Source organism: Sorghum bicolor, chromosome 5 (assembly GCF_000003195.3).
Source record: "Sorghum bicolor cultivar BTx623 chromosome 5, Sorghum_bicolor_NCBIv3, whole genome shotgun sequence".
Classification (NCBI taxonomy): Eukaryota; Viridiplantae; Streptophyta; class Magnoliopsida; order Poales; family Poaceae; genus Sorghum; species Sorghum bicolor.
In genome coordinates, this window is record NC_012874.2 from 59837579 (window position 1) to 59909667 (window position 72089).

A 72089-nucleotide genomic window follows, 5' to 3' on the forward strand; every position below is an offset into this window, starting at 1 on the left:
CTACATCTAAAGCTGAGGTCCAACAATTTTTTGATAAAATAAAGGAGGAAAGGAAAAAACGGCTTAACCCAGAAAAGCCGTACTTTTATGTGAAGCCATCGGAACTGAGGCAGAAGGTGGCGGACCATCAAAAGAAGCAACGCGAAGCTCAGAAAAAGCCAGCACTTTCAGACTATGAGCGGTCTCTGGTCAAGTCTTCACAGCCTACTAAGAAGAGAGTAGGAAAGGGGGTCCCACAGCTCGGAGAAGTATCAAAACCGGTGCCCCCTTTGATTGTGCCAAATCAATACGGCTCAAATGAAGACTTGATGCCAAAGAAATCCTTAGCGTTGTCTGAGCTAGACTCGCTTGAGAGTTACTTTGGACAGAGCGGTTTAAATATAGAAGAAATTACCGCCATTCTTGGATGTCATACATTTGAAAAAGCCGAGGTAGTTGATCAATGGAGGGCAAGATATGAACCGGGCAGGAGTCTATTCGACCCTAAGCGTTTACACGAGCTCGGCACACAAATGTTTGCAATAAACAAATGGTGCATTGAGGCGTCTAAAAGGGGAGAGAATTGGATTTCTGTTCGTATTAGACAACATCACTACTTCCGTGGAGATGACCTCATATACGTGCAGTTCGAAGAATTGCACCAATTATGCCACCTCGACGCTCTTGACAAATCTCTTGTCAGCTGCTTTTGTCTGTAAGTATTTTTCCTTTTTATTATACTTCTAACTTCTTTAATTACATGTATATAATCCTTACACACTTAGGATTTGTATGTATATATGCAGGCACCAAATGAGAGAGCTCAGAATGAGAAATGACAATAGTATTGGGTTCGTTGACCCTTATATTGTTTTCAAGGCTCCGCAGGCAGTGTGGACAGCAGATTATGAGACAGAAATCTGCACCAATCTTATGAGGTTCTTTGTAAACCAAAAAGAAAAACAAAAAATACTCTTCCCCTTCAACTTCGAGTGAGTTATATAGTTATTAAGTGCATGCATATTTTATTTTACATTATAGGACTGACCCTATATATGTGTGTGTAAACAGATTTCACTGGATACTCATTGTCATTGAAATTCCCAAGAACCGATTGATAATCTTTGACTCAATGAGAAAACCACAAGAAAATTATCAACAAATGGTAAACATTATTCAAAGGTACGTAATGTCGATCTCAGCTACAAAAATATCATAATATGACTCTGTAATTATTAGTTCACGATCCACAATGGCTGTGTATAGGGTTTGGGAAAGATTCATTGACCGTGAACATCTCAGTGGATGTAAAGCGCCGCTTAACATAATACATCCACAAGTAAGTTCTACTAGCTAACAAACTTTCGCTAACTTTTAGCCTTCTTATTGTCGTGGTTATGAATATTTTTATATATATATACATCGTACAGTGGTGTTTAAGACAAGAAGAGGGAACAATCTATGTGCATATTACGTGTGCAAATTCATGATGGCACAAGTCAATCAAACACCCACAGAGACGCTCAGAGTACGTTACATGTCTCTTTTCATTATCTCCTGAATTATATTGAATAACTTAGATAACTAATACCTTTTTTTATTTATTTCAAATTAAAGACGGAATGGCTGAGGGAAAAGGTCCTACAACAAGACCGAATCAAAGCTATCCAAGAGACGATAGCAGGATTTCTCCGCGACCAAGTGATCAATCCAAACGGCGAGTTTCACTTCAACGGCAACGAAACTCTTATACCAAACAACGATGATCATTTGTATCGTTTGTAGACATTGGGAGAACAAACTCTATGTATATATGTGTTACGAATTTTGTACATATAAAACTATATATATATAAAGCTTTTTACATATCTATTTAATTTTTGATGTGGTCTATTCATTTTATTATAGGCAAAGCTTAACTATTAAGCTTAGCCTATAATTTTCATTTATATATGCTTAATATGCGTGTAATATAAATATATTATTGTATCAGCAAAACATGTATTGAAAAACCTATTATTATATATTATATATAAACAATAAACAGAACCGAAGAAGTGAACTAAAAAAAAGAAAAAGAAACCCTTACCTGCAACGTGGCAGCCCTGGCAGGACCCTTTAACACCGGTTGGTGTTACCAACCGGTGTTAAAGGGGGGGCCTTTAGCACCGGTTGGCCGAACCGGGACTAAAGGGTGGGCCTTTAGTCCCGGAAGGGCAGCACCGGCTCGGGAACCGGGGCAACAGGCCCTTCCCGACCGGTGCTAATGCCCGATCATGCAGCAGTGTTAGTTAGTAGCATAAGAACAATATTATTCAGATTGGAAACAAAATGGCACCCTGGCCCGTGGTACATAGTCGTAGACCCATAACTACATAATTGTAGCTTCAGTTTGAGACTTTGAGTAGCTTACTCAAACTCTATAGGTTCAACATTCACATTTCAACAACTGGTCCTTATACTCCAGCATCGCCGGTAGTGCCTGCTAACTCTATCCATGGAGCTGAAATTGGAAAAGAGAAAACACAACAGACAAGAACAGCGGAAAGCGAAGGAGCTATCATGCCTGGCTTGCAGGTCGGAAATAGGTCCATTTGGTGACCACTATATGATATGGAAAAGCCTTCATGGCTCCAATTTCTCTAGTTACAAAAGCATTTGGTAAAAGTCCTCTTAAAAATAGTGAAATAACTACAAATAAGCCTCTATTTCTTTTATTTTTGTCCTCGGGTGGCCAATCAACCAGGTTTTTTTCCCCTCAGAGGCAGCCGATGTGACATTGTTTAATCGACCGACCTGGCACCACCTCCAAAAAAAAAAAGAGAATGGGCTGACCTAGTTCGGAACTATGTGCTCCATCATCCAAAAGGTACATCTTCCAAAAAAAAAGAGTACCTGGATTCAAGTAGGATTGCCAAAAAAAATCAGAAGCCAGGTGGTTGCCTCTGTCTATTCATCTTCCAGATAAACGCATTATCTAAAAAAAAAACTTCCAAATAAACTTCAGAAGCTATGGTGAATGAACCTTTGCAGAAGAGAACTCCGCAGGGAAACATCATTCGGAAGGTACATAAAGTTATATTTGGTATCCATTTGGTTATCCAACATACTGACTTACATTGATTTAGTATATATAAGGCCTTGTTTAGTTTGCAAAAAAATTTACAAAATTTTTCAGATTCCCCGTCACATCGAATCTTTAGACACATGCATGAAGTATTAAATATAGACAAAAATAAAAACTAATTGCACAGTTTGGTCGAAATTGACGAGACAATTTTTTTGAGCCTAGTTAGTCCATGATTAGACAATATTTGTCAAATACAAACGAAAGAGCTACAGTGTCGATTTTGCAAAATATTTTCGAACTAAACAAGGCCTAAGTAGGGAGACGGGGCCAATTATTGGCAACTGCTCTTTCTTGGCGGGAAGCAAGACAAGTGGAGTAGGAATAGAAGTATAGAAGCTGTATGTTCAAATCCATATATTTCGGATTCAATTTTATGGTGCCCCCAACTCATGAGAAAGCTGGAGGGTTAAGTTCACAACAGATAATACTACCTTAAAAAATGTGGTTACTAGAGCGGAAATACTCTCAGGGTATTCGCATCGGCTACATATATATACTCCTAGTTGGTGATTGGACCAAACGTGCTGGTTCCTTTATTTGATGGTAGTGCAAATGGAAACAAAACTAGTTCAAATTGCATGTCTTGCCGTAATGTCCACAACTATATTTTTTTCATTTACAAATCAAACAGCTTAAATGTGCGGCCACAATTTTGGAATTTTGCCCGCTAGTAGTTATTCAAATGCTTAGTTAAAGATAGCAAGTGTCGTGTGATCATATCCTGGCCACTGGTTCTTGATTGATTGCCACTTGCCAAGGGAGGACACTGTGCGACGCAGGCATCAACCATGCAGCATCAGATAGCTGTAGGGCGTCAATGGCGTTAAGCCGTCCGGGTCACTCTCGCTGTTTGCCTGCTATTTTCCCTTTTTTTTCTCAGGTGGCCTACTAAATGTTTGTTTTTTTTATTCCTCAGCCAGCCGATGTAAGATTGTTTAATCGACCGGCCTAGCACCTGCAAACATAAAAAAATATAGAATGCCTCCATCCTATAATATAGCGCATTCTGACATGCATTCAAAATTTATTCTCAAATATAAGACATTTAGAAGACATAAATCAGTTTTGCATTAAATACTCTTCATTTATTAATCAATCACCACTAATTGTGTTGATGATAACGTCTTATTAGGAAAAATAAAGTGAGGGCACATGCGTCTTTTGTGATCTCTTTTAATCTGTTCCAGAATACACTATATTACATGATAGAGTGAGTGTATGCGCCATCATCGAAACATACATCTTCCAAAAAATTGAGCACTTGGAATGAACTAAGAGCAACTCCAACAGATATGCTATCCATGTTGTCTAGGCTATTTTTACATTTTTAAAGCAAAAGTTAAACTCCAACAGATGTGCTATCTGGTTTGCTAAAATAGCAAGTTTGCTATTCCTAAACTTTCGCTTGTCATATATAGCATGTCGTCCTCACTAGCTATCCTATACAAAGGCTGTTGTGGAACTCTATGCTTTGAGTGAGTTTTTTATTTTACACAATGGCTAAATCTTATAATTTAGAATATAATTTTAGCTAGTCTCTTGGAGATGCTCTAAGGATGGCAAAAAAAAATTGAGAAGCCGGGGTGGTTGCATTTGGTCTACCGATCTTCCAAATGAACTTTAGAAGTTATGGTAAATGAGCATCTCCAAGAGATTGGTTAAAACGTTTTGTAAAGCCAAATATAGCTATTATTGACAAAAGATTGACTCCAACAGATTGTGTAAACCCTTCTCTAAATTTAGTCGCTGGTTATTCCTGAAAATTCGGTCGCTAGATTTGGACGACGAGAGTCGCTGGCTATCCGACCTTTTCCCGCGCGCGCACGGCGCCTCATCCCCCGCACGACATGCACTCTCGTTCATGTTGGCCGGCTGCTGCACCGGCATGCGCTCGCGTGGCCGCTGCCAGTGCCAGACCTAGCTAGCATGGTGGAGCTGGCGGCTTGCACCAGCTGCAGTCCGATACCCTTGAGCTTTGCTTCTTTGTCGTCCTTGACAAGCTGCTTCACGGCAGCGGCAGCGGCGCATGGAGTGGGGGTGTCGGTATTGAATGCGCTCGTCATGGTGCTCAAGCATTTGCATGTGCAGCAACGCCGGGATGCGCCGATGCCCTGAAGCAGCCACTGCTCGCCATTAGGGTCGAGCTCAAGCAGCTCGTCTTCTCCATTGCTCGCAGCTGCTCATCGTTATGGTAGAGCGCGAGCAGCTCGTCCTCTCCATCGGTCGCGTGGCCCAAGGAATGCTTACATGAACCCTCGACTCGCAGCCGCTGCAGGTGGCAGCAGAGACGACGCGCACAAGGTGCTCGACGCCATGCTCAAGCCGGCGCGCCACAACCAGGTGCCGAAAGATGACTAGGTCCCATGTCGTGGCAGATTTAAATAGCCACAATGGAATTTTTTTACAAAGGTTGTTGGTTTAGTCTAATTTTTTTGGGGTGTTCTATTTTACAGAATAGCTAAATTAGGAGATTTAAAAAATATTTTTGGCTAATCTCTTAGAGATGCTGTTAAAAAAAAAGGATAGGAGCGTAAATCTAATCTAAAACCTTTGGCCCCTCCAGTCCTGTCAAAAAAAAAAAAACAGGAGGCCGGCTTTTGTTTTACAGTATGCTACTACGCGTTGTATGTTCAAATCCATGTAATTGGGGAAACAATTTTGTGGTGCCCCCCAACTCATGAGCAAGCTGGTGGAGCAGCCGTTATGGCTGTCGTATGTGAGCCGGCCGGAATACAATTTTGCAGTGCCACCAACTCCGGTAGGAAATTACTCCCAAAAAAAGAAAGAAAACTCCCATAGGCGAAATTAAATGACCTTGTTTGCTAATGGCGCGCGAATGCTATAAAAGACGGCAGACACCGTGCACAAGACACACCAGTCAAAGGCTCGTCGAAGCTAGCAAAGCTCATTTTGGTTTATAGAATTATAAGCATAAAAGAAACAGTTACCGTAGGCGTGGAAACGACGACAAGATGGTGGCATGCCAAGGCGAGACGGCGACGACGACGGTTTGCGTGACTGGCGCTGGTGGCTTCATCGCGTCGTGGCTGGTGCAGCGCCTCCTCTCCAGCGGCAGCTACGTCGTGCACGGCGCCGTGCGCGACCCGAGTAAGCAAGACCACCGGCGGCCACGCGATACGGCCGGCCGGCCTAGCTTGCCGTACGTGCAAGTTGGCTAGCTAGCTAGCTAGAACATTAGTGATATATATGACGGAGATGTGTGCTCGTACGTATGCAGGCGACCCGAAGTACGCGCACCTGATGGCGCTGGATGGCGCCGTGGAGCGGCTGCGGCTGTTCAAGGCGGACATGCTGGACCACGCCGGCGTCGCGGCTGCCGTGGCCGGCTGCGACGGCGTCTTCCACGTTGCCAGCCCCGTCCCGGCGTCGAAGCCCGCGGACCCGGAGCTGGAGGTCGTGGCCCCCGCGGTGGACGGCACGCGCAACGTGCTCAGGGCCTGCCACGAGGCTAACGTCCGCCGCGTCGTGGTGGTCTCGTCCGTCGCGGCCATCGCCGTGAACCCCAACTGCCGCAACGGCGTCGTCCTGGACGAGGAGTGGTGGTCCGACGAGGACTTCTGCAGAACCATTAAGGTATATACGTGATCTATCCAATGCATCCAAAGACAACTTGCATTTCATTATATATTCTTTTTCTTACAAGATCCAGTTAAAGACGCATATTGCTCGTAACACGAGCAATTGATCAACTTTTCTAAATTAATTAAATGCATGGATGCGCTAGGGCTGGTATTTTCTGTCCAAGACGCTAGCCGAACGCGCCGCCTTCGCGTACGCCAAGGAGACCGGGCTTGACGTGGTGAGCGTCTGCCCGTCGTGGTGTCTCGGACCTCTGCTGCAGCCCACCGTGAACAACAGCAGCTTGACACTCATTGACTACCTCAAAGGTAAAATTAATGCATCTATATATGGTTCGCGCGCGCGCATGTCACAAACGTGCACTGCCCAGCAGGTGACCGCGACACCGTCGACGACAAGATGAAGAACGTCGTGGACGTCCGCGACGTCGCCGAGGCTCTCGTCCTGGTGTATGAGACCCCGGAGGCTTCCGGGCGCTACATCTGCAGGTCATATCCAATGAGCATGACTGAGATCCTTGACATCATCAAGAGCTTCTATCCCAACCTCAGCTACCCTAACAAGTAAGCTTCCAATTCATAGAATCATTAATATATCCAATGTATCAGCTATACTCCCTCCATTCTAAATTATAAGATATTTCAACAATTTTAGAGAGTCAAAGCATCTTAAGTTTGACCAAAATTATATAATAAAATAATAATATTTATTATACTAACTAAATATTATTATATTCTTTATTAATTATATATTTTCATAATATATCTATTTGATGTCTTAAGTTTTTGTAATTTTTTCTATAATTTTAGTCAAACTTGAGATGCTTTTACTCTCTAAGATTTTTGGAAAATATCTTATAATTTAGAATGAAGAGAGTAGTTATTAGTTGACTCAAACTAGTGATGCATGTCTTCAACTAATTATATATGATGCTCGCAAAAAAAAATTAATTATATATGATGATTAATAAAATTTGCAGCTTCGTTAAAGTGCAAGACGAAAGGATGTTCACATCGAAGAAGCTGCAAGCGCTGGGGTGGAGCTACAGGCCGGCAGAGGAAACCTTCAAGGACACAGTAAAATCCTACAAGAATGCAGCCATCCTCAACTTTTAAGCATGCATGCATAGTTGCATATATACAAAGGTTGTGAAAAAAATGAACGTGACGTTGGTGTATGCCTGCTGGTGTGTTTGCGCTGATGACGTTGAAGAAGGTAGTGACGAAGGTCTCATCCTCAAGTTTGAATTCAAACAGAGAAAATGCGGGAACAGTTGACGCCTGGAGGCTGGTGACGGCGGCCACGACGTCGTGCATAGCAAGCAGTTGCATCTTACTCCTATGTATCTTGTTTTAAGTTGTTTTTATTTACAGTGTTTAATGGTGCTTGTAAGCTATTGGGATAAATAGCTGGACCTTTGAGGTGTGTGTTAGCGCTTTAATTTGTAACTGATGTTATCACATTTGTACGGCAAACCAATATCAGTGGAAATCAACACTGTCATCCGACAGTTTCTGGATTGTGTTCATCTGTTCTTGCACGATCTGTGTTCTTAGGTTAGCCACCATGTGATCATTTGTGATTGTTGATTCTTGAATCCAACAATTATCATCGGAGCCATTTCAACCCTAGCCTGGCTACAGTAGTACGGATGACCAGGCCTAGCTAGGCTACAGCCCATTTCTAGACAACCAAACAAGTTAAAATTGGTCCCAAAGAACCATTGTTATGACTAACCAACTAACCAAACACACCCTATGTTACCCCCAATCAAGCAGCCACACCGTCCCACAAACTCTATGCTCGATCGATGCCATGCGTCTTGCTTGGCTACCCAGCAGATCATCGCGGCTATAGATGTCTTGACCTCCATTCTCCCCGGGTGATGACCTCCTGTCATGTCATTTTCAACAAAATACAATTTCCTTTTCTCTCCTCCCATCAATTGGCAATGCTGACAACAGCTCGCCGTGCATAGTGTCTGACGACACAGTTCTGCTGCAACCTCAGCCGACACAGCAGCTCCACATTTCTCCTTCTAGGCACGCACACTATTCTTCACCCATCTCCATCTGCTGCTGAACACCCTGGTCATCATCTGCCGACGCACTGATCGGTGCCGCGATCTCCCCAACAATCACCGTGAGCGGCACAGTTGCGCCACATCCTATAATAACTCGGGCATGCTCAAGCATTCATAAACCCAATCCCAAATATGCTCCAGCATCATCCACTATAGTGATTTCCCCTCTCCCATCATCTGCTCGCACCGCTCTCAAGGATCCCAATTGCGCACCGCCATGACTGTGGAATTCGATGCAACCGAACATGGTGCCTTGACAATCGGCCACGGGGCGCTAGTGTTGTGTCTGACAAATGGGTGTTCAAACATAAGCTCAATCCTGATGGCACTCTAGAGAGGTACAAGGCTCGTTGGGTGGTTTGGGGGTTCACCCAACGCGCTGGCATCGACTTAGATGAGACCTTCACTCTAGTCGTGAAGCCATCGACGATCCGAACAGTTCTCACCATTGTTGTGTCCCGTCGCTAGCACACCAAGTAGCTCAATGTCTCCAACGCTTTCCTCCACGACCATCTAAAGGAACACGTTCTGTGTCAGCAACCCATTGGGTTCATTGATGCCGAATGGCCATCTGCAGGCTGCCTCCTTGACAAATATTATACGGGTTGCGCCAAGCACCACACGCGTAGTTCACACGATTCGCCAACTTCGCCATCATGCTGGGCTTCTAGGCAACACGGTCTGACTCGTCGCTGTTCGTGCTTCACCGCGGCACCGACATCGTATATCTCCTCTTGTATGTCGACGACATTGTTCTCACCGGCTCTAGCACCGGGCTCCTGTAACATGTTGTTGATCAACTACGCATTGAATTCATCGTCAAGGACATGGGAGAGCTCGAGTTCTTCTTGGGCATCAACGTGAAGCACACTGCCGATGGCTTCTATCTGTCCTAGAAGCACTGAGGACATCCTGGAGCATGCCGCCAAAGGCAAACTCTCCACCGATGGTGCACCGGTCGATGATGCCTCCTCCTACCGAAGCTTGCCACTACAACACTAACACACCTCTACCAACATATGCCTAGCAACAGAAATAGAACCCGTGACTATATGACATATTCTGCTTCTCACACGATGCACACGGCAGCCCACTCGCCTAATAAACTTTTTCTGTGCAGCCCACCAATGCGGATAGTCCAAGTGCCCCGTAGGGATTACCTTGATTAGGGAATTAACCGTTCCTTCATCTACTTGAGGCGGCGGCCGCTGCATACTCCTGCCGATCCACACCATTCTCCTCTCTCCTATATCTTCCTCCAGTGGGCAACTTCCTTCCCTCAACAAGGTGCCTCAGATCCGATGGCGGTGAGTATACACATGGAGGCGCTGGGATGTCCTCTGGTATTCAATCCAACCTAGACCGAGACTTGTATTCGATCCAATATAGACTGAGCCTCTGTCTTATGGTATTTGATCCAACGTAGACCAAGCCCGCATCTCCTTGTGAAGACGAGAATCAGGTATGATCTCTCCCTTTCTCTCAGTTTATTGGAAGATTATTGGTTCTATATTTTATAATACATCACATTGTTGCCATGCGACAATTTCTGGCGCTGTGACCTGCAGAGGACAAGCTGAGAATTGCGGTAGCCATGCCAACCATAGCCACCTCGTCTCCCATATTGGACTCTGTCAGCAACATGACGTTAAGTTGTTCCGCCTGATCTACAAGGTCACATCCAATCTCCCCTTTTCTGATTCTTTTTTTATCAGCACAATAATCTGTCCAATCATCCCCATTCTGATTTTTCTTTTACCAGCACAACAATCTGTCCACTATGTTTTTGATAGAATGCTTCATAGAGATAAAAACAAAAATGTCTTACTAATTTTTGTGATATGATACCTTGGAGATTATCAAACAAGTCACACTATCAGGAGATCTGAGAAAAAAAATCAGTAAGAAGAAATTTACTTGTCTGGAACTCATTCAATTTTTTTTAGTTCCAGTCTTCTTTTTTGTACACAACAAATTGGATGCTACACTACGGAAATTCCAATAGGCAGGGCGAATATCTCAAGAAAAGTTTCCATTTTTTTAAGAAGTTATATGAAAAATATATATGCTCTAAGTCAGCTGTACATTTGCTGCATCTGCAAGTTTAAGAACTTGAGTGATTCCAAGGAACTTCGTTGTCATGTCTCTTTGATTTTGAAGCTACATGTGCTCTGATTTCCAATTCTATGAATAAATATTTGCAGTGCTGTTTAGGAGGTTAATGCTACTGAAACTGAACATGGAAGACTACTAGTGCAAGTTGAATTTCTCTATGAGGTAATTTTAAAACAGTAGGTATACTGTTAAATGATTCTCAATCAGTTCGAAGGCAAAATTGATTATATTATATGGATATGGTGTTTCTAGCTTATTCTGACTCAGTAGATTAGTTCTTCGGTTCTGAAATTAATAAGTATTTGGTAATAATTCAGTTATGCTTGATGTTGTCTTTTCTGAACTTGTGCAGACAAAGGTAAATCTTCTGAGTTTTGTACTGTGATTCTGTGATATGCAACTATGAGCTATGAGGTGACCGAAGAACAGAATCTAAAGGTATCCCTTCTTCAGTTACATACAGAAGTTCTCTGGCAATCTAAAAATTTCCTGACTTGTTTCTGATGACAAGTCAGTCACATGTACAGGAGATGGATATCAGGCATATGACCCAAGACATGTGGACGTTATTCTTCTATAATTTTAATATACATATATGAATGTAAGATGATGCACACTAAATGCTTAAGCTATACAAAACTAAGGAAGACAGTTGGCTTTATCTGCACTTCAGATAGAAAAATTAGAGTACATCCACCAGTTTCAATTTATTTTTGCATGGTTTTATTGGTTCTAATTTAGCTCAGCTTCTTTTATGTTATGGCCGTTGTGCCACTATAGACATACACAAAGGGTACTAATGAAACCATAAGTCTAGAAGAGCTGCTAGGAACAGGTATATATGCCTTGGCTCAGTTATTTTCCTAATTAAATATGTTCTTAACGAAGCACTATATATTTTCTTGCAGGAAAATATATGATATTTTGGATGTCACTATACCACAACCAAAGTATAGCGTCAAACAACGGTCGCTAAAACATAATATTAACGTTGAACAATCGGTCGCTACAAATTGGTAACCAATGATCGGTCGCTTTTATTCCTCCTACCGACAAGACATCAGTCGCTATATATTTGCGTCAAATGATCGGTAGCTAAAAACGAATACTAGCGTCAAATGATTGGTCGCTATAGCCCATTTTCATTTTCGCCAAAACTTGCTGCCATTGCCGCCAGCCCAAACATCCGGCGCCAAACCAAAACCCAAAAGCAGGCTTTCAGCGCCAAAAGAAAAAAGATAGAGCCCACAAGCGTGACTTAGGCTAAAAAAACTCCCTGATAAAGGGCCTAGTTGCCCCCGTGAGGTGTGAGAACGCAGCTTCACCCACATGCGGCCGTGCCTCCCGTCCGTGAGGTCGCGTCTTCCGTCGCGAGGTCGGTCCTCCCGTCCGCGTGCCGCCTCTCTCCGGTCCACGTGCCACCTCGCTCCTCAGGCCGGAGTCCGCCCAATCCTGCGCCTCCCCTCTCCTGCGCCGCTCGAGCGCACTTCGCCAGGTGCTTGGCTGCCAGGCCTCGCGCAGCCCCAACGGCCACGCTCCGACCTGGCGCCGCCATTCGCCTCAAACGTCGTCCTCGCTCTGATCCAAGGCGACGGCTCACTCCCCTACAGCTACAATTGAGGTATTATCCTCTTTTTCGATCTGTATACTTGGGATCCTTACTCCCACAACCAAATCACCGAAACCCATAACCCCAATCCCCAGATCTGCTTGTGGAGGTGCTTCCGACCGTGAATCTGTAGCAAGAGAAGCCTAGAGGTGTCTGTGACGGAGGCTAGGTGGAGGAGAAACATAGCAAGGGAGTCGAAGTAGCCCGCAGCAAAGCAGCCGTAGCAGCCTGTAGCATCGACTCAGATTCTGCTACTTCCATCTCAAAGGGTAAGCATTGTTTCTTTCTCGTTTTGCTGCAGTTGATAGTCATTAACCCACTGCACAAAATTCTGAGGTAGCTTCTGAGACTGAATTCTCAGTTGATAGGTTCGCAGGCGTGCTAGTTGCAATAGACCTGTTCCAACATAGTTGACCAAGAAAGTTGAGAAAAGTTTCCTGACCGGTGGAAACCCTCTTGTGCGCTAATAGAAAGTTTCTTGTATACCGGTGGAAAGGAAAGTTTCCTGTGCGCTAGTAGAAAGTTTTCTATAGACCAGTGGAAAACCTCTTGTGCGCTAATAGAAAGTTTCTTTGTATACCGGTGGAAAGTTTCTTGTTTACCAGTGGAAAGTTTCCTGTGCAGCAGTGGAAAGTTTCCTGTGCGGCGGGGCACACCTTCAGATCGAGATCTCCGGCTGGAGCACCTGGTCTCGCGACGGTCCTTCAAACGACGCCGGTCTGGGAGGAACAACGAGGGCGACATGAAAGACGACGGGCCAGAAGTTTCACTTGCCGCGTGGGAAAGGGAAAGAAGAAGAGGGATCGCGCGTTGTCAAGCGAGTCCGCGCGGCGGATAGCTACAAGCGCGGCTCATGAATTTGCCAAGCGTGTCAATTTACCAAATGTGTTTGCCAAACTGTTGGAGATGCATTTTTGCCCCTTTTGCCAATTTTTCAAGGATGCCAAGTGCTTTTTGCCAACTGTTGGAGATGCTCTTATTAGTTGGACCATTGGCAGGTCTAGGTTCTATATTGGAGCAGACGTATATCATACATGATAGATACTATACTGGCTTATCTGAATCTTTTTGGTCTGTTCTGTGAAAAAAATTCTGAATTTTTTCTTGCTTCATTTCAGTTCAGCTTTGTTTCTTTCCAGACCTGCTACAGCTTGTCAAGTGCTTGCTCCTATATGTCATGTTATATCCTAGTTCCATTCATCTGTACCTATGTTTTGAGATATATATGCATTGGTCTGATCTCACCGTATTGTAATTGCAGCTGCTCCACATGTAATTGGACACCTCGGGAAGGCATTTGAACGTGCTCTTGGCAGTTGCTTTACTTGTTTGTCTCGGTAGGTTTCTATGTCCCTAGTATGTGACTGTTTCAATGGTTGTGATATTTTTTTTCATATTGAAATCTAGTCGATGTCTTGTGTGAAGGTTGACCATGGATAAAACATGGATTGATGATAATGCTAGGTAAAAACAATTACTTTACAAATATTGAAAGTTATATATACATGTCAAATGGTATTTAACCTAAAACTTTCACATAGGCACACCAAGAGATATTTGCAAGGAGTGAATGGTTTCTTAGCTTTTGCTTTTAGTAATTCTGCAGTAGGCAGCAAGATATTATGCCCTTGTAGAAAGTGTGTGAACTCATTTTGGAAAGAGGCGAGTGAAGGCCGAGGCCAGCGTTGGCACTCTTTTGTTTTTGCTGGTTCATCACTTGTAAGCATTTACTTGAGGTCATGTTCTTTTTCCCTTTGCAAAAACAATATATTGCTGCTACTTATGCTCTAGTCATGTTTGTCTTTTTATCATGTGCTCTCATCTTTAACTTCTTGTGTGTACTATGTTGTTGTGTTCAGGTGGAGGGTGGCCTTCACCAGGAAGCCAACATGACATTTTGCTTTTGATGAGATAGAGATGAGGTATTCTGTAATGAATCTAGTTACATTGTGCAAGCAAACATATAACTTGTGCTTGCCATTTGACCTAGCAAGGTTGTATGTGTGTGTGTCCTTTTGTAATGATGACATCATGGATCAAGATGATCTAGAGCTTGATCTATTGCTAAACGTTGGCTCCAATGAAGACTTGAGAGATACCTTTATCTAATATGATGTGGTTAGTGTTGTGGGCAGCTACGGTTTACATATGTATGTATGGTTGATGAATAATGTGACATGTTATGTATGTTTATTAGGTTTGAAATCTGGTTAATATGAAATTATTATTATACATAATTGTGTCAGTTTATAGTGACTGAGTATTGGTAGCTAAAAAGTTTGATATTGTCAAATGATCGGTCGCTAAAACATGTGACAGATGATCGGTCGCTATAAATATTAGTATCCAATCATCGGTGGCTATAAACCCTATCCGTCGCTATATATTTATAGCGACGCCACTTACAGCGACTTATACATTGGTGGCTATAAATTTATAGCGACCGATGATCAGTGGCTATAACGGCTTATAGCGACCATTTTACTGACGCTATACTTTGGTTGTGGTATAGTGTGTTCAGATGATTGAAGGATTAAGAACAAGATTTTACCTCAAGATTAGTTGTTTAGGAGTTGTGCTACAATCAGTGTATTTTTATTGTTAGTATGGAACTTTGTAGTGAATCATTGTATACAATTATTGGGAGAACCATTTTTTTGTATCTATAAAATCATTCATTTAATTTAAATTATTTAATATATCTTGAGATCAAAGATAGATTGTTTAATGCATCTGGCTGCTGGATGTAAGTTATCCAATTAATTTATCAAGCTATTTATACTATAATAAAAATAAAATATATACAAATTTAATAACAAATTGTAAAACCATATGACATATTCTACTAGCAACACATATATATGTTGCTGCATATTCGTTGCTAGCATCCAACGCTTACATACCCCTCTTACCAACACATATATATGTGTTGCAATTGATCCTTGCAACGCCACTTTAAGCAACACATGTCGGATGTGTTGGTATAGATCCTACCAACACTTATTCGGGCTTGTAGAAACACATATATGCGTTGCTAAAGGGGGTGTCCTTTTGTAGTAATTGGCCAGCGCGCTCATGTACTTGACCGTGACAAGACCGGACCTTGCATTTGCAGTGTAGCAAGCCTGCCTACATATGCACGATCCACACGTGCCATATTTCACCATGCTCAAGCGAATCCTGCGGTATGTCCATGGTACAATGTCGCTCGGCCAGCATCTCTGAGCTCTGCCAGCCTCGACATCACGACATACTCCAACGCCGACTGGGTAGGGTGCCTGGACACGCGTCATTCCACCTCAGGCTTTTGCATGTTCCTCGGTGAAGCCCTTGTCTCGTGGTTCTCCAGATGGCAGCCTATGGTGTCCCACTCAAGCGCCAAAGCTGAGTACCGCGGCGTGGCCAACACGGTCGCGGAGTGCATCTGGCTGCACCAGCTACTCGACGAGCTGCTCTGCAGCATCAAGCAAGCAACGTTGGTGTTTTGTGACAATGTCTCCCCGCGGTCTACATGTCCACCAACCCTGTCCACCACAAGCGCACGAAGCACATCGAGCTCGACATACATTTTGTCAGAGAACACGTTCAACTCGGTGACATTCATGTTCTACATGTTCCCACTCCCACCAACGAGCAATACACGAGAGTTAATGAAAGATATAAGCACGAGAGTTTTAACTTAACTTCTTGACGAGAGATTAGAATCTAAAGCAGTTGATAAGAACAAATTTGAAGAATCAAAATTTAGATTCATGACTTCATAAGATACATGATGCAACAAGAGCCACCATGTTTAATGATAATCTTTCAATGTACTTGCATATTTAAAATATATAGAGGTGCCATGAAACGGAAAACTATGAATATGGATAATGAAATTGATAAATTTATGATAACAAGTATAGGCTATGGAGTATCTATTATGTCCCTTACGTTAGAAAATAAACAAAGGAAAAACATACATTTTAATATAAGTAACTCTTTATTAGTCAGATGTACTCCATTCAAAAATTATTAGACATTTCAAATTTTCCAAATACATAGCAAAAATGCTATAGACTTAGATGTACTGTCTAGATACGTAGTAAAAAAATATTTTTAGAAAAATTCAAAATGTTTTATAATTTGAAATCAAGGGATCATTAAATAGTATGCTAGACTTATACCTTCCAAAGTTCTAGCTTTTGCGAGGGCACGGGTTGATGGAGTAGTAATTACAAATTGAATTGTATTTTCATAGACCCTTACGTTGCACAACGGCAAAGAAAACAGTAGTCCCCTCCTTGCTGTGTGCCGTCCGTACGTGTTTGTCGTCGTCGTCATCCAGACTCCGATCGACGGACAAGCACATGCATGCAGTGGCGTCGATCGTATTCGGAGTTCGGAGAGCGCGGCGCCTTTTGCTGTGACACCGTGCATGCATGGTATCCGGCCGGCCGGCAAGCCAACGCTAGCCAGCTAGCTAGCTTTTGCGGTAGAGCCGCAGTGGAGTCCGGCCGGCGAGTGTATGTAGGTGAAAGACGCAAGGACGATCGATCGAGCACCACCAGTAAATTAGCGAGATGCACGCACGCATGCACTGCTTGTTGAGGAAATTAAAGTCCTCAATCAATCACAGCGCCTTGTGTCACTCACACTCGCTCTCGATCGCTCTCGTTCGTGTTGCATCGACCACGGCCTCTATTTTTCTTCACGTGGGGCCGCGCGCGCGGACTACGCACACAGTAAGCAGGAATAGGACAGGCGCTCCAATCCACACGATGCACGACACGTACGCCTGCGAAGGTCGATAGATTGGGCAGAACAATAGCGCATGCATCCTCCCCTGCTCGTGCCCATGTCGCGTTGCAGCGTGAGCAGGTAGCATGCACTATCGCTCGTCCACCAAGGAAAGCCGGAAATAGAAACCACGTACGCGCTCGGATGCGAGAGGGGCGAGTAGCTAGAAAGAGAGGGATAAAGTATCCAATGCCTTTGCCCGTGCCGTTCTTAATTAGGCCGCGGCTGAGCTGATTATAGTACATCTCAAGACAAATTTGTGTTCACTATCAAGATCACCCTTGAAATTAAGTGACATCAAGGTCGTCACAACGAACCGCGGGCCGGTCGATCGCGTTAGTCACGTGGTCACGCTATATATATCTAGTGCGCCACGGGTAGCATACACTGTATGGTACACGACTTTGCATTAATTTTCAGCATTATAATTTGCATAAATTAATAAAGTAATATCTGATGAATAACAACTGGCTGAAGCAATATGCTTATTACTAACATTAATTAGCAACCTACATCAACACATGAGTTCATGGTACTTTGTAAGATAATCATAAGTAACAGGTAGTATATTTACCTAGGCACGATGCCGGTGCATCATTTGGTTACAACATATATGCCCAGTACAGTAGTAAAAGATTCAAAGCCCTCTGGTTGCTTCTGTAGTGCAGGTTTCTTCTTCCGTGCGTGTGCACTGTGCACACAGCCAGACCACTTATTAAATCCGCCTACACCGTACCAGTCAAACCACAGTCACATCGAAGTATTGGTTTAATGGCTTGCCTGCCGCGTACGTGTGCCCGTTGGGACTTGGAGGGCAAGCACGTACAATAATTGAAAGCTAGGGCAAACTGGTACTCTAAAAGTCTCCAATGACGACAACACAGAGCCACGGTAAAGCACCACATTCCAAAAACAGCAAGTGTATAGACAGCACAGGATGTATGCAAAGCTGGCCTCATGATGCGCATGGGCATGGGTATCGGCCGCATCTGCTCCACAAACCAGGGCACGCCGCAGTGAGGAGAAATATTTGCTTAGGCCTTGTTTAGTTTGCAAAAAATTGTGTAAAATTTTTCAGATTTCTCATCACATCGAATTTTTAGATGCATGCATGGAGTATTAAATATAGACGAAAATAAAAATTAATTGCAAAGTTTGGTCGGAATTGACGAGACAAATCTTTTGAGCCTAGTTAGTCCATAATTGGACAATATTTATCAACTACAAACAAAAAAGCTACAGTATCAATTTCTCAAAAAAATTTTGAACTAAACAAGGCGTTACTCCCTCGTCCTCAAAGCTCATTCCCTCAGCCGCTGCCGCAAACCTAAGCTCAGGCCTCAACATATACTCCACGCAGGTGATGGATGGGAAGGAAGAGGTGGTGGCCGAGGGTGTGAGAGCCGTGGAGGAGAGGCAGCGCATCCCCTGCCCATGTCGCGTTGCAGCGAGACGAAAGCAGCTAGCTAGCATGCACTACTCTTTTGCTCGTCGATCAATGAAAGCCGGAAATAGAAATCACGCCTCGGATGCGAGAAGGGAGCAGCGGGAAGCGTACCTAGCTAGACAGCAGAAATCTCACGGGGATAAAGTATCCATTGCCTTTGCTTGTGCCGTTTTCTTAATTAGTAGGCTGCCTGCTGAGTTGATTGTATACATCTGAAGACATTAATTAATGAAGAAGGAAGGTATACTCTATGGTATGGGATTTTGCATTAATTTTCAGAATTATAATTGGCATAAATAAAGTAATATCTGAATAACAACTGGCTGAAGCAATATGCTTACTAAGATTAACTAGGTCTAGCAACATCAACACATGAATTCCTGGTACTTGTTATGATCATAAGTAACAACATGTATAGTATATTTAATTACCGCAGGCATGATGCCGGTGCATCATTTGGGTACGTACAGCATATTCTGTGCTTCTCTAGTGCAGGTTGCTTCTTCTGTGCATGCATGTGCACTGTGCACATGGCCAGAGCACTGAAATCCGCCTTCACCTACCAGTCAAACCACTGAGCAAAAATTGATGTCACATTCACATACCATAGATATATACAAACATCTCGCGAAAACCAAAACTTTCCAACCAGATGCATACTACTTTAATTTTTTTTTACTCACCAGGTCTCTTTTCACCTCACCTGTCGGTTTCACGGCTCAATTTCTTCTCTCTCTAGCACATGCATTCCATTTTCTCTTTCCCGCGAGGCCACTACAGCCTCTACTACATGCTATTTTGAAAGCAAGCTGCAATCCATAGAATACGACTTTATTAGTACACGTATACCATCCGAGTCTAAGAGCTAATTGGCAAGCCGGGACTAGAGGCAAGCAGCACTATAGGATGATATATAGCACCCTGGAACGCAGCTTTCAGGTTCTCAGGCCTCAACAACGTAGAACGTACACTCCACGCAGGTGATGGAGGGGGAGGAGGAGGTGGTGGCCGAGGGTGTGACAGCCGTGGAGGAGAGGCAGGACTCCGTGGTGGAGATTAAGGGAGAGGAGGAGGAGGAGCAGCAGCACCACCACCTCCACCACCAGCATGAGGTGGAAGAAGAGGAGGAGCAGCAGCAACAGCCCCATGTGGAACAGCAGCATCAACAGCCCGAGAATGTCGAGCAGCAGCAGCAACAACCTGTGGTAGAGATTGGCGAGCAGCAGCGGCAGCAGCTGGAGCAGCTCCATGAGGAGGAGGAGGAGGAGGAGCAGCAACAGCCCCATGTGGAACAGCAGCAGCAACAGCCTGAGAATGTCGAGCAGCAGCAGCAACAACCTGTGGTAGAGATTGGCGAGCAGCAGCGGCCCGTGCTGAACAATGTCCAGCAGCAGCAGCAGCTGGAGCAGCACCAAGAGGAGGAGCAGCAGCAACATGTGTTGGAGATCTACCAAGAGCAGCAGCAGCAGCAGCTGGAGCAGCACCAAGAGGAGGAGCAGCAGCAACATGTGGTGGAGATCTACCAAGAGCAGCAGCAGCAGCACCATGTGCAGGAGATTGTTGAGGTGGAAGAAGAGGATGAGATTAACATGGGGGAGGCCATCAGAGTCATGGAGGCCGGGTGTACCAGTTGGATAATCGAGATGGAAGAGACACTCAACAACAGCCGCTGGTCGGTGGTTACGGGGCGTGGGAGGAAGAAGCAACCTTCCATCTACTGTGTCCCGGATCGGATCAAGCGCGGCAACACCGAGGCATATCGGCCAAAGCTGGTGTCCATGGGCCCACTGCACTACGGCGAGGCTGACCTGATGCCCATGGAGCATCACAAGAAGGAGGCCGTCTTGCAGCGCATCAAGCGCTTTGGGAAGCCTCTAGTGGAGTACGTAGCATCTATACAAGAGGTTGTTGATGAGTTGCTTGGTGAGTACGACAACCTCGATGAAAAATGGCGCACTGAACGTAGAGATGAGTTTGTCCAGATGATGGTGATGGATGGATGTTTCTTACTGGAGTCGATAGAGCGCTACTTCGATTACCCACCAGGCAACCCCGTCTTCAGTTATCACGGGTGCCTCACCCTGTACACAGCTATCCAATCAGACATTGTCGTTATGGAGAATCAGCTCCCGCTGCTTGTTCTGTATACACTCCTAGCCGTTGAGCTGGACACAGCCCCGGTAAGTAGATTCAAATACTTGCAGTAGTCCTACTTGGTAATTCTCTACTAGGGCTGGTATATTTACAATTTTTCTAGTTTTCTGTTGAGGAAATAATAGATTCAAATATGGGTTTAGCAGAGTTATAACCATTAATTTATTCATAACGCTAGCAAATATAGAGCATAATTTATGTTATTTGTTGTACCAGGGTGAATAAAAAATATGTCGATTTAGGGTTATTTTAAGTTAATTACGACCATGATGGCAGAGTGCTAGTTTTGGTGAAGAATTGTGAGTTTATTTTCCATAAAAATTCAAAAAGTAAAGAAAATGATCAACTATGATGTTCTTAGAATAAGGAGTTACTGTTAATTTTGTAAAGGGGAAAATGGCCATTATGTTCAATCATTAATAACATGGTGCATGTGGAATTTAGATGTATAATTAGGCTATTATTTCAACTAATATTTATAGTGGCAAGAGCAAGCAATTTAGATGTAGGTTTTGATGGCTATCTTAGCACTAATGAAAAGGTGGAATTCTCCTAGTGTTTTTAAGTAGTAATAAAACACTACCACTAGTCATAGCACATGAGATCCTCACTAGGAGGCATTTAGTAGGGAAAGTTTATACTAACTTTTGAATGGTAAAACACTAGGAGAAGCCCACATCACTAGGAGAAAAAGAAAATTCTAGTTGTGTAGTTGATTTTTATAATGGCAAAAGTATAATATTTAGATGCTACAACCAAATAATGGCCAAATGTTTTGCTTTTTTGTCAAATCTAGGATTGATGCACCCTTCTAGTATATTTTGTAAGATTTGTCATGCAGTTGTAAAAATGTCTGCAATTAGTAATACTAAGTTTGGTTTCTGAGCTATAAGTAAATTAAAGGATTAGCGATGCTATATAAAACTCTAGCTTTAGGATAGGTTATATGATTGAGACTAATCTCATTGGTTTTTACAACTCTTTGTTTATGTATCATGGCTACACAGATGGTTGCAGAGGTCAACACAACAGTACTCAGTTTCTTGGGTTTCTCGTATGGGGCCAATTTGGACAGCTTGGGCCTCCACCCTTTGGACTTGTTACATAAGGGTTTGTGTGGCCCAAAACTCAATTATGTTGGCTTACAATGGGATAACACCATGCCTTCTGCCGCAGAGCTTTGTGATGCTGGCGTTCGTTTCAAGTCGAGCAAAACTCAGTTCATCAATGACATCAGCTTTAAAAATGGCGTGCTTAGCCTGCCGGTGTTCAAGGCGCACGATGACACAAACAAGCATCTTGTGAATCTGCTGGCCTTTGAGAAGTTATATCCATGCACTGGCCATGAGGTGCTGTCCTACATGTGCTTCATGGACAACCTAGTTAATACAGGAAGAGATGTTGAGTTGCTGAGATCTAAAGGAGTAATAAAAAACTTGCTTAGTAGTGACGAGGAATTGGCGCAGCTGATCACACTACTACAGAATGAGGCATTGGTCGATGCCCAAAATGGCCAAAAACCTCGGCCTTTTTGCGGCCCGCGGTTAAAGACCCCTTTAGCACCGGTTCGTGTTACAAACCGGTGCTAAAGGGTCCTGCCCAACGGCTACGGACATGTGCTGTCGGGGCAGGGACCCTTTAGCACCGGTTTTTAACAAGAACCGGTGCTAAAGGGGTCCCTTTAGCACCGGCCAGAGCCACGGGCCGAGGCAAACCCTTTAGCACCGGTTTGTGTTACAAACCGGTGCTAAAAGGTAACCCTTTAGCACCGGTTTTTGCTCTGAACCGGTGCTAAAGGTCCGGTTTATAGGCCGGCTCCCTCCTCCCCTCTGCCCATTTAAAACCGAGAGCACCATTGTTGTTCTTGGAGCTTCTTCTTGCTTGTTCTTCATTTGTTCTTCATCTCCAACGCCCATCGTTGATCTTCTTCGACTCCGTCATCGTCTCTTCGCGCTTAGAGGTGACTAACTTCAGCCTTTCTTGTCTTTTTCATGTTGTTTTTGGCTTGTGATGTTCCCATCATTTTTTAGCTCAAATCCACTTTGTTATTTTGAATCATTCACATGAATTAGTATCCATATATATATATATCATATTTCATGGTTGACCTAGTTTTAATATATTTTGCAAGAATGAATTATAGTATATTTTTATGATCATAGAAAGTAGGATAGTTCAAATTAATTGGTTTGTTAATATCACTTGATTTATTTTTATTACTACATATAATGTCCATTGTATCATACATGTTTACTAGTAAATGTGGAATTTATAATTGTTTTAAAATTGAGTATGGATAGTAGATGGCAACCGTGACCGGGTCTTCCGTCTCTCAACGGGTTCAAAAGCGATACCGTCCGGAACTCCCTCTCATTACTTGTGGCAAGTGTGGGCAGAAGATTTTGATGGAGTACAAAGTGTCGAAAGAGGGAGTAAACAAGGGTCGTATATTCTACAAGTGTCCAGATCGTAATGTGAGTTATTTCCAGACATTTGCTTATATATGTGCATATTTTTTTAAATGATATTAATTAAACTTTTGATTCTCTCTTTTAATTTCAGTGGGACGGTACCGGCGGATGTACAGGTTGGTACTGGGAGGAAGAATACATTGAACACATTAAGAAATCTTTTGCACAGGTGGTTGAGGCTGAAGGTGGTGAGGCAGTGAGCCGACGAAAGAAGTTCAATGATGTTGATCAAGCGAATGATCTATCTATTATAGTTGGGATCGGACGCGAACTAATTATGTTGCTTAAGTGCATTTTAGTTTTGTTTTTTTAATGCTAGTTGCGATTGTATTTGTTGTAGCCAAGCTTTTCTAAATTAATCAACTATGTATCTTAGACATGTTGTGCAATAAGATGAGAAACTATATGTGTGCATGGTTTTCATAATATATATGTTATCTTTAATGCAGATGGTAACACGTAATTGGATGTATAATGCCGATCGGCGCTCCGAAGAGTTCATTAATGGCGTGCACTATTTCTTAAGTGTGGCCGAGTCAAATAAGAGGGACGGTTTCATGTGCTGTCCATGTGCCGTGTGCAAGAATTTGACAGAATATTCTAACTCAAGAACTCTTCATTCACACTTATTAAAGTCTGGTTTCGTACCAAACTATATTTGTTGGACCAAACATGGAGAAAGCGGGATTATAATGGATGAAGGTGAAGAAGAAGAAGAAGAAGAAGAAGAATTGGACCATGCCAATATTATTGCTCAGTACGGTGGCTTCAATGATGTTGCAATGGGGGGAGATAATGAAGAAGAGGTGGCGGCAGAAGATGATCGGGGCGATGATGCTTTTGGTGATGCCATCCGTGATGCACAAAGAGAATGTGAAAGTGATAAAGAGAAAGCCAAGTTCGAGCGCATGCTAGAGGACCACAGGAAATCGCTATATCCCACCGCTGAAGAGGGGCAAAAAAAGCTGGGTACCACACTAGAATTGCTGCAATGGAAGGCAAAGAATGGTACATCTGACAAGGCATTTGGGCAGTTATTGAAGATCATAAAAAGATGCTTCCGAAAGGCAACGAATTGCCCACCACTACGTATGAAGCAAAACAGGTTGTCTGCCCTTTGGGATTAGAAATCCAGAAGATACACGCATGTCCTAATGACTGCATCCTCTACCGTGGGGAGGAATACGAGAATTTGGATGCATGTCCAGTATGTAAGGCATCACGGTATAAGATTAGACGAGATGATCCTGGCGATGTTGAGGGTGAAGAACGTCATAGGAAGAAAATTCCAGCCAAGGTTATGTGGTATGCTCCTATAATACCACGATTAAAACGTCTGTTCAGAAATAAGGACAATGCAAAGTTGTTGCGGTGGCATAAAGAAGACCGTAAGATAGACAATATGCTGAGACACCCTGCCGATGGATCCCAGTGGAGAGCGATAGACAGAGAATTCTCAGATTTTGCAAATGATGCTAGAAACTTGCGGTTCGCCTTAAGTACAGATGGTATGAATCCTTTCGGTGAGCAGAGCAGTAGTCACAGCACTTGGCCAGTTACTCTATGTATCTACAACCTTCCTCCATGGCTATGCATGAAGCGGAAGTTTATTATGATGCCGGTGCTTATCCAAGGACCGAAGCAACCTGGCAATGACATAGATGTCTACCTTAGGCCATTAGTTGAGGAACTTCAACTTTTATGGAGCAAACCAGGAGTTCGCGTGTGGGATGAGTACAAACAAGAGCACTTTGACCTACGAGCATTGCTGTTTGTAACAATCAATGATTGGCCAGCTCTGAGTAATCTTTCAGGCCAGTCAAACAAGGGATATAATGCATGCACACATTGTTATGAAGACCTTGACTGTGTATTTTTGAAAAAATGTCGAAAGGTCGTGTACCTTGGCCACCGTCGGTTTCTTCCTGTGAACCACCCAGTACGAAAGAAAGGCAAGCATTTTAAAGGCAAGGCAGACCACCGGACCAAACCTCTCAATCGAACCGGGGATGATGTACTCGAAATGGTCAAGGATATAAAAGTGGTATTTGGAAAGGGACGAGGCAGCGAACCTATTCCCAAGGATGCTAAGGGACACGTACCCATGTGGAAGAAGAAATGCATATTTTGGGAGCTACCTTACTGGAATGTCCTAGAGGTCCGCAACGCGATCGACGTGATGCACCTGACAAAGAATCTTTGTGTGAACTTGCTCGGATTCATGGGTGTCTACGGGAAGTCTAAGGATTCACTTGAAGCACGACAAGACTTGCAGCGCATGAAAGAACGAGACAACCTGCATCCAGAAAAGACAGATGATGGACGTCATTACTTAAGCCCTGCTAGCTACACTCTGAGCAAAGAAGAGAAGGAAAACATGTTTGAATGTCTTAGCAGCATCAAGGTCCCATCTGGATTCTCCTCCAATATCAAGGGAATAATTAATGTGCCAGAGAAGAAATTCCTGAACTTGAAGTCCCATGACTGTCACGTTCTAATGACGCAATTGCTGCCGGTCGTTTTAAGAGGAATTCTACCTCCACACGTACGTCTAGCCACCGTAAAGCTATGTGCATTCCTCAATGCAATTTCTCAGAAGGCAATCAATCCAGAGCAACTAGCTACTCTGCAGAATGATGTCGTTCAATGTCTCGTCAGCTTTGAGTTGGTGTTCCCTCCATCCTTCTTCGATATCATGACACACCTCCTAGTTCATCTGGTCAAAGAGATTCGTATTCTCGGTCCTGTGTTCCTACACAACATGTTCCCCTTCGAGAGATTCATGGGTGTCCTAAAGAAATATGTCCATAGTCGTTCCCGGCCAGAAGGAAGCATTGCCAAGGGCTATGGAACAGAGGAGGTCATAGAGTTCTGTGTTGACTTTATTCCAGACCTTGACCCAATTGGCATTCCTGAATCTCGACACGAGGGCAGACTCAGCGGAAAGGGAACACTTGGGAAGAAAACATATATTGGTACGGGAAACGATTACTTCAATAAAGCACACTACACAGTTCTCCAGAACTCCTCATTGGTGGAACCATATGTTGAGGTACACAAAGATTACCTACGGTCCCAGTGGCCCGGGAAGAATGAAGCTTGGATAATGCGTCAGCACATGGAAACTTTTGGCGATTGGTTGCGCAAAAAATGTCAAGGTGATGAAAACATTGATGAGCAGCTTTATTTGTTGGCCAGGCAACCATCATGGCATGTCCTCACATACAAAGGGTACGAGATAAATGGTAACACATTTTACACAGTTGGCCAAGATAAAAGGAGCACCAACCAAAATAGTGGTGTACGCGTGGATGCCACGGATCCAAATGGGAACAGGCAAACATATTATGGACGCATAGAAGACATATGGGAACTAGTCTATGCAGCTAATTTTAAAGTTCCTTTGTTCCGGTGCCAATGGGTGAAGATGACCGGAGGTGGGGTAACAGTCGACAAGGAGTATGGGATGACAACCGTGGACCTTAACAATAGTGGGTTCAAAGACGAACCATTCGTCCTTGCTGCAGACGTGAGTCAGGTGTTCTATGTCAAAGATATGTCTACGAAACCAAAGAGAGGAAAAAATGATGACCACTCAATCATCAATGAGCCAAAGCGCCACATTGTCCTTTCTGGGAAAAGAAACATTGTCGGAATTGAGGACAAGTCAGACATGTCAGGCGATTACGAAAGGGATGATCGAATTCCGCCCTTCATAGTCAACAAAGACCCAAGCATTCTGTTAAACAATGAGGATACTCCATGGTTACGGCAGGATCATAACCAAGGGTCATACGTCAAGAAGAAGTTCACTGTTGTGTCGGCTTGACTTTTCCATTTGGGACAATCTAGGGTTCGGTCAAAGGGTGTGTTTGTAAAAACCAATGCTTTGACTTTGGTCAAACTTGGTCAAATAGCCCATTTGATGACTTGAAATGAAAAAAGTTTGAATACAAAGTTGTTAGAGATCATCAAAATCTATATTTTATATATTGTCCATTTTTCCATTTGGATAATTTTGAGCCAATTCTAGTTACATTTCTATAAAATCCAAGACGGGTTTCGGTCAAACTTGGTCAAATGACAAACTAAATTACTTCAAATGAAAATATTTTGAATACCAAGTTGTTAGATATCTTCAAGATCTAAACTTTTTATATACACAACTTTTCCATTTGAGAAAATCTAAGTTAACAATACCCACCAATTCTAAGTTCTCACACAAACTATATGAAACTATATGTGTCAATTGTGGATTTTCAACTACACCTTCCCAAAACTTTGTCAAATGCAAAAATGGTCTATATATGAAATGTAGATTTTGATGAGTGGAACAATATTGGTATTCATGACTTTTCCATTCAAGACCATGTAGGGTTCCGAAACCGCTGTGTGGCTATGAGTTACATGAAAATTCAAAATTCAGTGGTTCAAACTTTTCCAAATGAAAAGTTGACCATTAGACAAAATGTAGAACTTGATGAGTGTAGCAAACTTTGTATTCATGACTTTTCCATTTGGGACAATCTAGGGTTCGGTCAAAGGGTGTGTTTGTAAAAACCAATGCTTTGACTTTGGTCAAACTTGGTCAAATAGCCCATTTGATGACTTGAAATGAAAAAAGTTTGAATACAAAGTTGTTAGAGATCATCAAAATCTATATTTTATATATTGTCCATTTTTCCATTTGGATAATTTTGAGCCAATTCTAGTTACATTTCTATAAAATCCAAGACGGGTTTCGGTCAAACTTGGTCAAATGACAAACTAAATTACTTCAAATGAAAATATTTTGAATACCAAGTTGTTAGATATCTTCAAGATCTAAACTTTTTATATACACAACTTTTCCATTTGAGAAAATCTAAGTTAACAATACCCACCAATTCTAAGTTCTCACACAAACTATATGAAACTATATGTGTCAATTGTGGATTTTCAACTACACCTTCCCAAAACTTTGTCAAATGCAAAAATGGTCTATATATGAAATGTAGATTTTGATGAGTGGAACAATATTGGTATTCATGACTTTTCCATTCGAGACCATGTAGGGTTCCGAAACCGCTGCGTGGCTATGAGTTCTATGAAAATTCAAAATTCAGTGGTTCAAACTTTTCCAAATGAAAAGTTGACCATTAGACAAAATGTAGAACTTGATGAGTGTAGCAAACTTTGTATTCATGACTTTTCCATTTGGGACAATCTAGGGTTCGGTCAAAGGGTGTGTTCATCAAGATATATATTTTTATATGATTTTTTATTTGATGAAAATTATACCCAACTAGCATTCCTAGTAATAAATAACAAAAATAAAAAGTTTTACGTCAATATGATGTGAAAATAAATTTCCAGTTCATTGGATATAGTTTTTGTAAATTTATTGGAATAATATATTTTTGCATTAACAAAATACTAAACATTTCTTACAAAATCATTGTAAATTATAAAAATACAATAAGATATTTAAGTTTAAAAATTTTCATGTGTACATTAAAACAAATTACAATATATGTCACTATTTAAAAAACATTATGCAAAATATTTAATTTACTATACAATTTATAATATAAACTGTATATATAAAACAATTGAAAAACCCTAAACTAAAAAAATGGGCCTTTAGCACCGGCCCATAGTGGGAACCGGTGCTAAAGGGTCCTGAAAATTTCAGGACCCCGCCCGAGCCCGCCTAGGACCCTTTAGCACCGGTCCGTGGCTGGAACCGGTGCTAAAGGGTCTGCCCCTATAAATATGCGCAGGAGCCCTGGATCCGGCAGTTCATCGTCTTTGTCTTCGTTCCAGCGCCGCCGGGTTCATCTTCGCCGCCGTCGTTTCGACTCCCTCGCCGCCGCGACCACCGTCTCCACCAGCGCCGCCGCGGCTCTCCACCAGCGCCGCCGCGGCCCTCCGCCAACGCCGCCGCAGCGGGCCACGGCCAGATCGAGCGCGCGGGCCACTGCACAGTACATCATCTTCCCCACGCGCGATCTTCTTCGGCCGGCTGTGTGCTAAGTATAGATCGAGAACGACGCCATTGATTAATTACGTATTTATATACACTAGACCAGAGAAATATATATATATACACACAAAAAATATTACATATATATACATAAAAATATATACAAAAAATAATATTACAAATAAAAACACCATATATATACATATATATATATATGTATATATGGTGTTTTGATTTGTAGTATTATTTTTTGTATATATTTTTATGTATATATATGTAATTTTTTTTGTGTATATGTATATTATATATATGGTGTTTTGATTTGTAGTATTATATATAGTATGTATATTATATATAGTATGTATATATTTTTTTTATATATATGTAATTTTTTGTATATATTTCTAGTATATATAGTATGTATATATGTAATTTTTTGTATATATTTTTTTGTATATATATGTAATTTTTTTTGTATGTATGTTTTATTTTTTGTATATATGTAATATTTTTTGTATGTATGTATATTATTTTTTGTACATATACACACATATATATAGTTTGTATGTATGAATTATAATTGTTTGTATGTATGTATGTATGTATGTATTATTTTTTTAATATATTATTCTAGTATATATATAGTATGTATGTATGTTTTATTTTTTTTATATATGTATTATTTTTTGTATGTATGTATATTATTTTTTGTACATATACACACACATATATAGTTTGTATGTATGAATTATAATTGTTTGTATGTATGTATGTATTATTTTTTTAATATATTATTCTAGTATATATATATAGTATGTATGTATGTTTTATTTTTTGTATATATGTAATATTTTTTGTATGTATGTATATTATTTTTTGTACATATACACACACATATATATAGTTTGTATGTATGAATTATAATTGTTTGTATGTATGTATGTATGTATTATTTTTTTAATATATTATTCTAGTATATATATAGTATGTATGTATGTTCTATTTTTTTATATATGTATTATTTTTTGTATGTATGTATATTATTTTTTGTACATACACACACATATATATGTAATATTTTTTGTATGTATGTATTATTCTAGTATTGTTTTTTATTCTAATGTATTACTTGGCTTAAAAGATCCTAGTATTATTTTTAGAGCACTCCAACACTTTTATTTGTAGTAGTATTAGTGTATTTCTTATCTTATATAGAATATATATATGTATGGTTGCAGACATAGAAATGGCTGACCGTCCTCATGATGATCCTGATTATATGGAAGCTGCCATTCAAAATATAATCGACGACGGTAGTCAGTACTTCGTTGATTACCACGACATCATGCAAGGCAATCCTACTGAGCAACAAGAGGGCAATGCCCCTGAGCAACAAGAGGGCAATGCCCCTGAGCAACAACTTGTCGTGCAACAAGAAGAAAATACTGGCGAGGTATGTAAATGTAAACATATATAAATAATGCATCTCTTACATTAGGTTTTAGACTTATTACTTGGTTATTAATTTAGTATTTTTGTTTCTATATGTACGTGTAGCCTTCTGGATCGACCTCTACGGGGAGAAGCGTACCTCCACGAGGGCCAAAGAAGCCGTTGGAGGGCCGCTATGTAATCTCTGAGTTTGAGATAGCTACAGGCAGACCACTTGGTGAGCATGCAAATAAATATGTTAATCACTGTGGATATCTTGTGAGAGATCAAATACCGATCAGTTGTCGTGAATGGAGAGAGAAGCGAGGTGCTCCTGAGATCAGTTTTGTCTCTGATCGTGACAAGGAGTTAGTTTGGAAAGCAGTCACAGACGTTTTCACCTTCGACACCAACGATGAAGAGTTGAAGGTGCGAATTTATGACTGGACTATGAAGAAGATGGCAGTACTCTTCCAGAATTGGAAGAAGTCTTTGTACAATAAATATGTCAAGAAAAACGAGACTCCAGATTTCAACCTCAAGCAATATGTAAAGCTGAGGGCCTTCTGGGATGACTTTGTGCAGTACAAAACATCAGAAGAGGGCGAGGAACGAGCCAATAGAAACAAAGAGAATGCCAGTAAAAAGGCATACCACCATCATATGGGATCAGGTGGTTATAAGAGTGCTGCTCCCAAGTGGGACCGAATGGAACAGGAGATGCTTGCTAGGGGGGTCACACCCGAGACAATAGCAAAGAATTGGAGCGAGCGCTCCAAGCATTGGTTCTACGGTCATGGGGGAAGCGTGGACCCAGACACCGGGGCGCTAGTTTGGGGCCAAGAAATCTCTAGAGCAGCAGAGAGACTAGTCCGTGCACGAGAGGCGGTTCAGTCTGGTGAGTTCAGGCCTAACAGGGAGAAGGATGAACTCACCTATGCGCTTGAAAATCCTGAGCACGGTGGGCGTACGAGAGGCTATGGGGCAGTTCCGTGGCTGCAATCATTCCAAGCCGATCAAGATACCTACAGAAGCCGCCAGAGAAAGAAGGATGAGGAGGCAGAGCGGATCCGCCGCCTGGAAGCTTTTGTTCTGCAGTCACAAGAGCGCGAGAAAGCTCGTGAAGAATGGATGCAGGCAGAGATTCAAAGGCAAGTGCAAGCAGCACTTAGTCAAATGACGAAAGGGCAAGGTACATCACAGCCTGAGGTCAATGTTAGCCCCCCAGGCCAGTTGAAAAGCAGCTGCGCATCCACGGAAGTACCAACCATTCAGGATGACACGAAGCTACACTTCCCCGTGGATGATGTCACAGAGGCTTTTACTACCTGTGAGCTGCATGTACCAGATGGGAATGCCACCAAAAAGGTGGCTATCGCTGTTGTCAACCCTATCGACCGAACGGGCACTCCAAGAATCCATAATCGACCAGTACCTGGTGGATATGCTAGCGTCTCGGTTGATAGGGTTGAGAAAGGTTGTGGCAATGTGCCACTAGACATAGAAGGGGGAGACGGAGAGAAGACCTTAGGTGAAGCTGAGAAGACATTTATTTGTTGGCGCAAGCGCTTCATAATTATTCCTCAGCATAGGTTTGTGTGTGATTTTACTTCTTATATTATTTATTATGTATTGAAATTTAAAAAAAGTTTATTCACAAAACTTGTAATTGTTTTCTTTGCAGGGACTCCTCCAACCTAAGTCCAGTTCTCTCCCCAGCGCATCATAGTGCTGCGGGCGGTGACAATGCTGGATCTCCTCCAACACCTGCGGCGGCCACACCGACCCCGCCACCGCCTCCACCACGGTCTCCACCTCCTCCACCGAGGTCTCCAACTCCTCCACCGCGTTCTCCAACTCCTCCACCGCGTTCTCCAACGCCAAAAAGATCGGCCCCACCCCCTCCACCGCCTGCACCGCCCTCTCCAAAGAGTGCACGGTCGGTCCCCTCGCCTCCAAAGCGAGGTAGTAAGAAGCGGTCCGTCCAAGAAGGACCGAAGTCATCGGTCCCACCTCCAAAGAAGGCTGCCTCAGCAAAGAGAGCTAAGACGCCAGAAAAATTACCTTACGAAAAGAGTGAAGAGGAGGTAATTGCTACATCTAAAGCTGAGGTCCAACAATTTTTTGATAAAATAAAGGAGGAAAGGAAAAAACGGCTTAACCCAGAAAAGCCGTACTTTTATGTGAAGCCATCGGAACTGAGGCAGAAGGTGGCGGACCATCAAAAGAAGCAACGCGAAGCTCAGAAAAAGCCAGCACTTTCGGACTATGAGCGGTCTCTGGTCAAGTCTTCACAGCCTACTAAGAAGAGAGTAGGAAAGGGGGTCCCACAGCTGGGAGAAGTATCAAAACCGGTGCCCCCTTTGATTGTGCCAAATCAATACGGCTCAAATGAAGACTTGATGCCAAAGAAATCCTTAGCGTTGTCTGAGCTAGACTCGCTTGAGAGTTACTTTGGACAGAGCGGTTTAAATATAGAAGAAATTACCGCCATTCTTGGATGTCATACATTTGAAAAAGCCGAGGTAGTTGATCAATGGAGGGCAAGATATGAACCGGGCAGGAGTCTATTCGACCCTAAGCGTTTACACGAGCTCGGCACACAAATGTTTGCAATAAACAAATGGTGCATTGAGGCGTCTAAAAGGGGAGAGAATTGGATTTCTGTTCGTATTAGACAACATCACTACTTCCGTGGAGATGACCTCATATACGTGCAGTTCGAAGAATTGCACCAATTATGCCACCTCGACGCTCTTGACAAATCTCTTGTCAGCTGCTTTTGTCTGTAAGTATTTTTCCTTTTTATTATACTTCTAACTTCTTTAATTACATGTATATAATCCTTACACACTTAGGATTTGTATGTATATATGCAGGCACCAAATGAGAGAGCTCAGAATGAGAAATGACAATAGTATTGGGTTCGTTGACCCTTATATTGTTTTCAAGGCTCCGCAGGCAGTGTGGACAGCAGATTATGAGACAGAAATCTGCACCAATCTTATGAGGTTCTTTGTAAACCAAAAAGAAAAACAAAAAATACTCTTCCCCTTCAACTTCGAGTGAGTTATATAGTTATTAAGTGCATGCATATTTTATTTTACATTATAGGACTGACCCTATATATGTGTGTGTAAACAGCTTTCACTGGATACTCATGGTCATTGAAATTCCCAAGAACCGATTGATAATCTTTGACTCAATGAGAAAACCACAAGAAAATTATCAACAAATGGTAAACATTATTCAAAGGTACGTAATGTCGATCTCAGCTACAAAAATATCATAATATGACTCTGTAATTATTAGTTCACGATCCACAATGGCTGTGTATAGGGTTTGGGAAAGATTCATTGACCGTGAACATCTCAGTGGATGTAAAGCGCCGCTTAACATAATACATCCACAAGTAAGTTCTACTAGCTAACAAACTTTCGCTAACTTTTAGCCTTCTTATTGTCGTGGTTATGAATATTTTTATATATATATACATCGTACAGTGGTGTTTAAGACAAGAAGGAGGGAACAATCTATGTGCATATTACGTGTGCAAATTCATGATGGCACAAGTCAATCAAACACCCACAGAGACGCTCAGAGTACGTTACATGTCTCTTTTCATTATCTCCTGAATTATATTGAATAACTTAGATAACTAATACCTTTTTTATTTATTTCAAATTAAAGACGGAATGGCTGAGGGAAAAGGTCCTACAACAAGACCGAATCAAAGCTATCCAAGAGACGATAGCAGGATTTCTCCGCGACCAAGTGATCAATCCAAACGGCGAGTTTCACTTCAACGGCAACGAAACTCTTATACCAAACAACGATGATCATTTGTATCGTTTGTAGACATTGGGAGAACAAACTCTATGTATATATGTGTTACGAATTTTGTACATATAAAACTATATATATATAAAGCTTTTTACATATCTATTTAATTTTTGATGTGGTCTATTCATTTTATTATAGGCAAAGCTTAACTATTAAGCTTAGCCTATAATTTTCATTTATATATGCTTAATATGCGTGTAATATAAATATATTATTGTATCAGCAAAACATGTATTGAAAAACCTATTATTATATATTATATATAAACAATAAACAGAACCGAAGAAGTGAACTAAAAAAAAGAAAAAGAAACCCTTTAACACCGGTTGGTAACACCAACCGGTGTTAAAGGGTCCTGCAACGTGGCAGCCCTGGCAGGACCCTTTAACACCGGTTGGTGTTACCAACCGGTGTTAAAGGGGGGGCCTTTAGCCCCGGTTGGCCGAACCGGGACTAAAGGGTGGGCCTTTAGTCCCGGAAGGGCAGCACCGGCTCGGGAACCGGGGCAACAGGCCCTTCCCGACCGGTGCTAATGCCCGATCATGCAGCAGTGTCAATAGCCTAGGCAGTGGAGCAGTAATGACCCCATTCAGCATGCTCGACAATGTGCAACGCATGGTGACCACCTACTGCAAGAAGCCGTGGAATAGGTGGCGTGCTAGCTTTGCACATACATACCTGAGGAACCCATGGGTATTCTTCTCTTTATTGGCTGCTGTCATCCTACTAGCTGCTACAATCCTTCAAACTGTCTACACAATCCTCCCCTACAACAAGAGTTAGCAACAAGAAAGTACGTATCTATGCAACTATGTGCCTCTATCACTTAGCTGATAATTTGTCTAAGCCTAAATGATAGTTTTATTCTTTAATTTGACAAAAAAGGATGTATGTCTATTCTTATGCAGGCATCATAGTGGGACCAGGGTCTGCGCCAGGAAGGACTTCTTGATTCAGGAAGCTTTGCTGATGGATATTGTCGCCAAGTACGGTGGAAGTTTACTGTTGTGATTTGCAGTTATCAAACTTTTCATCCTTTATTTCTATTATGATGAGTGATGACGGATATTTTCGCCAAGTATGTTGGAGTACCGTAGATTGCATGAGTCAGTGAAGACTTCTCGAAACCTTGTTATGACTGGAATACTTGTGGTGGTCCTTATTTGTCTCTCAAAATTAGTATGAGTGTGTTTGCAAATTTGCACTCTGCTAGCTGCCTGAGATGAGAATGTTTTTTTTGTATCCCATGTTGTATGAGTGTGTTTGCAAATTGGTTGACTGCATCCCATGCTCTCATGCTCACTCCAACACCAACGGCTTTCATTGACATTTTAGAATGTCTCCAATAATGACCAGAAAAATGACTTAAAAATGTAATGGAGGCCACTTTGAAGACAGTAAAAAAGCTAGTGAAGGAAAAGCCAGCCCAGAGTTTTTCAGAAAAAAAACTCATCCAAATGTATTTGTTTGAGGTGTTTTAGGAGTGCCTCCAAGATTGCTGAAGGCATTTTGTAAAATAGCCTCTACAACCTTTTCATTGATGGCATCCCATACTCCCATGCTGACTCACCAACGGCGTCAGATGACATTTTAGAATGTCTCCAACAACAAGAAAAATGACTTAGAAATGTTATGGAGGCAGCTTTGGAGACAGTAAATAAACTAGTGAAGGAAAAACGAGCCCAGAGTTTTTTCAGAAAAAACGTGCAGCCAAATGTATTTGTTTGAGGTGTTTTAGGAATGCCTCCAAAATTGCTGAAGGCATTTTGTAAAATAGTATCTACAAGCTATTCCATTGATGCCTGCTTTATACTGTTTAGGCATCTTATACAAAAGCCCAGCTTGCAAGGCCTTCCATAATACAAGCCATAGTCATTAGCATATAATGACCTAAAATTACAATCACCATATAACTGCAGCTACTTCAAAAAATATTTAAGGAGGCAACTCCAATGATTTTCGAAGGTGGTTAGAAACTATGTCCCCCAAAATACACAACCATTTTTTGGGGCACTTAATACAGTATCATCTCTTTAAATCAATTAACTAAGGCGTGTCGGTCAAAAGGTAGGTCTCCAAAGATGGGTGCCATTTTAAAAGGCGAACTTCTTAGATGTGGTCCGTCTCTGCAAATTGAACAACGCTAGACCGCTACCCATATGTTAAGGCCCACCTCAGCCTGGTTACCAGTCTCGACTATCTAAGTGGAGTCAAAACCCTAGCACTGTAGTTCTCTCTTCCTCACCCACCACATGTGTCAAAAAAGACCTTTAGAGACGAGTGTTCAGGTGCATCACAGACGTGTCCGCGGGTGTCAGCAATACGACGTCTATAATCAAAGCTTATTATAGACGTGCAAAATACGCGTATGTAATAAGTTTATTACTACAGACATGTGTTAGCAGAACACGTCTGTGATATGGTACACACCACAAACATGTATTGTGAACACACGTACGTGATTTACCACATTTCACAGACGAGTATTTTCAACACACGTCTCTAATAAGCAATTAATAAAAATAAAAAAATATAAATTCCAATGCCAGGATCTTATATATATTATACATGACACATCAAATTACATACAATAGTCAATTGCTAATTAGCAATTTCATATACATAAAGTAATATCAAAAGCCATTACATATTCCTCAAATATTGCAAGTAAACCTACTTGCTACTTGAACTAAGAAGATAAGCTGCAGGCCTGTACCTCCTTGAGAGCTTGTGCTACATACTCCAGCGGAGTGTGCAAAGACAAAAAAAAATCTGAGCACAAGACACTACTATAGAAGAGTTTTTTGGACGATTGCCAAAATCGCCAATAGTCTCGGCAGTTTTGGTCCCCGGGACTAAGACCCCTTTAGTCCCGGCCCGTAACACGGCCCGGGAGTAAAGGGCCCAGCCCAATGGCTACTGCGCAGAGCTATCAGGGTAGGGACCCTTTAGTCCCGGCTCGTATTACGGGCCGGGAATAAATGGGTGACTTTAGTCCTGGTTGGTACCACGAGCCGGGACTAAAGCTTTAGGCCCGGTTGGTGGCTTTCCCCGAGACTAAAAGGGCCTTTTTAGTTCCCGTTTTTACTTCTAGCCGGGACTAAAGGTGCATGGGTTATATCTCTCTCCCTTCTTCCTCCTCGAGACTGAGCCCATTCAAAATTCAGTGAGCTTATATTAACTCTCTTCTTGCTTGCCATTGCTTGTTCTTGCTTGTTCTTCACCTCCGACGCCCATTAGTGATCTTCTTTGACGCCATCATCATTTCCTCAGGTCTAGGGGTAACTAACTTCATCCTCTCTTATTTTTTTGATGTTATTTTTTGTTTTTATGATTTCTCGACCATTTTAATTTCACTCAAAATCAATGGTTATAGTTTGAATCGACATCGCCTGTAACACCCCAGGTGTTTGTCACTTGCTAAGTACTAGGTTTGAGCTCAAACATGACAAGTTCAATGGTAATAAAAAGGTCGAAGTCAATCTATGAGAGTAAGCCCTAACTTGGACTTGGATGATGCATCTTTACTTACATATAGGCCTTTTTTGAAAGATATGCTTGGATGATGCTAATGGAACATTTTTCATGTGTCTCATATCCATCCCAATCCATGTTGGTCCCAGGCAAGCCCCGGAGCATTATAACTCTCCCACTACTTTTGAATGCAATTGAGAATATATATTATATATGTATTGTTGCATTAAGTATAGGAGTTGGGTGAAACCCTTGCTGCATATATCACTCCTTGTCCAGTAAACGTACCTATAACCCTATGTAGATTCAGGATCGAATCTAAATGCTTAGTCATGCTTAGACCGGTAGAAGCCAGGTGATGTTCTGTCACCTGAGTGAGATGACACCATCTATCCCCGAAAAGGGTTGGCTACATATGCTATCATGGAAATAACCAAGTGATGAGGATGGATAATTGGAGATCGGGCGGGACGATGATAGAGAAGTAACAAGACATGGAGGTCTTGGGTGCCTATCTATCCCCGCCTGTGTCGATTAAGGACTGATCATTGACGGCCTTCTTGTCATGTTGAACGCATGCCCCACACTTAGATGGAAGGATAAGTCGTTCCGACCGCGAAGCCTAAACACTATCCGGGCCGAGAGTCGAGCCGCCATGCGCTGTGTTGGTGATGGTTGAGGAGAACGACGAGGGCGCGACGCGCAACCTTGGTATACCTTGGATACCTCGGTCGCCGGAACGGTCCTCGGGTACTGGCGGTGCCTGCCGAACCCGCGAATTGGTCCTAGATAGTGAAATATTGTGACCTGTAGCTCACTTGATCAGTGAGTGTGGTTTGTGTAGGGAATAAACTCACCAGCTAGTTAGAAATCGATTCGAATCGCCATCGCTCCTGGATAGTGAGCACTTGACTTGAGCCCCGTCATCGTAGTAATGTTTATGGAACACTTGGATGGTTATGGTATGATGATGTTGGAAATGCCACATCGAATATGGGTACTACTGTTGTATCTTAATCAAGTGATTGCTCTAGTACCGGTGCTAATATAGATGACAGGTAATGATTATTAACTTGAGCTAAATACCTAAAAAGTTACTTACCTGTAACCTAAGCTTTTTATGCAAAGAGTATTGTCAAGCTAGCTCCACCAATAATGCCTTGCATACTCCTTGGTGTCATCTTATTTCTAGTTTATGACGGGTAAGTCTAGCTGAGTACCTTCTCGTACTCAGGGTTTATTTCCACTTGTTGCAGGTTGTGATATATCATGGCTACTGCAAGAGTTGGATGACTCCTACCATATTAGAGGAGTAAGATCATGGGCATGATCCTTCTTAGTTACCTCATCTATGTTGCTTTTGTTGGAGTTGACCTAGATACTAGCATGTATTTGAAATGAGGGCAATATTTGTTTCAAATTACTTTGCTTTCGCTACTTTTCAACTCAAGTTGTAGTAACTCTATTGAACTCCGATGTATGTCAAACTATTTGTGAAATGCATGTAACATGTGACTTGTTATGTTGAATCACTACGATCTTGGCTTGTAAGATGGTTGGTTTGAAATCTCTCGTGATTTCACGGACTACCGGGTTTATGAGAGTTCGATTACGTTAAAGCAACAGTTTTGGCGGGAGTTTTTCGTAGTTGATCTCTTGTAAATTGGGCGGTTCTGTTACATCACCGACGCCCATTGGTGATCTTCTTCGACTCTGCCATCGACTCTTCGTGTTTAGAGGTAACTAGCTTCAACCTTCCATGTCATTTTCATGTTGTTTTTGTCCTTGTGATTTCTCTGCCACTTTGAGCTAAAATTTACTTGTTAGTTTGAATTTATTGCTTAAATTAGTATTCATAGCTTAAATTAGTAACCATATATATAGTATTTCATGGTTTAGCTATACATTAAAGAATTATAGTGTCTTTTTTAATCTTTCTTCTATATATAATTGATATCATAAAAGGAATTTAATTAATAGGATACATTAAATCGACTTGTTAGCTAGACTTGTTAGTTTTAGCATATATAAAAATTTTGAGCATAGAGTTCATCAAATTGACTTAATATTTTTTTTATTGCTAGATAGTATCCATTATATTTTTTATGGTTAAAACAAGACAAGTATAGAATTTTATTATTAGTGTCTTCTTAATTACTTTTCTTTAGAAAATATTGTGTTTATAATAGTTTGCCACAATGAATATAGAGAATAGACAAAAATTAAAATAAAATCATACATAGTTTAACGAAATGAGTATGGATATAGTGATGGCAACCGTGACCGGTCCTCAGTCTCTCATCACCGAGATCCAAAGCGTCTGCGGCTGGATCTTCCTCTCATTACTTGCGGCAAGTGTAAGTAGAAGATTGTGAAGGAGTACCGAGTGAAAAAAGAGGTAATCAATAAGGGTCGTATATTCTACAAGTGTCTGGACCGTGAGATGGGTTATTATTTCCCTACATTCGATTAATATGGTTAATTTGTACCGGTTTTGCTTGATGATGCTATTTAAATTCCTTATTCTTTGTTCTAATTGCTGTGGGAGGGCACCGACGGATATAAAGGTTGGTACTAGGAGGAAGAGTACGTTCAGCACGTACGTAATTCTGTTGCACAGGAGGTTGCCACTGAAGGTGATGAGGCAGTGAGCCAGTGGAAGAAGCCCATCGATGTTGATCCAGCGGATGTGCAGCTGTCTGTTTTAGTTGGGATAGGACGAGAACTAATTATGTTGCTTGCTTAAGTGCATTTTAGTTCTACTTTTTATTGCTAGTTGCGGTTGTCTTTGTTGTAGTCAGGCTTGTTTGAATTAATCAATCATGTGATGTCGTGCGTGTTGTGCAATAACATGAGGAACTAAGTGCATGGTTGTAATATTTAATACAGATGTCGTCACACAATTGGATGTATAATGTCGATCGCGGCTCCAAAGAGTTCATTGTTGGCGTGCACTATTTCTTAGGTGTGGCTGAGGCAAACAAGCAGGATGGTTTCATGTGTTGCCCATGCGCCGTCTACAAGAATTTGAAGGAATATTCATGCTCAAAGACTCTTCATACACACTTGTTCAAGTCGGGTTTCATACCCAACTATACTTGTTGGACGAAGCACGGAGAAAGGGGGTTGTAACGGATGATGGTGAAGAAGATGAAGAATTGGACTATGCCAATATTATTGCTCAATATGGTGCCTTTCATGATGATGCGATGGGGGAGATCATGAAGAAGATGCGGCAACGACAGAAGACGTGGCAGCTGATGCTGATGCTCTTGGTGATTGTTGACACTTCTAACACCACTTAAGCTAAGTTGTCATCTCTAGCATGGCGCCAGAAGTGTGGTAAGAAAACTGTCCACTAATAAAATAAATATAGGATCCACAAGCGTACAAATTAAATACCATTGTAGCACTTCACCGGGAAGTATTCCAGGTATCGTTATTTATATTTAGCTCAAGGGAAAAAACTAAGGACTTAAACAATGAGATCAACTTACAAAACATGACTACTTATGAGTGATTGGGTTGCATAGTCACATACTTGGTAGGAGGGTAAACCATAGATATATGATATATAAAATATAGAAGCCCGGCGGGGAATATAGAGACTAGATTTAGACTACTCAGCTTAATATTAGCAGACGTCCGATTAGTTCAAGAGATAGAAAATCCTATGTAGTTCTAATTTATCAAGTCATTCATCTACTCTAATGCTACACTACCATATATAGCACAAAAGACTCTTCATTTATGTATAAGGAACATTGCTATAAAAAGCCAAGACAGAGCTGGACTTCCTACGCAACTGCGGTTCTACCGGTCCTACCAACGGGGGATGGAATATAAAGGACTCAACAGAACTGTCACTTCCGTGATTGTTGGGCATTCTTAACGTCATTACCAAAAGTAGACTTAGTTTTCTAATTCTGATAACGGCGCCAAAAATGCGGAACCTATCCCTCATGCCACTTAAGCCAAGTTGTCATCCCCAGCATGACATGAGAGATGCGGTATTGAAATATGCAATTGCTCTTCTGAATGAATAATAAATTAGATCTGCAAGTGCACAGATTAATACCGATGTAGCATTTTAACCGGGAAGTATTCCAGGTATCGTTATTTATATTTTTACCACTGGGAAGGGATTGCTAATCATCAATGTTGATTATGGAATGGAATATGGAATTGAGTATCGATCATTGCATGTGTAATAGAGAGCATTTATCTATCTCTTTCATACAGGGATAAATGTCACATAAAATATAGATAAAGTATGAATGGTGACAAAGATAATTAATCTGATCAACATAACTAGCCACATATAATAACGATAAGCACCTCAACAGATATTCTAGCAAGTCATTAGCATGGAATTAGGATGAACTACAAGAATATTTCCTAAGTTATTCTTAACTATAAAGTCTAGCATATCATAGTTAGTGCAATTATACTTGGCAATCATTGCAAGACAGGACTACGCCCATGCATAGTGATATTATCAAGGAAGATGAGAAACATAGCAATCGCTCCCCTTAATAATGTTGCTCTGCCTGCCCTATACACGAGAGGGGGACTATATAAGAATCAATAGAGCTGTCACCACCACGAACTACCCCGCGATTCGGCATATAGGGTACAATCGCAGATAAATACGGTATAGGCACCACGCCTACACAATACTTATCATTTACCCACTGTACACATGGATAAACGCTATACGATCCTAAACATGTATATAATTCCAATCTAACTAAGCCAAGCATATAACTATGATAAACTAAGAACGATATAATTGCAAATATAAACAAGTAGAGCAAAGTCATAATCAATATATTGAAGTAGAACAAAGTCATATTCATAATATTGAAGAACAATGATGAGCAAATGAAGAATAGTAGAGGAATTACCAAGAATCCTCTTGACAGATCCGGAAACCAATCGAAGATTGACTCCTTATAGTTCTAATCCTATGTAGCTATGCTAAACTAGAGATCTAGTTGATGTGGTGGCTCTAGGGCTTGATCAGGGACTTCTTCTCCCGAGATGGATGAATGAATTAGGGCTTCTCAGGTCCTCTCCTCCAGGGGCCAGGGGGTCTGCTTATATAGTCCCTCCAAATGAATATGGACCGTCGGATCAAACCGACCTTAATCGCACAATTTTCCTTAATCCCTTAGGTCGGTGGAGCATGATCCGCGAGGCAGAGCCTGATTGGCTCTCAGGCCAGGGCGGGCGCCCTGACCTCGGGTCCGCTCGGCCTCCCGCTCGTTCCCGTGGCTTCTAGACTCTTCTAGATGTTGGATAATTGCGGTGCATGTTAATATCTCTATGTAAACCCGACATGTGGGCCTTTCCTCCATAATTCCTGATAACCCCCTGCAGAAATAGACAAACACCAAAACTCATGGAATTCTGTTAAAACCCTAAGTCTGGGTGTCGTTTGCATTTGGGTCCTTTTCTTTGTTTATTTGTTGATTATATTTGATACTTAAGGACCGTCAACAGTGATCACCCACGCTACCTGGCCAATAGGGTGTAATTGCAGATAAATGACATCTAAGCACCATGCTTACATGACATCTATCACATAACTCTCCCGCGAAGAAAGCTAAGCGCTTTGCAAACATATACATAAACTCATTATCAATCATAACCATATCAAATGTAGATCTAGAATAAACTAAGAACATAATAAACAGAGATATAATGATATTAGAATAAACTCAAAAGATATATAAAAGATAATACCAATCTCTGATGATGAAGATCTAGAAATTCTGAGCATAGGCGCCCGACTCTTCCTCTATCTAATCTAACCTATGTAGAAGATGAAGATTAGGAGTAGCTAATCTATCTCTAATCCCTGGCTCTAATGGCTCCCTCTAATTCTCAGATGAGAATAAAAATATAATTTTGTTTTTCTCTCTCAATTCTGAGCTCTCCTTCAGAGGGTAGGCTTGTATTTATAGCCCCCTAGGAAGCACCACAGCCCTTGGATCAAACCGACTTAAACGTGCGCTTAAGATTGATCCTCAGAGTCGGTGGAGGCAGAATCCGCGAGGTTGGCCCTGATTGGCCAGACCTCCCGGGCGGCCGCCCCACCCTACCATGGGCGCCCACCCCTGCCCTATGGCAGGTGGGCCCTAGGTTTCAGGGCATGCCTTCCTGAGTCTTTCAGAGTCTTCTGGAGTTGACGCTCGGACTTCTCTCTATGTAAATTCGACATGTGGACCTCCTTTTATTATTATTCCGATAACCCTTGCAGAAATAGACATTCACCAAAACTCGTGGAAATTGTCAACAAAAACCCTAAGTCTATGGTGATGTTTAGTTTTTATCCCCTTTCTTCTCCTTAGCTGACATATAATTTTGATGGTTAACAACCGTCAACAAACTCCCCCAAGCTTACCTTTTGCTCGTCCCTGAGCAAACAGCTACAAAGGATGGATCCAAATGAACTCACCACATAACCAACCGGTTTGTGCATGTGTGGTTTTATATGTAGATGCTAAACTAAAGAATATTTTTGGAAGGAGAAGGGGTGCAAAATAATTATAATGCTCCTTTACTTGAAAAGATAATTCCTCTAACTTTGAACTTGAAATTTTGATAACAAACTTGGGCTCATAAATCCGTCTTTTTCTTTCTTTCATGGAACTTTTGTCCACTATTTTTCTTGCAGTGCATCAGTTGTTTTTGTAACAAATATTTTGTAGAGGAATGAAAGATTGAACTTGGAGCATTTGAACTTAAGATAATTGCCTAGCAAATAAGCAAGGGAAATATTTTGGTGTTCACTCTTAGTGTAAGAGTGAAACATTTTTTGATAGGTGAATATGGAATATATATGTGGTGCGTACTTCTAGAGTGGAAGTAGCAAAAGGGTTGATGCGACATGTTGTCCCGATCTTCACGACGTAGGATGAAGACCAATAACTAGCTGAAGAACAGCCGGATAACTTGCTGCAAGCAGCGATAACTAGTGCAACCTGGCAAATAAAACTCGAAGCCAACCACCGTCTTTAACCGGCAACCTGAATCGAGGATTCGTCCAACCACACTCTCAAGGAACCAACCAACATAGCCTACAATCAATCGAGGAAACCTCGAAGGGAGTAGGAGCACCAATTGGGAGTGGATGAAGCCGCCGCTTCTGCAATCCCGTGAGGAAATCACAAGAGCAAAGGGGTAGATATCACTCTTTGAATATTTATTAGCACACAGCTAAACAAAAAGGAGTTCTATATTTCAATTATCAAAAGTCTGAGATTGCAATGAGTCTTAGGGGGTATTTATACCAGCAACAGCCCTGCTAGATAGGTGGAAACACAAATTGGAAAAGCTAAGGGGGACTATGTGAAAGGGTCTCTTCGAGATGACTTCCTCGAGAGTTCCCGCGTGGCTGTTGGTCTTCAGTGCAGTCTTTAGTGTTTTGGCAATAACTCTTTCTTGGAATCTCCAAATGACATGCGGTTTGTTGCCTTGGAAAGTTAACTTGATGGGCATTCACAGCATGTATAGCTTGCTGTACGCAAAATTGTAGAATGGGCACCAAATGACTCAAACTTTCAAACTCTTGAGAAGCATATTTGTCTTTGAGATGCGGCAATAATCCTTAAAAGGCTAAATCGACTAACTACCAATCGTCGACTGTAACACTTGTTCTTTACATCCCGCAGCCTCTGCACAAAGCTTTCCACCAATTCATTATTATGTTGTCTTAATCTTACTAAATCAGTAATCTTCTTCTCATGAACTCCAGAAAAGAAGTATTTATGAAATTGCTTCTCTAGGTCGGCCTAGGTAATTACTGAATTTGGACGTAATGAAATAAAACCATGTAAAAGCCGATCCCACAAGGATGATGAAAATAAATGAACCCTTAGTTCATCTCTATTGGTAGCTTCTCCACATTGAATGATTAACCGATTGACATGCTCCATGGTCGACGTATCATCTTGTCTAGAGAAATTAGTGAAATCCGATACTTTGTACCGATTCGGGAGTGAAATTAAATCATAGGCAGGAGGATACGATGTTCGATAAGAATAAGTATTGACCTTGGGTTTTATCCCAAACTGATCTCTCATGACTTCTACTATCTTATCAGCCCAATAGGCATCGACATCTTGCCGATGTGCAGGTTGAACTTCTGGCACCTGCTGATAAGCTTCCACGTGTCTCTGGGGTACACGATCTCTAGCAAACATTATATTAGGCACAGCTTGCTGACCGCCGATCTGCTGAGCAAGATTCATTGGCTGGCCTGTCGGTGCCTGATTCTAAAAATTGACCTGCATATGACCCTGCTGGCCTCCTGCAGCCTGGTGATTCTACTGTATTGCATGCGGGAAGATCAACTGCCCTATCCAGCCATTGTTGACGTTCATCGGCACAAGTCCTGCCGATGGCTGGTAACTAGTTGTCACTGCTGGATTGACATAACCTGCCTGAGACATGAACCTTTGTTGTGTCAGTAATGGATTTGCCGATGTGTTTGCATTAGGCATCTGGAACATGGGCGCTTGAAAATTCCTAGTAACTGGCCTTGCATTAGTCATTGTAGAATACTGAGGAACTTGAGTCATCGGCGAGACTGGAGGCGCCGATGGCATGGGAGCTTTCCCTGCTGAGTCAGTTACCTGAGATGTCACAAAATTATTTGCAAAAAACTCTGGAGGCATACCATATCCCCACCAGTCGGGAGGAACCTGACAGTTCTGAAATACAGACTCTGACATTGCCGATGCTGATAGATCTGTGTTGAGTTGAACCCGTCCTCCTTAGGTCATTGGATCATATCTCATTGGTGTAGATTGCTCGTTAGCCAACCCCAATGTGCTTAGAGGAGAAGTAACTTCTGTACCCACAACGGCTGGAGGAACCGATGGATCCACAACCGACGATAGTCCTAGCTGATGATATGCTGGGCCAGCATAGAGTGGTGGTGTCTGCCCTTCTTTAAAGGTTCGGACCACGACGTTGTATACAATATTGGACAACACATTGAAGTGATTAATGGAAGCATGATTAATAGCAATATTAACCATGTCTTGCAATTTACCAGGATTGGGATCAAAGGTAACCTGTCGAGGCAACGGCAGATCTTGCTTTTGGATAACCTCCCCGCTCCTGTTCACGCTGAAGGATTTCAGACAAAGCTGCCTGTATTCCTCCATAGCCACAGCTTGCTTCTATTCTTCCCTGAGATCGGCTTCTGTCACGCCAATGACGTTGTCCGTGTCGAGCTCAGAAGTAGCCATGTCGATCTTGTTGATAGATAGGTCCCACTGGGCATGCCAAAAGATGTGTTGATGCAAAAGTGGATCCGCAAACACAAAGGGCTAATACCCAATTTTGATGTTGAGGCATGCCAGCCAATTTGACCTAACAATCGACAAAGGTGATAACTTGAATACTTTGGTCCCGACAACAGCGATGCTCATGGATGCCACGGCCAACAGGTACTCACGCGGAACTCGAGAATTCATCGAGTATTACTTGTTGAATCCCTGAGAACTCGTAAACATAGAAAATATGCGAGTTGACGAAGTCGTCAAAAAAGTAGATGTAAAACTTATGTATGATATTGATTGATTGTTCTTCTTACATTGCTGCTAGGTCGATATTTATACTCTGACCTAAAGAGTTACAACCGTATACGACTAGGATCTAATTTAGACAAAACATGACTCTTTCATAAGGCATGCTTTAATAAATATAGAAAACAACACCTATCTATTCCGGTATTTGCTTCAATTACGATGAAGCCTTTTGGCTCCTGCTTCATCGGCACACTCCTTGTAGCTTCCTTAGCAATTCCCATGTTTTCCTTCATCGGCGTCGGTGATCAGTTACCTTCATCAGCATCGGCGATCAATCACTCTCTATCGGCATCGATGATCAATCGGCAATGACTAGTAGCCATCATCTCCATCCTCAGGCCAGCAGCATCCTCCACCTGTCATCCTGTCATCGACATCATCGGCTATCGACAATCTTCTTATCGGCTTGACACAGCATTTTCCTGACTGCCGATTAGTTCTTCCTGACCATCCTGACTCATGCCTAAAACGGTGTCAACAGAATGTATGGTGTTTTGGGTAGTAGGCCCTAGAACAAGGGTTATTTGGGTGTTTCTTAGTGGAAGGTCTGATGCGGCTAGAAGTTGGTCTCATAGATATTTATGGTTGTTGCTTCTGGTTCTAGACATACTAGAGGTTGCTTTTTGTGTGCCACACCTAACCATTTGGTTTCTCGATGGACAACTATTGTTGGTACTCAGAGGTCTTACTCTCGAGCAGAGCTTCTGGTAAGACGCTCTAATCAATGGTCTCAGAACACAAGCTATATAGTGGCTCAAGTATCACTTCTTATCCTTGGTACAATGCCTCTATGGGGGTTCTATTTATAGCATGGGTAGGACAGTACAACAACCCACTATTACAAGAACACCCCTGATGGTGCCCTCTACTGGAAGGAACCGATAGGCGGGCGATTATATATGTACATTTTGTTAGAATGTGCCCATTCCTAGGTAACATGCTTCTAGCTTGTGAACTGCTCGACCCTATCACCTTCAACAGTGTAGCTAGGACAAAGCTTCGTGTAAAGATCTTCACCCTCCGAGGAGTGTTCCCCTAGCCAAGCGAGAACCTGTACTGCCTTTCTCGCTAGTGCTTCCCTACACAAGGACTGAAAACAAATGTGTCATGGTAAAAACAAGGAGTTGGAGGCAGGGGCCAAAGGGCGATCCTCGGACAGTGTAGTGGATGGACAGCCCTCGTTGATAAGCCATGACAAAAAAACTATTGTTCGCTGATTTGTTGTGAGAGAAAAACACTGTTGAATGGCTGACAGATTCGGCTGATAAGGTCAAGCCAACAAAGTTAGGTGGACAGGACGGCATGGCAGGTCCTAGCTTGGTAGGTAAGACAGCTCTAGCACCTAGGACAGGACGGCATGGCAGGTCCCAATGCCGGAAGGGATGACGTGGTGGTCCATTGATGCAACGCCCTGTTCTGGCTAAACGGCATAGCAAACACTGGTGTGTGGGGCTCCTATTTATTTAATAACTTTCTAGAGGCCGCTGAATTTTTGAACGCTGCTATAAATCTATTTAGGCCTTGTTTACTTCCAAAAAAATTTGCAAAATTTTTCACATTCCCCGTCACATCGAATCTTTAGACGCATGCATGGAGTATTAAATATAGACGAAAATAAAAACTAATTGCACAGTTTGGTCGAAATGGACGAGACGAATCTTTTGAGTCTAGTTAATCCATGATTGGACAATATTTGTCAAATACAAACGAAAGTACTACAGTATCTATTTCCCAAAAATTTTCGGAACTAAACAAGGCCTTATAGAGGTGGGTGGATACCTGCCTCTTCAGATGTTTATTTTCAGAGATAGGTGGATAGAGACAGTTATATGGCCACCTCTACACTTCTGATATTGTATCTGTATGCATGTGAGATAGTGTTCCCGTTTTATGCTCCCGATTCCTTGCCGTTTCAACATGTTTCTGATCATATTAGGCCTTGTTTAGATCCAAAAACTTTCATTTGTATCTAGGTATTGTAGCACTTTCGTTTGTATTTGGCAATTATAATCTAATTATGGACTAATTAGGCTCAAAAAATTTATTTTGCAAAATATAAGCAAACTATGCAATTAGTTATTTTTTATCTATATGTAATACTTCATGTATGTGCCGCAAGATTCGATGTAACGGGGAATCTTGAAAAGTTTCTAGATTTTGGATCGAACTAAACAGGGCCTTAGTTCATTTTCGCAATGCCTCGAATCCTGAGTTCATTTCCAATCCCATTCATTTTCACCCTAATACGACAGCAGAACAGCATAGTAACCATGTACCTCTCTGGTGTCCTCCTCCTTCCCCCACCTATATATAAAAGGAGAATCTAGGGTCCAGCAAAGAAAGGTGTAGGGTTGTTACCCTCACTGGTAGCTGGAACCTGAAAAATCTTGTGTTCATTTTCCATTTGTGACGGTTGAGAGAGATTCTATGGTTTTGGACGCTGACATGAGTCAACAAAGGTGCATGGTGGGTACATGCTCCTTGTCGGGCACATCAAAGTGTCAACACAAATGTTCAGGCTAAGAACACCTTTTATTTTTTTGGCATGTTCTTTGTACCACAAAAGTCACATCTTACAGAGCCTACACTAGTGGTGTAGCCCCATGTCTTGGATCTTTGTTGCAGCAGCATTCGTCCTTCATCGGGTTTTTCTTGCTTTCGCAGTGGGAACCAACACCAGTGTAGCCCCATCCTCGACAAGCAAGAAAGCACCCATAAGGTCTGCAAATTGGGTACTGCCTGCAATCTATCTCTGCTCGTGGCAGTGGCAGTTTATTTTCCTGGCAGCAATTGAAGCCTACATATCCAAGATAAAAAACATCAAACCAGACAGTATCAGACACTTCCTCCTGCAGCACTAGAAGCCTACATATCTAACACATTAATTTCATTAAATTTATTGGAGCACTAACACTAACTAATGTTTCGATATCATAAAAAATGAAGTATACATAAAAGTATGTTTTACCTGAGAGGCTAGCGGCTCGGTAGGAGGGTGACGTAGCAAACATGATCCCAAGAACCAAGAACAATGCAGCCCACAGGTACACAATCCTTGTCGTAGAGATCTTGAGTAGTGCCATGAAGAAGAGAATTTTGCTACTCTCCTCTTTCTGTGACAAGGAGAAGATTTCTAATGTTTGAATTATGCATCTACTGTATTGGTATTTATAGGGAAGCACAACCATCCTCATTTAACATATGTATCTTAATAAGATTTATGTGATTTACTAGATATCTTGCACTAGTGTTTTGATATCTTAAACTATCTTATTATACTACAATAAATATACTTGAGTATCCAATCTAATCCCTTACAAAAATGTGTTGCCTTACATTTATGGTAGCTACTATATTAATTACATGAGCGCTCAAACATCTTCTTAGATGCTATTAAATACATGTATCTGGAGCAGTCCCTGCCGCTGCCGATTGAGCGGTCAGAATACAAGGAAAAAAATGTCAGGCTAGACCCACCTTTTTTCATAAAGTATATATTTAGACCAAGGCCTTGTTTAGTTCCAAAATATTTTGCAAAATGGACACTGTAGCTTTTTCGTTTGTATTTGACAAATATTGTCCAATCCTGGACTAACTAGGCTCAAAAGATTTGTCTCGTCAATTCCGACCAAACTGTGCAATTAATTTTTATTTTTGTCTATATTTAGTACTTCATGCATGTGTCTAAAGATTCGATGTGACGGGGAATCTGAAAAATTTTGCAAAATTTTTTGGGAACTAAACAAGGCCCAAGAAATTAGTGTTACGGTGTCAATGTGTCATCACATCTGAACCATCACCACATGTTACTTGTGATGTTTTCCCATAAAGTCATTTAAAAATGTGTGGACATTCTACACAACTTATATTGAAAATTTTCTGATCCTTTTATGAAACCAAATGTATGTCACAAAGTAATTACTCAACATGTTAAAATACAATTCTTCACAAATACCAAAAGCCGGACTATGGTTAGGGTAGATTTTTCCGAGGAAACACTATGCTAGAACAAGCAATCATTGTTAGGGCCATTGCCAGTCATGCTGGAGCCAGTAGTGGTTGCTTATCACCCATGGTTCATAAGCCTAGGATCCAGAAAATTTATGGGAAGCGTTATTCACCCGGTAATGAGGTCACCTATCATTGTCAGCTCAAACCACCACACGTCAGTGAAATATGGCCTTGTTTAGTTCACCCCGAAATCCAAAAAGTTTTCAAGATTCCCTGTCACATCAAATCTTGCGGCTCATGCATGAAACATTAAATATAGACGAAAATAAAAACTAATCACACAGTTTAACTGTAAATCATGAGACGAATCTTTTGAGCCTAGTTAGTCTATGATTGGACAATATTTACCACAAACAAACGAAAGTGCTACAATTCCGAAAACTTTTCAGTTTTCGGAACTAAACAAGGCCTATGAATTGCGGGTCATGCGACAAACATGTAGTGGTAGGTGTCATATTACTGTTAGCAAAGGATATGACCCCCAACATTGATATATCACTGATAGGTCATGCCACGAGCTGGAAGTGATATTTTCCTGTGGAGATGTTCCTAGGGCTTGTTTAGATGCAAAAACTTTTTGGATTTTAGCACTGTAGTACTTTCGTTTTTATTTGACAAACATTGTTCAATCATGGAGTAACTAGGCTTAAAAGATTCGTCTCGCGATTTACAGACAAACTGTGTAATTAGTTTTATTTTTATCTATATTTAATACTCCATGCATGTGCCGCAAAATTCGATATTATGAGGAATATTGTAAAGTTTTAGGTTTTTGAGTGCATCTAAACAAAGGCCTATGTCCTTTGTCGCAAAGTCCCCACATCTATTTTTCTTCCATGAAAACGTTCCCTTCCGTGTGCATTGTTGAGTTCATTTTTTTCTCTTTTTTTCCCTTCCGCTTTCTCGCGTTTAGTTGAGTGTTTTTTTATTGTTCTTTTTTGTCTCCTGTTTTTTCTTATACATGCAGAAAAAATAGAAGATAATGAATATAGTATTTTAAGTTTTTGAAATTCTAATCCTTTCCTAATATATAAATATTTCCATCAGTAAGGCCTGTTTGGAACGCGGTAATTTTTCCCTGTTCCCGAGCTCATTCCTATGAAATTTCTGCATAATTCCTGTGAAATCCATGCGTTCCAAATTGGCCCTTAAGTTGATGGAATTTTAAGTATATTAGAAATAAAGCTTATAATATTAGGATCTGGACTAGGCGATGGTCTAATCAATCTGTGGACTGAAATATTAAGTAGTTTGTCATCCAATCTATATCGATCTGCGTACCTATTTATATTCAGATCTATATATATATATATATATATATATATATATATATAATCACAACACTACTAGAGAACAGACCTTTCGTCGATGTGCCAAATGAGCTTTAGTCCCGGCATTTTTGGCGCCCAGGACAAAAGAAATCTTTAGTCCCGGTTGGTAAAGCCAACCGGGACTAACGGTCCCTCCCCAACGGCTCTGGTGTCAGGCGCTGTCGGAGAGGGACCTTTAGGCCCGGTTGGTGTTACCAACCGGGAGTAAATACTTACCTTTAGCCCCGGTTTGTGACACTAACCGGGACTAAAGCTTTTGTCCCGGTCGTGGGCACTAGCCGGGGCTAAAGGTAGGGATTTACTCCCGGTTGGTAACACCAACCGGGACTAAACCCTCCCCGCTATAAATTGAATCTCCCTCCTCCCTTCTTCCTCTCCCTGCCCGAGCTCGAGGTGCTTTGTTCTTGCTTGTTCTTCCATTGTTCTTGCTTGTTAGTGCTCTCATCTCCCACGATCGATCCATTTCAACGCTTCTACGCCGTCGTCGATTTGTTTGAAAGGTTGCTAGCTTCATCCTCCTATGTTTCTCACCGCCATATGTAATTTCATATTGGACATATGTCTATTTTGATTATTTCATGTTGTCATCTCTCCAATCATCGTCTTCTCATGTTTGAATTTTTTTGAACGATGCTAAGTGTGTGCCCGCTAAAAACTAGTATACACAAATCATTACTACTATGTATACACGAATCATGTTAAGTTCTATTATAGATATTATAGGATATTTTCTACTTCAATATGTTCATGTTCTTATTTTAAAATATTAATAATATAATTTTTGTTTTAATTGTTAAATAAATTGTTTTTCACTTTAAAAATTATTGAAATTAATTTTCTTTACTGATAAAATTATAGCTTTTAATAAAAAAATTACAATTCCATGATAATGCAGATAATGGCATGCCATTGGATGTATAATGTTGATCGCCGCTCCAACGAGTTCATTGAGGGCGTGTGAGAATTCCGCAGAGTGGCGGAGCAAAATAAGCGGGATGGTTTTATGTGCTGCCCATGTGCCGTTTGTAAGAATTTGAAGGAATTTTCAAACTCAAGAGAAATTCACTTGCACTTGTTCACGAATGGTTTCATGCCAAACTATATTTGTTGGACCAAACACGGAGAGTCTGGGGTTATGATGGAAGAAGGTGAAAAAGAGCAAGCGTACCCTGACGATGTTTTTTGCTCAATACTGCGACTTCGCAGTAGAGGACGAAGGTGATGAAGACGGGGATGCAGGAAACAGTATCGTTGATGATGACGATGCTCTTGGTGATGTCATTCGCGACGCACAGAGAGATTGCGAAAGTGCAAAGGAGAAGGCTAAATTTGACCAAATGCTAGAGGATCACAAGAAGCTACTCTACCTGTCGGCCGAAGAGGGACAGAAAAAGCTAGGAACGACACTTGAGTTGTTACAGTGGAAGGTAGAGAATGGTATTTCTGACAAGGCATTTGGAAAATTACTAAAGATCCAAAAAAAAGATGCTTCCGAAGCCTAATGAGTTACCCACCACTACATACGAAGCAAAAAAGATCGTCTGCCCTTTGGGATTACAAATCGAGAAGATACATGCATGCCCTAATGACTGCATCCTGTACCGTGGCGAGCACGAGAAATTAGATGAATGCCCTGTTTGCCATGCGTCACGGTACAAGATCTTGCGAGATGACCCTGGCGATGTTGAGGATGAAGAACGTCCGAGAAAGAGAATCCCTGCCAAGGTTATGTGGTATGCTCCAATAATTCCACGCCTAAAACGTTTGTTCAGAAATAAGGAGCATGCAAAGTTGTTGCGATGGCACAAAGAAGACCGTAAGGTGGACAACATGTTGAGACACCCTGCTGATGGTTCTCAGTGGAGAGGAATTGATAGAGAATTCCCGGAATTTGCAGAGGACGCAAGAAACCTAAGGTTCGCATTGAGTACGGATGGATTTAATCCTTTTGGGGACCAGAGCTCTAGTCATAGCACTTGGCCCGTTACTCTATGTATCTACAACCTTCCTCCGTGGTTATGCATGAAGCGTAAGTTCATTATGATGCCGGTGCTCATCCAAGGTCCGAAGCAACCTGGCAACGACATCGATGTTTACCTGAGGCCATTGGTTGAGGAACTCTAGTTTCTATGGAGCAAACCAGGTGTGTGTATGTGGGATGAGTACAAACAGGAAGCATTCGACCTACGAGCATTGTTGTTCATGACAATCAATGATTGGCCAGCTCTAAGCAATCTTTCAGGACAGACAAACAAGGGATATAATGCTTGCACCCATTGCTTTGGTGACCTTCAAGCTATCTATTTGAAAAAATGCCGAAAGGTCGTGTACCTTGGCCATCGTCGATTTCTTGCTAAGAACCACCAGTTGAGAAAGAAAGGCAAACATTTTAAAGGTACGGCAGAACACCGGTCCAAGCCAGGCAACCGAGATGGGGCAGAGGTATTCGAGATGGTCAAAGATTTGAAAGTAGTGTTTGGAAAGGGAGAAGGCAGCGAACCTATTCCGAAAGACGCTTCAGGGCGTGCCCCAATGTGGAAGAAAAAGTCAATATTTTGGGAGCTACCATATTGGAAACACCTTGAGGTCCGCCACTCCATCGACGTGATGCACCTGACCAAGAATCTTTGTGTCAATCTCCTAGGGTTTATGGGTGTGTTTGGAAAGCCTAAGGATACCCTTGAGGCTCGAGAGGACTTAAAGCGCATGAAAGAACGAGACAACCTGCATCCAGAGCAGACAGATGATGGACGCCAGTATTTAAGACCTGCTAGCTACACTCTTAGCAATGAGGAGAAGGAAATCATGTTTGAGTGCCTAAGCAGCATCAAGGTCCCATCTGGGTTCTCCTCCAACATAAAGCGTATAATAAATGTGCCAGAGAAAAAATTTGTCAACTTAAAATCGCACGACTGCGACGTGATTATGACACAACTGCTTCCGGTTGCCTTAAGAGGAATTCTACCTCCACATGTACGTCTGGTCACCGTGAAGTTGTGTGCATTCCTCAATGCAATTTCTCAGAAGGCAATCAATCCTCTTGATCTAGCTACTCTACAGAATGATGTGGTTCAATGTCTTGTCAGCTTTGAGTTGGTGTTTCCTCCATCTTTCTTTGATATCATGACACATCTCCTAGTTCATCTGGTCAGAGAGATTCATATTCTGGGTCCTGTCTTCCTACACAACATGTTTCCCTTAGAGAGATTTATGGGTGTACTGAAAAAATATGTTCACCAGCGGGGTCGGCCAGAAGGAAGCATTATCAAGGGATACAGGACAGAGGAGGTCATTGAGTTCTGTGTGGACTTTATTCCTGATCTTGACCCGATTGGTCTTCCTGAATCAAGGTATGAGGGGAGACTCAGTGGAAAGGGTACACTACGAAAGAAAACATATATCAGCCAGGGTGATGATTTATTCAATAAAGCGCACTACACAGTCCTTCGAAACTCCATTGTGGTGGAACCCTATATTGAGGAACACATGGATTTTGTACGATCCGAGAATCATGGAAAGAATGAGACTTGGGTTACGCATCATCACATGGAAACATTCGGTGACTGGTTGCGAAAAAAATGCCAGGGTGATAAAGATATTGGAGATGAACTTTATTTGTTGGCTAGGCAACCAGCATGGCACGTCCTCACATACAAAGGGTACGAGATAAATGGAAATACATTTTACACTGTATCACAAGATAAAAAGAGTACCAACCAAAACAGTGGTGTCCGTGTGGATGCCACGGACACGAATGGGGACAGGCACACATATTATGGTCGTATAGAGGAGATTTGGGAACTAGACTATGCACATAATTTTAAAGTCCCTTTATTCCGATGCCAATGAGTGAAGATGAAAGGAGGGGTATCAGTCGATAAGGAGTACGGAATGACAACAGTGGACCTCAACAATATTGGATATACAAACGATCCATTCGTCCTCGGTACTAAGGTGAATCAGGTGTTCTATGTGAAAGACATGTCTACAAAACCTAAGAGAGGGAAACAAGACGAGAAAAACACCAACGAACCAAAGAGACACATCGTTCTTACAGGGAAAAGAAACATCGTGGGAATTGAAGACAAGTCAGACGTGTCAGAGGATTATGAAATGGATGAACGGATCCCACCCTTCTGTGTGGCCAAAGACCCAAGCATCATGCTCGCTGCAGAGGACACTCCATGGTTACGGAATGATCATAACCAAGGGCATTATGTTAAGAAAAAGTTTACCACTGTGCTAGCTTGATAATGGTAGTGATTTGTACTTGAAATCTTGTGTAATATAATTGTAACATTATGTGTAATATAATTGTAACATCTTGATGTGGATTTTGAACTATTGGTATTCATGAGTTTGGTCAAACTTGGTCAATATTGGTATTCATGAAATGTATATATGAAATGTAGATCTTGATGAGTGGAGCAATATTGGTATTCATGAGTTTTCCATTTGAGGCCATCCATGGTTCTGAAAATTAGCGTTTCGCTATGAATTCTTTCAAATTTCAAAATTGAGTGGTCTAAATTTTTCAAATGAAAATGTGACCACTAGAGAAAATGTAGGTCTTGATGAGTGGAACAAACTTTGTATTCATGAGTTTTCTATTTGAGGCCATCCAGGGCTCGGTCAAAGTGTGTGTTTGTGAAACCCACTATTTTGACTTTGGTCAAACTTGGTCAAATGACCCACCTGAGCAACAGGCAAGCCACTTGGACCCCATTCAAGGGCCTTCGTGAACCACTTAGGGTACCTTGTCCGGGATAGGATCCCAATCAGTGTCCGTGAATGGAAGGAGAACAAGAAACACCCAGAAATTAGTTATGTCTCTATACGTGACAAGGAGCTACTCTGGGTGATGTCTTGCAACATTTTACACTGGAGACAAACGATGAACAATTGAAGGAAAGAGTCTGAGACTGGTCTATGAAGAAGATGGCACCAATGTTCCAGGGCTATAAGAAGCATCTATATCAAGACTACATCAAGAAAAACATGACTCCAGATTTCAACTCTCCGAACTATGCGAAGCTACGCCCGTTTTGGGACGACTTTGTACGGTTCAAGATGTCCGAAGAGGCTCAGGAACGGGTCAGAAAGAACCAAGAGAATGCCCGACGCAAGACCTACCACCACACGATGGGATCAGGTGGCTACCAAACCGCAGTTCCTAAGTGGGAAAAGGCCGAAAAAGAGTTAATCGACAGGGGGTTGGTGCCCGAATCCCTCGAGTGGCCTGAGCGCGCGAAGCACTGGTTTTTCGCTCACAGAGGCTCACTGGACCTTGAGACCGGAAAGGTCGTGTATGGGGAACGCATCCAAGCTGTTGCGGAAAGATTCCATCAAGCCCGCTCCATCGCTGAAAGTGGAGAATGGCAGCCGAATAGAGATAAAGATGAATTGACATTCGCCCTGGGGAACCCTGAGCACGGTGGACGGACGAGAGGCTATGGCACCGTGTCGTGGGAACATGCCTTCCCTGCTGATAGGGAAACTTATAGAAGCCGCCAGAGAAAGAATGAAGAGGACAGGGAACGGATACGCAGATTGGAGGAAGGACTCATAAAGACCCAAGAAGTGGCTCAACGGGCCCTTGAGCGGGAGCAAGCGCTGAAGGCCACAATGGATGAGAAAATCCAAAAGGCCGTGGAGGAAGCTGTAACTTCCCGCCTCCAAAGCTTATCACAGCCACCGGCCGCCAACATCAGCCCTTGCTCAGCTCATCTAAAGAGCAGTTGTGCTTCTACGGAGGCGCCTGCGAGGCAAGTTGATGACGTAGGGCTGCGATTCCCGGTGGATGACGTCACCGCTCCGTTGACGTCTTGTGAGCTCCATATTCCGGAGGGCGATGGCACAGTAAAGGTGGCTACCGGTGTCGTATCTCCTATCGACCCCACCAAGACACCAACAATCCACTCTGTCCCAATACCAGCCGGATATGCTTGTGTCTCGGTGGATAGAGTGGTCAGAGGCCATGAAAATGTGCCTCTCGATATCGAAGGCGGTGATGGAGAGAAGACACTTGGTGAAGCGGAGAAGACATTCATATGTTGGAGGAAATAGTACATCATTATTCCTGGGGTGCCACCGCCACAACCGAACCCTAGCAGGTGCGGATTATTGTGGACGCTACTGCTTTTTCTATAATTATATACTGTATCAAATTACATTGCGTCATGTATACATATACCTTATTTGTTTTCTTCAAATCTAGGGCCTCCCCCCACCGAAGTCCGTCTGTCCATTCACCGCATGACCATAGTGCCGTGGGACACGACGACGACGACGACGTACAAGAGAAGGCCGCATCCCCACCACCGGCCGTCACATCTCCTCCACGAAGGAATCCAACGCCGCCCGCGGTCGAATATCCTCCACAACAACAAGCTCCACCTGCGCCACTGCCTCCGCCAATGCCGACGACAACGGCCGCCGCCTCATCGGCACCGGCTGGTGCTGCATCGAGGAGGAAGAGGTCGTCCGCCGAGACACAGAGATCACTCCAACCACCTGCGGCAAAGAGGAAAGCTTTGAACACGAAGATCCCGAAGATGACCAAGCTTTCATATGAGAAGACCGATGAGGAAGTGCTTGCTGCAAGCAAAGCGGAAGTCAAAGCATTCTTTGAAAAATGCAAAGCTAACAGAAAAGCAGAGCAAGAGCCGCCATACCTAATGTATCCTCGTTCAAAGCTACGTCAAGTGGTGCAGAAAATGACAGACACGAACCGTGCTGCGAGTAAACAACCAGGGTCAACAATATCAGACTACGACCGTACTGTCCTAAAGAAAATCAAGGCAGACAAAAGAAAAGTCCAGCAAAAAGTTGCACAGCTCGGCGAACAAGCGCAACAATCAGTTCGGCCACTAGTGGTTGCGAATGAGTACGGTTCAAATGCCAACTTGCTGGCAATGACTATACCTGCTAATGTGGACTTAGATGAGCTCAGGAATTGGATGGAAGAAACTGGGCTGCCCCTAGAAGCACTTCTAGGGCGTACCGATGCGCCAATCCACGGAGGTGTCGATGAATATCAGAGTCGGTACATTTATGGCAAGAGTTGTTGACGGTCCTTAAGTATCAAATTTAATTATCAAATAAATAAAGGAAAGGATTCAAATGAAATCAACATCTAGACTTAGGGTTTTATCTGACAGAATTCCATGAGTTTTGGTGTTTGTCTATTTCTGCAGGGGGTTATCAGGAAATACGGAAGAAAGGCCCACACGTCGGGATTACATAGAGATATTAACGTGCTGCGCAATTATCTTACATCTAGAAGACTCTAGAAGCCATGAGACCGAAGCGGAGGCAAAACGGGGCGAGAGGCAGGGCGCCCGCCCTGTTCCCCTGGGCGCCGCCCCCTCCATGAGTCCAATCAGGACTCTGCTTTGCGGGAGATTTCCACCGACCTAAAGGATGAATCTAAACCATACAAACTATGTCGGTTTGATCCAACGGCCCATATTCACTTGAGGGGACTATAAAACCAGACCCCCTGGCCCCTGGAGGAGAGAGCCTCTCAACCCTAATTCATTGTTCTTCAAGGGATAAGAAGCCTCTGATCAAGATTAGAGCCACCACATCAATTAGATATCTAGATTAGCATAGCTACATAGGATTAGAACTAGAAGGAGTCAATCTTCGATTGGTTTCCGGATCTGTCAAGAGGATTCTTGGTAATTCTCTAATTGTGCTTCTAATTGCTTTCTAATTATCTTTGTTCTTCAATATTATGAATATGACTTTATTCTACTTCAATATATTGCTTATGACTTTGCTCTACTTGTTTATATTCAAGATTATATTGTTCTTAGTTTATCATAGTTATGTACTTGGCTTAGTTAGATTGGATCTATATACATGCTTAGGATCGTATAGCGTTTATCCATCGGATCCATGGGTAAATGATAGATATTGTGTAGGCGTGGTGCTTATACCGTATTTATCTGCGATTGTACCCAATATGCCAGATCATGGAGTGGTTCGTGATAGTGACAGTTTCATTGATTCTTATATAGTCCCCCTCTCGTGTATTGGGCTGGCAGAGCAACATTATTACAGGGGAGTGATTGCTATGTTTCTCATTTACCTTGCTAATATCACTATGCATGGGCGTAGTCTTGTCTCGCAATGATTGCTAGGTATGCTTGCACTAACTATGATAATGCTAGACTATATAGTTGAGAATAACTTAGGGAATATTCTTGTAGTTCGTTCTAATACCATGCTAATGACTTTCTAGAGTATCTAATTGAAGTGCTTATCATATTTATTATGTGGCTAGATCAGATTAGTTATCCTTGTCACTATTATTATTTCATATATCTTTTATGTGACACTTATCCCTATATGAAGAGTTAGATATAATGTTCTCAATTATACATGCAATGATAGATGCTCAATCTCATATTCTATTCTGTAATCAATATTGATGATTGCTAATCCCTTTCCAGTGGTAAAAATATAAATAACGATACCTGGAATACTTCCCGGTTCAAATGCTGCATCGGTATTAATCTGTGCGCTTGCAGATCCCATTATTATTTATTTAGAAGAGCAATTGCATATTTCAATACCGCGTCTCTTATATCATGCTGGGGATGACAACTTGGCTTAAGTGGTGTGAGGGATAGGTTTGGCATTTTTGGCACTGTTACTAGATTTAGAGAACTTAGTCTACTTTTGGTAATGATGTTAAGAATACCCAACAAGCAATTTTTGGCGCCGTTGCCGGGGAAGGTTGATTACTAATCAGGAATGGAATAAAGGATTTTGAGTTATCATTCGCATCACTAATGTGATTGAGCTTATCTATTCTCTCATACAGTTTTACCCCGATATTTTTCTATTTTATCTTATGCAGGGGAATGTATGAATAGAAGACATCTTCTAGGAAATTTTGTTGACAATCCCAAAGCATTATTCAAGAAGACGAGAGCCAAGCTAAAGAAGAGATCATCAACACTTCAGCAAGAAGCTTCATCCAATCAAGAAGATCACCGGAACTTGTCTTCAGAGTTCGAAGCCATGGTGAACAAATCAATCCGCGAGTTCTCAGCTCCCACTACGGACTTATCAACATGGTTCAATCCAACCAGTTCTGTGGGAAGGCACATGAAGATGCTAGTGCTCATTTACAACACTTCCTGGAGATTTGCAACACATTCACCATAGCAGGAGTTTCCAAAGATGCTATACTACTTCGCCTCTTCCCATTCTCACTGTTAGGAAGAGCGAAGCAGTGGTTCTACGCTACAAAGGAGAAGAATACTACGTGGGCACTCTGCTCAACAAACTTCCTGGCAAAGTTCTTTCCCATGGGCAAGACCAATGCTCTCCGTGGGAAGATTACAAGTTTTCAGCAACAAAATGATGAATCTGTTCCAGAAGCATGGGAGCGCTTTCAAGACTACATCCTAGAATGTCCCCACCATGGAATGGAGAGTTGGCTATTGATGCAGACGTTTTATCATGGGCTCGGCAACAGTGCCCGAGAAACCATGGATGCTGCAGCTGGAGGAGCATTCTTATCACTTACTATACCACAAGCCACAGCTCTTGTGGAGAAGATGGCGTCCAACCAAAGCTGGAATGAAGAGAGGACCCAGACACGCAAGAGAGGTGGCGGTATGCATCAGCTGAAGGAGGTAGACATGCTGTCTGCAAAACTAGACCTGCTCATGAAGAAGCTCGACGATAGAGCTGGAGATAAGAAGGAAGTTATGCACATCTACGACTCTTACATGACTTGTGAGGAGTGTGGAGACACTGGACACTCAGGCAACCACTGCCCTGAGATGCTTGAGGATGTGAACTACATCAACAACAACAACAACTACTACTACAACCGTCCTCAACAAAATCAAGCTTGGAATCAACAGAGGCCTAACTACTCAGGTAATTATCAAGGTAACAATTCTTACAACAATAATAATAATTTTCCACCTCTGAGAGAGTTAGTGTCTAATCAAGGAAAGCTAATGGATAGTCTATCTAAGAAATTGGCATCAAATGATAAAATGCTAGAAAATATAAATAATAGAATGGATAATTTCTCTACTGCCATCAAGAATCAAATTAGCTTTAGTAAAATGATTGAACCTCAGTTAAATCAAATAGCTGCTGTTGTTCCTACTACTAACCCCGGTATACCATCACAACCGGAAGGATTAGAATCTGCAAATCTTGTAGACATGTTTGATGCAGGTAATTGGAGTAACCCCGTTAATGAATTCTCTACTGACCTTCTGCCGGTCAAGAGAGGCGATCCAGGACGCCTGTTGATATTTGGGAACGCAATAAGGAATTGATCCGCAAGCGCACGGATATCGGTGAGCACTTCACCCGGGAAATTATCCAGAGTATCGTATTTATTTTTTTACCACTAGGAGAAAGAGTGCATCTGACTAACCGGTCTATTACTATTAACCTTTAGGCACAAAGAATGTCTTTCGATGTGAGTGATAAATAGAGAAGAGTGCAACCTAGTCTCCTTCTAACCTTGGTAAGGATGATCTACTGTTCTAATGGGGAGGCTAACGGAATCTAGACACCACAAAGGATGTTCAACCCGCACCTATAAACCCTATCCTTCCTGCTAACGAGATGTGATCTACAAAGGTAGCTCGGAAATGTCACGTTCCTCACTACTACCACGGTCTAGCTAGTCAGGGAATATCTATGAGTACCCCAGCCTAAACACCACGTTTACGCCAGCAATGATTACTCTAAACTCTACGCGAAGAGATTAAAGTAAACTCATAAACCATAAGAACAATAAAACAAGAACTTACTAGAATTTAGAAGTTGAATTACTGAAGAATCCTAGGAGCAAGCTTCGGGTTAGGAGAACTTGATCCCGCAGGTACAAGCTTGGAGTAGACACCGACAGGCCGGGCTTCCTCCACTCTACACCTCCACTCTATCTCTCTCAATCTAGTAGAAGCTAGAAGATCTATTTCTACCTTACATTGATTGCTAAGCCTAAAAAGAAATATTAATTAGAGAAGAGGTTTTCCTTCGAGGGCACCCCTCAGTCTCTATGATAATTTCTTCATGTCCTCTCCAGGGGCCAGGGGGGCCTTGCTTATATAGTCCTCCCCTTCTATGCGTTTTTGGGTCAATAGGCGAGGTGGTACTATGTTTTTCTTGATCCAATAGGTCGGTGGAATATCCCGAGCAAAAGAGTCCTGATTTGGCTCCAACAGGGGGGCGGGCGCCCTGGGCCTGGCCCAGTTTTGCCTCCGCTTCGGTCTCGTGGCTTCTGGAGTCTTCTAGATGATGTAAAATTGCGCGGTGCGTTGATATCTCTATGTAATCCCGACATGTGGGCCTTTCTTCCTTATTTCCTGATAACCCCCTGCAGAAATAGATAAACAACAAAACTCGTGGAATTCTGTCAGATCAAACCCTATTTCTAGGTGTTGGTTGCATATTGGTCCTTTCTCATGTTTATTTGATAATTAAAATTGATACTTAAGAACCGTCAACAAATACCCCCATACTTAGGCTTTTACTCGTCCTCGAGAAAAGGATGGTTAAGAACAATATCTGGGGTAAATATTTAAAACATTCTCTTTATAATTTGCAGGGTGTTAAAAATTCCACTGTGTACCATAGTCAGGGAAGTTTATGATCAAGAGTAAAGATTCTTTCTTTTCAATCCTGTCACTTGGAGTTTTTGTATATTTTTGAAAGAAAGTTAGCATACCTTTTGATCCTCATAGGTTCTCTCAGATCACTCATTATCTTTTATATATATCTCACTGAGGTTGTTTTATTTTTTTTTGCAAAAATTCTCAAGCATTCTTACTTTGCATTTATTGCCTGATCAAAACGGGATCCGAGGAGGGGAATGTCATACTCTTAGATCAAAGACTTTGGAAATTAAAAACTTTGTCAACTCTTGCTGGCATATTGCTTATTAGAGGGACCATGGGCTATCATTTTTTTCTCCTCTCTCTTTTTTTTAAGTGGATACCGAGGTACTCCTAAATCTACTGCTGGACACTTGTCCATTTTTTCTGCGAGGTTGTCGAGCACTTGCTCCTTTTTATTTCCTCGAAATATCTCTATTTTTGCATAGCCCATGCCTCTAATGCAATAATACTTCGGAAGAGTGAATCTTACGGAATTAATGTCTTGATCTTAGGAGCATGATAAATCTCTCAACAAGGGTCTAACTCATTTGGAACAAACTCAATACAGAGCAGAAAGCTTTTTATAGTTATAATTAATATTTTCAGTTTTATCAGGCATATAAAACATTGAGGATGGTAGCTAGAAATTTGAATATTTTGAAATAAATTCTCCAAGTAACAATGATATCAAGAATAAGAAACTCATACTCTACCATCACATATTCCATATTGACTTAAGTAACACAGGGTTTTAAAATGATTTTATAATAATTGTAAGTTTTCAGGAAATATCATAGATTGAGATTAATCATGATTAGAAATATTTTAATCCTTTTATGTCGGAAACAGTATTCTGCATAATCCAAAATGTGTAAAGTAAAGTGTGCAGAGTGTGTACCTGAATCGTGGAGTGGTGTAGTCGGAGTGTGTTTGGCATGTTGAGGGATCTCCCCCATACTTGTTTTCTGCTTTCTTGCACAAAAAAAAGTAGAGACACACAAGACATAATAATAATAATAATATTCTTTATTGATCTTGAGGCATTTATTACAAAAGACTGATAGCAAACTAATAATAGCAAACTTAAACCGAATTTAAAGATAGATAACTAAGATGCATTGCCTCAAGGTCTAATCTAGATAACTTAGCGGCGCACTAATTCCTTGATCTTCTTGTTGGCACTGGCAAGATCCTGCCTAAGGCCTAGTATAATGGTGTTGTGGTTAGAGAGCTGCCTAGTGAGGGAGTTAATCGAGGACTGGAGGTCTATGATAACTCTATCTAGCCTGCGAACTTCCTCATCAATATCCATTATAGTCTTGCGACGCTTGGGAGGTGTTTCAAAAGCATTGAGAGAGTGCTTCGGGGCTGCCTTTGGAGGGATGAAACGGACTTTGGATGCTCTAATCCCTTCAAAGTAAGGCCTTTCCTCCTCCGTAGTGTAGCGTACACTGCTGATCTCGCCGCTCCGGTTGGTCTTGACTCCAACGACCCTCTCATTGGGTCTAGGTGGAAGGATCCTCGTGCCGGTTGGCACCTTGATAGTGGTCTTCGTCTTGGATGATGATCCTTTGAGGAGTAGGGGTTGTGGTGGTGCGGTGAGAACTGGTTGAGCATGGTAAGATTGGGCGGAGCTGCGTTGGCGTAATGGCATGGCTTCTAGCTGACGCTCTGTGTTGGCCGGGACGAGAGCACGGGCATCGGGGTCTTCCACTGGCTCCATGTTGAGGTTGAAGGGGACAACTTCCCAATCATCGTGGTACTTGTCAGCCATTGGAGTAGCAAGGAACTAATAAAACTTAAATTGAAAGAGAGCTAATCAAGCTCTAATTGAAGGAGAGCTAATCAAGCTCTAATTGATGGAGGGAAAGCTTGGTGGCTTGGTGTTTGAAAACTGAGGTCAGGGGTCTGTTTATATAGGGGTCAAAAGGGTGCCTCTATGGGTTGTTCGGGTTACTCCCGTCGATGTGCGTTTGAAACTTTCCATCCGAGGGATTATTCGGATCACCCTAAGTGCATTTTCCACAACAGAGAAAGTCGGGACTGAGGGGGAACAGGGGCTGGGCGCCCGCCCACTTGATCTGGGCGCCCGCCCTCTCTCTGGCCCCTCTGTGGGCCCACTTCTCCGAGCGCGTTTCTAGATGCGAAATTATTTAGAAAAATATATATATGACCCAAAACCATCAGACCAAAAGTGTCGAGCTCTAATTCTCCATGGGAAGGTAAAAATGGACTACGTCTATTACTTCAAATTCCTCATTGGGCTCTAAAAATAATTTAAAACGTTGACCATTTACCTTGAATAACGTACCTTCGCTATTTTGAAGTGTGATAGCTCCGTGGGATGATGAATTGATTACCTTGAATGGTCCTTCCCATTTGCTCCGGAGTTTTCCATGCCCGAAAAGCTTCACCCTGGAATTAAAAAGTAATACAATATCTCCGGGTGTGAACTCCTTCTGCTTGATTCTCTTGTCATGCCACCTCTTGACTCTTTCTTTGTAGATCTTTGAATTGTGATATGCCTTCTCTCTTCATTCTTCCAATTCTGATAATTGCATTCTTCTATAATCTCCAGCAACATCTAGGTCCATATTCCATCTCTTTATGGCCCAGTGTGCTTTGAACTCTAGTTCAACAGGTAGATGGCAAGTCTTCCCGTACACCAATTGGTATGGAGACATCCCAATTCGGGTCTTGTATGCTGTCCGGTATGCCCAGAGTGCATCGGGTAACTTGTCTTTCCACGTCGTTCCCATTTCATTTACTGTCTTCTGAAGAATATTCTTGATTTGTTTGTTGGAAGTCTCTGCTTGGCCACTTGTCTGAGGATGATAGGGAGTAGCGACGTTGTGACGGATTCCATGTCTTGATAGGTATTGCTTGAAGCGTTTGTCGATGAAGTGTGCTCCTCCATCACTTATCACTACTCTGGGAACTCCAAATCTTGGAAATATAATTTCTTCAAACATCCTCTTTGAACTGATGTTGTCGGCATGTTTACAAGGTAATGCCTCTACCCACTTGGAGACATAGTCAACCGCCACCAAGATGTACTCGCACTTCTTTGATGGAGGAAATGGACCCATATAGTCTATTCCCCAGACATCAAAGAGCTCAATCTGAAGGTTGTTGGTGAGTGGCATTGCATCCCTTGTATTTATGTTTCCGTGCCTTTGACATGGCCCACATCTTCTGATATATTGCCTTGTGTCTTCATACATTGTAGGCCAATAGAATCCACACTGCCAGATCTTTGAATGTGTACGGAATGCTCCATAGTGACCTCCATATGGTGATGAATGACATCTGTCGATGATCTTCCATCCTTCCTTAGTGGTCACACATCTCCTGAGTAAGCCATCAGAGCATACTCGGAAGAGGTATGGCTCATCCCATATATGTGAACGACTTTCTTGAATAAGCTTCTTCTTGTTTGCTCCTGGTGGTACATACCCTGAAACCATAAAATTAACAATATCTGCATACCAGGGGTCAGACCTGTTAATCCCGTAGAGCATGTCGTCTCGGAGTGAATCATTGATGGGGGTTTCCTGTGGACTCTTAAAATACATTCTAGATAAGTGATCAGCAACAGAATTTTCTACTCCTTTTTTATCTTTTATTTCTAAGTCAAATTATTGGAGTAATAGGATCCATCTAATCAGGCGAGGTTTAGCATCTTTTTTAGTGAGCAAATATTTTAGTGCAGCATGATCAGTGTAAACAATTATTTTAGCTCCAACTAAAAGATCTAAATTTATCTATGGCAAAGACAACAGCCAGAAGCTCTTTTTCAGTGGTTGCATAGTTAAGTTGAGCTCCTGTCAAAGTTTTACTGGCATAAGCAATTGCATGATGCTTCTTATCTTTAGTTTGTCCTAATACTGCCCCCACAGCGTAATCACTAGCATCACACATAATTTCAAAAGGTAACGACCAATCAGAGGGTTGAATGATTGGTGCAGAGATGAGTGCTTTCTTTAATAAGTTGAAAGATGTTAGACATGCATCATCAAATTCAAAAGGAGCATCCTTAGCTAGCAAAAGAGTAAGTGGTCTAGCAATAAATGAAAAATCTTTTATGAATCTACGATAAAAACCAGCATGGCCAAGAAAGCTTCGAATTCCTTTCATGTTCACAGGTGGAGGTAGTTGTTCAATTACTTCAATTTTAGCTTTGTCTACCTCAATACCTCTTTCAGACACTAGGTGTCCTAGCACTATTCCTTCCCTAACCATAAAATGACATTTTTCCCAATTAAGGATTAAGTGCTTTTCTTCACATCTTTGCAAAACCTTGTCTAAGTTTTCAAGACAACTATCAAAAGTTTTTCCATAAACAGAGAAATCATCCATGAAAACTTCCATAATCTCTTCAATCATATCAGAAAATATAGACATCATGCATCTTTGAAAAGAAGCTGGTGTATTACATAACCCAAAAGACATTCTATGGTAAGCATATGTTCCATATGGGCATGTAAAAGTGGTTTTGCTTTGATCATCGGGATGGATCAAGATTTGGTGATACCCTGAATATCCATCTAAGAAACAAAAGAACGAATGGTTTGCTAACCGCTCTAGCATCTCATCTATAAAAGGTAAAAGAAAGTGATCCTTTCTCGTGGCTTTGTTTAGTTTTCTATAGTCTATGCACATCCGCCATCCTGTGATGGTGCGTTGCGGAATTAGCTCGTTCTTTTCATTCATAATAACAGTCATGCCTCCCTTTTTAGGCACAACTTGTACTGGGCTTACCCACTCACTGTGCGGCACAGGATATATAATCCCTGCATGCAGCAACTTTATAACTTCCTTTTTAACTACCTCTCTCATAGTGTTGTTAAGTCTACGTTGGGGTTCTCGAGAGGGTGTAACAGAAGGATCTGTTGGAATACGATGAGTACAAATCATAGGACTGATTCCTGTAAGATCTTGAAGTGAGTAGCCGAAAACTGAGTGATGTTTTTCAAGAATGGTCATTAATCGCAGAGTTTGATCCTGAGTGAGTTTATCACTAATGATCACAGGAAACTCTGGATTATTGTTTAGGAAAGCATAGATAAGACCGGGTGGTAAAGTTTTAAGCTCTATAGGAGGTCTAGGTGTTTCTGCAAACTCATCTAAGGGTTCAGGCTCAGAAGGTTCATCTTCTTCTTCTGTGAAGAAAGGAGTTTCATCTTCTAAGTCTAGTTTATCTAAAAGCTCTAGAGAAGCAGCCTTTACTTCCTCCATAGGATCAGGCAAAAGATATGACTCGGCCTTATTGTTTAAGGAGTGTGAAATTATTATTGGGAATTGAAAAGTTTTTCCAAAAGAAATGTGTAGCTTTCCAGTATGACCTTCATAAAGGAGTCTTCTAAAAGGTTGTCCTATCAATAGGTCGAAGTCCCATGTATCAAAGATATAGAAGTTCAAATGAACCATGGAGCCTTCTACCGTAAGAGGTAGGGCATTAATAATTCTAAGACTGGGGACTAATCGTCCCGAAGATTCCTTTATGACCTTTGTTGTGGGGGTTAAGACAAGATTTTTAAATAGTTTAAGTGCAAAAGATTCAGACATGATGTTGATCCCCACAACAGGATTATAAAGAGCATTAAATCGATCAGAATTATAAGCACAGTGTATAGTTATAGAGGGTGCGTCCAAACGGATCACATCAGAGGAAAGCTCTGATTCCTCCAACCATTCGCTACTCATTACTGAGATAAGCTCTCTCAATTGATATTCACTTGGTAAATAAATGCTATACTGGCTGTTTTGGGGTTTGTCAATAGAATGGTAGTTTGAAATATTTCCAAAATCGGCAGAAAGATCGGATTCTATATCCAGCATGAAGTCCGGTGGTGGAATTTCTTCCTCTTGTGGCTCAGAACTTGGGATAGCTAAAGTAGATGAAGATTTTGGTAGAGTGTCTACTTCGGCTTCGTAGGTTTCATCATGAAGGGTATTATCCATCTCAGCTTCTAGGATTCTATCTAGGATCACTCTTGCTTCATCAGCAGGGATGCGAAAGAAAGAACCTCTAGACATTGTGTGTAGCATTTGTTTGTGATTTTTCTGAAGACCTCGAAAAAAGTGAAATAAAAGAACAGGGTCTTCAAGATTAAGATTTGGACCAGATTCTAAAAGATCAGAAAAACGTTTCTAGGATTTTCCCAAAGTTTCATTATCTTTTTGTTTAAAGGATAGGACTTCGAGTCTAAGGTCGGCTATACGGTCAAGGGAATAGAAATCTAGACAAAAATTGGCTCGTGAAACTCCCCATTCACCTTGTTGTTGACTTACCTTCTGACTGTACCATTGTCTAGCTTCTCCCCTTAAAGAAAAAGGAAAAAGCTTCCAACGTAAAGTCTTATCAGAAATGCCTTCAATGCGAAGACAATCACATGTTTGCTCAAAATCTCTAATATGAAGGTAAGGGTTTTCGTCTTCCTTTCCCGAAAAAGATAGGTTTTGAATCATGGCAATCAACCTAGAACTTAACTTATACTGGGATGTTTGGATAGGCTGTGATGATTCCCATGGTAAAAGGTCAGTTGCTAAAGGGATTGCAGACTCATGGATCGATTTAGAATATTGGTTTTCCATAAGGTAAGAATAAAGAAAATAAATAAAGAATATAAAAGATAAGAAAAGATAAAAGTATAGATACAAGCTAATAGCAAGACACAGGTTATCTCAGCAATCGTCTTTCTCCCCGACAACGGCGCCAGAAATGCTTGTTGATATTTGGGAACGCAATAAGGAATTGATCCGCAAGCGCACGGATACCGGTGAGCACTTCACCCGGGAAATTATCCAAAGTATCGTATTTATTTTTTTACCACTAGGAGAAAGAGTGCATCTGACTAACCGGTCTATTACTATTAACCTTTAGGCACAAAGAATGTCTTTCAATGTGAGTGATAAATAGAGAAGACTGCAACTGTAGTCTCCTTCTAACCTTGGTAAGGATGATCTACTGTTCTAATGGGGAGGCTAACAGAATCTAGACACCACAAAGGATGTTCAACCCGCACCTATAAACCCTATCCTTCCTGCTAACGAGATGTGATCTACAAAGGTAGCTCGGAAATGTCACGTTCCTCACTACTACCACGGTCCAGCTAGTCAGGAAATATCTATGAGTACCCTAGCCTAAACACCACGTTTACGCCAGCAATGATTACTCTAAACTCTACGCGAAGAGATTAAAGTAAACTCATAAACCATAAGAACAATAAAACAAGAACTTACTAGAATTTAGAAGTCGAATTACTGAAGAATCCTAGGAGCAAGCTTCGGGTTAGGAGAACTTGATCCCGCAGGTACAAGCTTGGAGTAGACACCGACAGGCCGGGCTTCCTCCACCCTACACCTCCACTCTATCTCTCTCAATCTAGTAGAAACTAGAAGATCTATTTCTACC

At 41.8% G+C, this 72089-nt stretch overlaps 3 protein-coding genes and 1 long non-coding RNA gene across 4 annotated transcripts in view; 2 read left to right on the forward strand and 2 right to left on the reverse strand.

Moving 5' to 3' along the window:
• LOC110435974 (vegetative cell wall protein gp1-like) overlaps positions 1-5172 on the reverse strand; it is a 19701-nt gene extending 14529 nt beyond the window's left edge. The window contains exon 1 of the mRNA XM_021462099.1: positions 5027-5172. Within this exon, the coding sequence (XP_021317774.1) occupies positions 5027-5172 (146 nt within the window). The remainder of the gene's footprint in view (positions 1-5026) is intronic.
• LOC8056995 (cinnamoyl-CoA reductase 1) lies at positions 6082-7824 on the forward strand. Its single transcript, XM_002449591.1, has 5 exons — positions 6082-6217; positions 6348-6703; positions 6855-7017; positions 7083-7272; positions 7689-7824. Exons 1-5 carry the CDS (start codon positions 6082-6084, stop codon positions 7822-7824), a joined length of 981 nt encoding a protein of 326 aa, XP_002449636.1.
• LOC8056996 (UPF0481 protein At3g47200) lies at positions 20369-46373 on the forward strand. The gene is made up of 3 exons (XM_021462100.1): positions 20369-20922; positions 21904-22386; positions 46299-46373. Exons 1-3 carry the CDS (start codon positions 20386-20388, stop codon positions 46371-46373), a joined length of 1095 nt encoding a protein of 364 aa, XP_021317775.1. The 5' UTR covers positions 20369-20385.
• LOC110435368 lies at positions 50199-50808 on the reverse strand. The gene is made up of 2 exons (XR_002453028.1): positions 50654-50808; positions 50199-50482 (listed from the first exon to the last, which is right to left on the reverse strand). It is a non-coding gene; the product is annotated as an uncharacterized LOC110435368 (long non-coding RNA).

Excerpts from the sequence above, each read along its gene's own strand:
- LOC8056995 (XM_002449591.1), top strand. The coding sequence starts at position 6,082 with ATGGTGGCATGCCAAGGCGAGACGGCGACGACGACGGTTTGCGTGACT. Across the intron at positions 6,218-6,347 it reads CGGCGCCGTGCGCGACCCGA|GCGACCCGAAGTACGCGCAC; the intron begins GTAAGCAAGACC and ends GTACGTATGCAG. Across the intron at positions 6,704-6,854 it reads ACTTCTGCAGAACCATTAAG|GGCTGGTATTTTCTGTCCAA; the intron begins GTATATACGTGA and ends TGGATGCGCTAG.
- LOC8056996 (XM_021462100.1), top strand. The coding sequence starts at position 20,386 with ATGGAAGAGACACTCAACAACAGCCGCTGGTCGGTGGTTACGGGGCGT. Across the intron at positions 20,923-21,903 it reads TTGAGCTGGACACAGCCCCG|ATGGTTGCAGAGGTCAACAC; the intron begins GTAAGTAGATTC and ends ATGGCTACACAG. Across the intron at positions 22,387-46,298 it reads TCACACTACTACAGAATGAG|GCACAGCTTGCTGACCGCCG; the intron begins GCATTGGTCGAT and ends ACATTATATTAG.